The sequence below is a fragment of the Silene latifolia genome, chromosome 3, assembly GCF_048544455.1.
Source record: "Silene latifolia isolate original U9 population chromosome 3, ASM4854445v1, whole genome shotgun sequence".
In the NCBI taxonomy this organism is placed as follows: Eukaryota; Viridiplantae; Streptophyta; class Magnoliopsida; order Caryophyllales; family Caryophyllaceae; genus Silene; species Silene latifolia.
Genome location: NC_133528.1, coordinates 135,634,989 through 135,707,077, shown reverse-complemented (window position 1 = coordinate 135,707,077; position 72,089 = coordinate 135,634,989).

The following is a 72,089-nucleotide window of genomic DNA, read 5'->3' as shown; positions in this document are numbered from 1 at the left end:
CATAAGAGACAGTGGGGTCAGCTCTGTTGATGAATCGGTCTACAAAGTCCAGCATTCTCACGCCTTTCGGGGTAACTAAGCGATCCACCTCAAGCCTAGTCAATCCAAGCAGGTCTCTGAATTTTGTCTTATACCCTTGTGAAGTGGAAGGAATGGCAGGAAGATGTTCGGGGTCCCACCCACCAATAGCGAATTTCCTCCTAAAAGGACAAATATCACCTCCCGGAAACGCGAAAACATGACAATTTGGGTCCCAGTAGTCAAGGCAAGCATCCAAGAAAGGTTTTACAACCTTAATGAGTTTCAAACTCAATAAAGACCCAAGGTTATGAGCACCCATGTCGTGCTTCTCAATATTCGAGAATTCATTAGTCCATTCCTTTAAGCGGATCTCCAAAGTATTCATGGTGACAATTTTCTCTTGAAAATTTATTTTGGGAGTTTCTATGAGATTAACGGAGAAAAGACAGAAGAATTATATGATTTAAAGCTTCGTCGACGCTTCTATATATACTAATTGCTGTTTCCAAAAATCCGCCAGAAGAGACACACTTGGGAACAAAGCGCACTCTCTCGCTGCGCCTATTCAAAGCGACGCAGCTCATGCTGCGCCTCTTCCCAGACTCACCTTCTGTGATTTCTGCGTTTGGATCTTTCCTAATTCTATAACGGATAATTTCCTATTCCTACGGGATTTTATTTTGGTAAATACGAGCAGTTTACCATGTTTCAAACTTCCCAAAATCGCGGGCACGCATTTCGAGGCGACGTCGACACCTTCGCCATTTTCATCGCACTTCATTCTTCTTTTATTTTTATTTTTTAATTTTTAATTCATTTATTCTTAGGAAATAAAATTTCATTAAATCTCATAAATTTCATTTTAATTTCATTTTCATTTTTTAGGAAATAATTCTCTTTGTTTTCATTTTAACATTTTCATTTCTACACTTACAGATTTCTCTTTTTTTCTTTTTTAGGGGGTAACCCTCCCTACCGTCCGGTCATTTCCGACGAATTTTTTGCATTTTTTGTCATTTTGTCCTTTTGAGTCTCATTTTTGCGCTAATTAAGACCATATGTGTATAAAATGTATGCTTTTGCGTAATTTCCATGTAAATTTCGGCAGCACGACGGCGCAAACCGTTGTCTACCAAACCTGTTCAAGAACTAACCTGCAGGTACAATCAATACAACCCAGCAGCAAAGGCACTCAGGCCGTCGTATATACAAATGTACAAGCCAACTGGGGGCTTGCGCCCCGAACAAAGTCCAAGTCCAGGCAAACTGGGGGCTTGCGCCCCGAAACAAAGTCCAAAAGTTCAAAAACAGAAGTCAAGATATACAAATCTACAAAACTACGCCAGTCTACTGCTGGGCACCCTCCAACTCAGCAACCCTCGCCGTGAGAGCGGCAATCTCGGCATCCCGAAACTCGAGCTCCCTCAACAAGCGAGCTGTCTCCTCCCGAGCCTGGGTCAACTCTCGCTCCGACTCACGGCCAGCCTGTAAACAACAACAAATTGGCTCATGTCAATCAATTCAGACAAAATTAGAAATCAAAAATCAAAAGAGATCAAATGAGGTTCGTACCTGACGACCTCGACCACCGACGAGTGCCTCGATGGCAGTAGCTCGTAGCCGGTTGGCCACCCTCCATAGTGCCACAAACCGAGATGGCGCGACCTGCATTTCAAAGAAATTCTCAGCAAATTGAACAAGTTTAATCAAAAGTGTTCTTACACGAAAGGCAAATAAGCTGGAGGCTCACCCTCCGAATCAGATGCTGCCAGTCGTCTAGGCCAGCATCCGCCACAGCTACGTCAAAGTCACGCAACTCGGAGATCGTCGTCCTCCCGGTCGCGTCAGTGTACTCGAGAGTCTCGGGATACACTGGGGGCTCGATGCCCGCCGCCTCAACCTCCTGAAAAGACAAATAACCCTCATTAATCGATGATCTTTCGTCGTAATTCCCGAAGTCAAATAAAGGATACTCACCACTACTGGCCAGTACGCCAACCTCCCGTAAAGGAACGCCGAGTAGTCCTCACCAGGCAGAAGAAGGTCATCGCCACTGGCACCAGCCAGGTCCGCCTCCCTCTCGGCCTCAGTAGGCTCCCTGAACATCGTCCTCGGAGGATCAACGGGAACCGTCAACGCATCCCGAGAGCACCGACGAGCCAAACGCTCGCCCGGATACCACACGGGACCCATCGACGTCCACAACAAAGAAATGACTCGGGCTCCTAGGTCGAAGGACCTCAGCGACAAAAGGAGGCGCTCCAGCGTACTCCGCCCAAGGTCTGGGCACCCACTGCGACAAGATAAAGTAAAGATCATTCCTATGATCAGATGAAGGCAAAGCAAAAGAAATGTAAATGAACAATACGAATGGGATACTCACACTGCTCAACTGAAGGGCGTTCACGTCCCGCCGGTAGACATTGTGCGAAGAACGCTTGCTCTTCGTCTGGCACATCACCCAATCCCTCACCACGGGATAGGCCTTCTCCAGTGGCTCCGTCCTCTTCGGCGCAAGACTCGGGAAGTAGGAGTACACCCACGCCTGTAAAACAGAATAATCAAAGAACGATCTTTCGTGATTCGATAAAGAAAGGAATTTGCTATTAAAAGGAAGGTTCATACCTCCAACAGCAGTCCAGGACCGACAGCACCTGGAGAAGTCCCCTTCTCCATCAACTCCGGACGAACCATGGCCCTCATGAAGCGGATGAGGACCGCAAAGCCAGCAGTGACCCAGTCCCAACGCCCTAGGGAACTCAGGTCAGAAAGAAAGGGAAGAAGCTTCGTCGACAGCCTCTCGCCCTTGTCTCCGAGGTAAATCGAAGACAGAAACCACCACAGCCACAGGCGAGCCCTCTGCTCGGCTGTACAAGGAGGAGGAGCCGTCTCCCTCCCATCGATCGTCACCAGCGCCGGGGTCTTCCCCACAAAGTAGTCTCGGACGTAGGTACTGGGTACCAAACCCAGCACTGCAACAGCCTTCGGCGACAAGTTCCAGCCGATCAACCTCCTCGCCTCAGCCGAATCCGCCCTCATGGCAGTCTCCGGCCACACCATCTCCTCGGTCCCACACGGCAGACCAGAAATCATGCCGTAGTCCTCCAAAGTAACTCCCACCTCACCAAAAGGCAGGTGAAACGTGGAAGTCGTGTCCCAGAATCGGTCCAAGAAAGCACGGACCAGGCTAAGGTTAGCCCGCAACTTCCTCTTCACGATATCCCTCCAGACCTGAACCAGAGGACCGAACGCACCACGATCGATCATGGCCCTCTCCTCCGCCGACAGCCGCTCATAGTGCTCCATCGCTGTCGTGTAACCCGAGAATGACCTGATGTTCCCGGCCTCCTATTATGATTTGAAACAAAGCTATCTTTAGTTTTGAATGAAATATGAAAGAAATTTGGACAAAAAGAATGAAAGAGAGTGGATAATGAGTAGTGAATTCCTATTTACCAAACTCTTCACCGTCCTGTAGGACAGGTGACCCTCTGCAGCCCACACCAGGTGCCTACTCTCCCAGGTCTCGGCCCACGCAGGCGCTCCCCTCAGCTGACGACCTCCTCGCCCAACGTTGGCTCGTCTCGGAGTCTCCTCCTCCTCGGCAGCCTCCTCCTCGTGAAACTCAGCGGCTATCATCGCATCGGTGAAGGCCTGCTCTAAAGCCTCCTCAACAACAGTAGCGTCTATCTCCATGGAAGTCCTCCCAGAAGTAGAAGAATCATCACCTGCAACATTAAAGTGAATTCAGGCCGCGTCACATGACGACAAGCCTTTGATTAAGGAGTTTTTGAGCCTTCAAAGCTCTGAAAACGTCCCTTTCCGGCCATCCTTGGCCATATTCCCGCCAACCCAATCACTCATGTGATAATTGGGTCGAGTCAAGTCCAAGCCAAAGCTTAGTTCCGAGTTCGAGTCGAAAATTCGGCAGCATTTCGCTATAACGGCAATTTTGCCCTAGAAAGGTGTCCTGAAAAAGTTGTTACAAACCAAAATTACGAGATGGTAGGAAGATTACCCATCACTCAAGGATTCCAAATATCAAATTTCATCGCCAATGGGCATTCCTAAGGCCATTTTCGAAGCAATTTGCGGTTCAGCTGTGAAACCGTCTCAAATTTCGCTCAAGGGCTCAAAACTCGGTGAAAATTCAAAGTAAATACATGGTTATGTTCCTAACATTGCCTACTATCCATTTCTAACATCAATTTGGCAAAGCAAATCCATTTGGGGGAAAAGCCCCAAATTTTCGATCAAAAGGGTCGAAAACCCTAATTGTTTCGGCTCAAAATTCGACAAATGTAGATGATTAATGCAAGATTAAGACACATACATCGATTAGTCATATTTCAAGCAAGCTTTTGGATCAAACCTCAACGGAAATGGTGAAGATTTGAGAGAGAAAATTGCGAAAATTGTGTTTCGAAATAATAAAAATAATCCTTCTGATTTCGCGTTTTTACGCGGAAATAGCCAAATTGGGGAAAAGACGCAGCAGGTGCTGCGCCTCTTCTAAGAGACGCAGCTCTTGCTGCGCCTCTTCCTTGTGTTCCCTCCATGCGAATTTTCAAAAATTCGTTATGAGTTCGTTATTAGTGGGCCCATCTTTGGTGCGCCTCTTCTTCAACGCTATTATATTCTTTTGGTCCGTTTCGATGATTTTTTCTTTCGTTCCGGCCCGCATTTTATCCAGCGCAGCAGTATTTTGCAGTATTGCTCAATTCATTCTACCCAGCGCAGTAGTATTTTGCAGTACTGCTCACTCGAGATTTCTTCTACGACGATCAAGATGTTCCTAGTCGTCTACCCAGCGCAGTAGTATTTTGCAGTATTGCTCACTCGAAATTTCTCCCATGACGATCAAGATGTTCCTAGTCGTCGATATAATCACCCAACGAGAGTTTGCTTGAGGACAGAGACAGGCAGATTCCCCAAAGTTATCGCTTTATCACCCAACGAGAGTTTGTTTGAGACCGACGCAAGCAGATTCAACTTCAAGTTTCGCCAAAGTTCGTTTGAGACCGACGCAAGCGGATTTTCCCCCAGCAGTTTCTACCGACGTCCTGCTGCTTTCAACATTTCTTGTTTCCCCGCGAAGTTCAGTCTCAGGTATGGTCTCTTCTTATGGCTGGCGAGCTTCCTTACGTAGTCTAATGGACTTTAAACGACCCTCCCCGATAGTCGACAGACTCTAAAATGTTCCCGACGACAGGTCCTTGGCTCAGACCCCTTGAGCCGCCTTGCGTCGCCATAGTCGTCAGGTTGTAATCTTCGATTGACCTGATGGCTATACTTTGACTTTCGCCTTGTCCAAGCCTCAGTCAAAGTGGGGGCTCTGTAGACACCTCGTTTCTGCACCTCTCGCAAACCACCCGGTGATGATTGGGCCGCATGTTGGATTCGCGGAACGATTTGTGACAGTTCGTAAGATTATCGTCAAGTGATTGCTCAAATATTAATATCGACCTCTTAGTTGTCATCTACGTCCCGATACGGTCGTTTTTGGCGATAATTAGAGTACATTTGGAGTCCGGTCAAAAACCGTCTCCATTTTCTCGATAACTGTTAAATCCCGAGTCGGAATGTTCTGGAATGTTCTGGATATTTCTATTCCATATTTCATAAATTTTATCTTTTGGCAAATAATATCCCGTAATATTCATGATAACTATTAAGGATAATCGAATTATTTCCGTCCTACCATAACTCAAACACGGAAATCTTTCTTCAAATAGAGGAAACCCCACAGGAATAGACGCAGCAGGTCTTTGCGCCTCTTCCAAGAGACGCAGATGGGCTGCCGCGCTCTTCCCAGGCCCTTCTTCGCATGATTTACGTATCTTTTTCATATCTTTCCGAGATTCACTTCCAAAGAGTCTCCGAAACCCTAAACCTTCACGTGATTAGTATAAATAGGAGCCTTCGCTCCTCATATTTCTCACGCGAGTGTCCGCCCTTCTCTTCTCCCTTTGCATTCTAGACTTCGTTCTTACTAATTGGCGCCTATGTGCTTGGACTTCCGACCACGTAAGCTCGGATCTTTCCGGGTACCAGCCTCTCCGTTGCATGACCGACCAATTTGACCAACTACACTCAATCAACTTAAATTAATCAATCGTTTTCCTCTTACGAGGGCACTCTTTCCTTGCATTCGCGTCGAGCATTCACTAGTCGATTCTTAGTTCATCTCGTTCCGTCAACATGTAAGTCTGAGGGTGTAATTCTCTCTTTTACTTATTGTATTTTTATTTATCGTATCATTATTGTAAGATTTATGTCGAAAGTACCATTGAAACCGATTTCTAAAACCCGTGCTTTAAAACTCTGTTTTGCGGATTTCCAGTAAGTAACCGTCGAGAAAAGACGCAAAGAATCGCCGCGCCTCTTCGAAGGAGCGCGCCTCTGCCGCGCCTCTTCGTGAGGCCGCCAGCTTCTCGCTTCTTTTCTTCTTCGTTATTCTCTCGTAATTCGTTCGTGATTTTATTTGTTTCGTTTGTTTTTGTTAATTCTTCGACATCATAATATAATATCTCACATGTATATTTATTATTCATCATCAACATGTTTAAGTTCGTCATTAATCCGACTTAAATCCCAAGTAACCAATATTTGCGGGTTTTCGTCATTAAATTCAAACCCGGATTTTAGAGGTTCGATTCATTCATATTGAGTCTCTGGAATTCGTCATTGATACATTCTAATCTGTATTTTCATGTTCATTGTTAAATTCGTTGTATATATTCACCATGTTTAGACTAGTTAACTATTTCAACAGAGGACTCATTTATTAATATCATTCATCCATGTAATTAATTTATCTTAATTCCGTCTCATGCATGTTTTACTGTTTTTATGACCCATTCACATGTTAAATAACCTATTAATCACTTCTAGCCGAGTCAAATAATTCTAATCAATCCATTAAAATTACCAATTAACATTAACGATTTGCAGTTCCGGCTTCACAGCCAGAACTCACCCTTGGAACAGACGCAGCAACTGCTGCGCCTCTTCCAGAGGGCGCAGCTCTGCTGCGCCTGTTCCAGGATGATTTCTGTCTCTGAACTCCTTTCTGCCTTGACTTAGATTAATTAGGCTACGTAATTAACTAACTAATATCCGTATTATCACCTGATTTCTGTTCGTTAATTCTTTTATTTCTTTCTTTTTCTCAAATTATCCGTTTTAAAGGTATTTTCGACATAGATCGCCTATTCCAATGTAATTAATGTAATTTTCATTATTGTAATTATTGTATTCCTTTTATCATTTGTATGCCTTCACATGTAATCAATATTAAATCCCATTTCGACCTAATTGTATGCCTAACTAATTGTTCACCGACTTAGTTAATTCTCACATGTTAGGATTAATCAATGGATGTTGCATTGCATGCATATAGCCGACGATATATCAAGTACGAATAACTTCCCTAATCATTAGTAGAGGCCGCTATCGAGGCGGGCGGGATTAGGTGTTCGATCAAAAGAGCTTCCTAATACGTACCCTCACCCCTTACTCCAGATCTCCGTGAGCACCCGTGTTCATTGGCATCCACGAGAGTCATTCTAGACATAGAATGCTAAGGGTAACGATTGCTTAGTGTTCATGTCACTACTTTGTGTCTTGACATGACACGAGGTATTCGAACGGTTCCAATTTCCCATAAAAATTGGTGGCGACTCCATACAAAATGCAAACGCTTGTTTCTCGCTCCTCACCAAGCGCCCCCGTGGGCGGCCCGCTGTCCACAATCCTACTCCTATTTTCTTATAAATAGGAGTTAGGATGTCATTTGTAATCATCCAGGGATCAATATACGTTACTTTCTTCTGTCACTCTCCCTGTCACTTTTGCTCTTTCATTTCCGGATCATTTATTTCAGTAATTCTTTCCCTTCCTTTTCTTCTTTAATTATTGTTTATTTATGTTTATTGTTCTTTCCTTATTTCTCGTTTCCCCTTTAATTATGCGTAGCTAATTCCCCTAGTATGTTAGGATTAGGGAAGCCGTGGTAGCGATGTTTTAACTGACTTGAATAGGTTAGACTTGCGGTAGGAATTGTATTAGGCAATTTAATTGTTATTCGGTTGAATGTATGCATGCAGGAGACCATAAATTTAGTTAACCCCGACCTAGATCGAAAGATTGGAAGGGAAGGCTTGCTTAATTACAATAGGGTATTGCAGTGAGGGCGAAAGTTAAGCTGTTTACGCTCTAGGGCGGTTTAAGGACCGAAAGGTGACGACCATAGCTCTTCTTATCAATAGTCTAATCGCCTTAGTATTCCTGATAGTATAAGATCTGATAGCTGCCACGGTAGACCGACTCCTAGCATACTTCCTTTCTCTTTTTGTTAATTACTTGCGCTTACTCTTCTCTTGCCTTTAGCCTTAGTAGTTTAGTCCAAATCAATCAAAACCCCCATCGTGACATTAGACAGATAAATAGACAAATAGATAGTACACCGCCTCTCTGTGGAGATCGACCCTACTTACCGCTGACTTCTGTTAGTAGTACTTAGGTATTTTATTTTTGGTATGAAACGACAGTATCACTCATACTAAAATGTAAATTGCAAACTAGATTATAAGAAATGCTAAACATGGTTGTATGATTTATATGGATTTGATAATATAACATGTAAAAGGAATAATGCTAATGTAAAATGAAATACTTAATTGTAAACTATGTGGTAACTAAATTAGTAATGTAAATTGCAAACTAGAAATAAGAATACCTTAATAATAGAGAACTTGTATGGAAGAACAATGTAAAACCAAAAGCTTGAAATAACTTAGAACCAAATGTTTGAACAACTACAAGATTAACTAATTTGTAAACTAATATGAAAACTATTGAGAGAATTATAATGCTTAAGGCTATTGTAAACTAAAACTTGGATGTAAAATTGGATGCCTAAGACCTCGGAACACCTCTCCTATTTATAGGAGAGGAAAAGAAACGTAAATCTTCAAGATGCATGCGGCCCCGATCGGGGTTGGGTGGCCCCGATCGGGGTCGTGTGTTTCCGGGTTTTTTCTCTTAATTCCTCTCTTAATTGCGCGAGGAATCCAAAGTCTATACTTTAATGCTCCTTAATCACCCGGGTAAATGCCTCATCTATGATCTTTAGAGCTCCCAAAAAGCATCCTAAGCATGTTGGAATCTTATGCATTCCACCTTGACTTGGATTTGATCATTGGGCTTTGACTTTGGTTGTTGCCAACATTTGCATTATACATTTTAATCCATCAATTTCTTCATGCAAAACCCAATCCAATGCTCCATGCTTAGTCCAACACTTGGTCTTGTTTAGCTTAGTGAACTTAGTGTATAAAATGATAGGAAAAAGCTTCTAATTGCTTAGATTCCTACAAAAACATGTTAAGACAAGCAAATACACTAGAACAACAAATATTAGCTTATGACACTATGATAAGTGCTAAATAACAAATAAAATGGAGCTAATATTCGATACAATCATCCAAGTGTCTAATACACGAAACAAAACGAAGAAATGGTTTGGCCAAGTAGTAAGACTTCAATTCTTCAAGACTCTGTTTCCTCATCGATCATGATGACATGATGCTTCAAGATCAAGTCTTGCATACCTGACAAAAACAATCATACATTGAAATTTAAGGTGAGATAAAAAAAGAAGAAGTAAAAACTTCAAATATAAAAACAAAGTTTGGAATAAAATAAAACCTTCTTGCAGTTTTTCCAATTCATTCAAGGCATCTTCTATGACAAGAGGAGAATTAGTAGTCCGGAGCCAATCTTGTGCACATATAAGGGCCTCAACCATTAATGGAGCTAAGAAAGTACGAAATGAATCTAATATTCGACCCCCCGTGCTAAAAGCTGACTCGGAAGCTACGGTAGAAACCGGGATGGCAAGCACATCTCTAGCCATCTTAGAAAGTACGTGATATCCTTTTTTATTATCTTTCCACCATTGTAATATATTAAAAGATGGATCCCTACTTTCCCGGTCATCTTCTAAATACTTCTCCAACTCCGTTTTTTTCACAACTTCACCACCCATTTCTATTTCAAATTTATCAGCCAAAAGGGAACCAAAGTTAAACATATCATTAGTCTCACCCTCTTTTGACTTGACACCCATAGAAGTGGTAGAAGTAGAACTTGTAGAACATGGAGCTTCTTTGTTATTAGCCATAGGAGTAGCATAGAAGTCGAAAAGAGATTGGAAAAAGTATCTAATATTCAAGGACAACATTTTACCTTTGTCCTGCCCATATGCTTTTTTCACCATCCAATCAACATACCCAAACTTGCATCTTGGGTCAAGGATAAGAGACACAAACAAAAGCAAATTGAGATTCTCAATTTTACCCCAATATTTGTCATATTTCTCCTTCATTTTGGCTGCCATTTTCTTAATGCCTTCATTTTCATGGAGAAGATGTTCGGATATCACCTCAGCAACACCAAATATCACATCTACATAGCTATTACTAGTGACATAACGGGATCCCGACATTTTTACAGTGGCATCATAAAAAATTTTCAAGAAAGGTAGAAAGTAAGACACTTGTTTCCAGTCATCAGCTAGAAGGGGTTCCTTAAGCTTTCTCATTTCTTTTTGAAGTTGAGTGTCTTTATTAACCAATAAACCAAATGCCTTTTTAAATTTCATGGCAGTCTCTAACATCAAATAAGTGGAGTTCTACCTAGTTTCAACATCTAAGCATAAAAGACTTTTAGTAGAAATTTTTTCCTCACGAGCACAAGCCATAAACTTTTGGGTTCTTGACGGCATAGACCTTACAAATTTAACTGCAGTTCGTATTTTGAGAATTGATTTTTCTAAATCAGACAAACTCTCTTTCACTACCAAGTTCAAGATATGAGATGCACATCTCATATGCAAATATTTCCCTTCCATAACATCACATTCTGAATTATTGAACTTCCTTCTTAAATAATCAACAGCAACATCATTAGAACTAGCCTTGTCTACGGTAATCATCATGACATTTTTCAAGTCCCAACCCGAAAGACATTTCTCAACACTTTGACCAATGACCTTACCCGAGTGACCCGGAATCTGACAAAAATTAATGATCCTTTTATGCAAATTCCAATCAGCATCAATAAAATGAGCAGTTAAACACATGTACCCTAAATTTTGACCCGAAGTCCAACAATCAGTTGTGAGACAAACTCTAGAAGACATTTTCCCAAAAAACTCGTGTAATTTTGTTCTTTTCTCAAGGTACAACTTATAACAATGTCTAGCTACTGTAAAACGCGAAGGAATAACAAACTGAGGATTCATATCCTTCCAAAACCCCTTAAATCCCTCTCCTTCAACAGTTTTAAAAGGCAACTCATCAATTATTATCATCTCAGCAAGTGATGTTCTTGCTTTTTCTTGATCAAAACTCCACACAGAAGGAACATTAACAGTTTGAATTGTACCATCATCATTCACAACAGTTTTAGACTCCAAAGTAATCAATTTTTGTTTCTTATCAACATTTGCAGGCAACTTTGGACAACAAATTACATGATTGCTTAATGTCCCAGTTCCATTAGTCGACTTACAGCTTAACATCTTATGACAATATATGCATTCAGCAAAATCGCGAACCTGAGCTTGCACATAATGTTCCCAATGAGGAGACTGATTTTTTCTAATTCTAATGAAAGGTTGTCCAGGGCACCAAATATTGCTTACATTGCTAGAGCTAGAAGGGAGTTTTGGACCTTTTGGTGGTCTCGCCCTCTTTTGCTTGGTGGACTTCTGAGGATTTAGCTTTGATCGTTTATTTGAAACTTCTTCAAAGTCCTCCTCATCATGTCCACTCGAGTGGTCCTCAACATCTATGACTCTTTCATCAATGTGATTGAACATGTCATTATCGTCATGACTCGATTCCATTCCCGCAAAATAAGAAACATAGTAGAATCAAAATACAAATTGTTAGGGCATCTTAACAATTTTGGGATTGATCATCAGCAAAAAAAAAAACTTTAAAAAAATTTAAAAAAGACACTGACAGACCGAGACCTCGAGATTTTCCCTATTAATGCGCACAAATTTTGGCCTATGAGCTACTAGCATGACACGTAACAACTAACAAGTAGATTAATGATTAGACAAGATGATTAATGAGACTAAACACGCAAATTGCGAACAATGTAACAACTAACAAGTAGAATGAGACTAAACACGCAAATAATAAAAATGAAGTAGAATGAGAGAAAGAAAGAAAGGCAGATCTGATTATATGCATATTATGTGTTGTTAATCGTATCTGTAACATGCCCTCGATAAGAATTTATCAATGTAACAACTAACAAGTATCAACTTATTATTAATTTACTATAAGACACAAAATGAAACAACTACAATAAAATTAAGCAATAAAAGACAACAAACCTTGATAAAGTAACGATTTGAGAGGCAGATCTGAATTTGGGAAAATAATATGATTTAATTGGGGATCTGGGTTTTAAATTAGGGTTTCAAATTGGAGGGAAATGGTTAAATGGGATGTTTGATCGTCTGATTTAGGGTTTTAAATGGATGAAGGAAGGAGTGAAGGAGGCGATATGAATTAGGTATACGCATAAACCTTGTTGTGTTGAATGTTGATTGTTGTCTGTTGAATGAAGAAAGGAGTGAAGGAGTGAGGCTGAGGGAGGCGATATGAATTAGGTAGGGTTAGATGGGTTACTTAGTTTAGTTATGCGTTGTTTTTTTTAAATAAAACTTAAAACCGGGTATACGCTTTTCGAATTTTGCTGACCCGGATACGAAACGGTTTCTAAAAAACCGTATCGGGTATCCGAAAAAAAAAGCGTATATACGAAAAACCGTATAATGAGAACCGTATACCGCATCGTATCCATATTAAAAATCCGTTTCATAAATTTTTGCTCAGCCCTACCCGCCACAGAAGGGATGTGCACATTAATGAACATGGGTTTATCGCTCGATGGAGATGAGCGGGGCTTAGGTGCGAACGGCTGCGGTCCCCCACTGGCAGTGTGGAGTATCTGTTGCGATGTGTACTTTGGCAGGGCTACACACTTTAGTGTGTAGTCAGTTGATCGGAGTTTGGTGATGGAGACTGGGGTTTTGATGTGTTGGTTGAGTTGTTTGGCATTTGTTTCATATTGGTTTGTATTGTGTAATTAGTACTGACCCCGTTGTTTGTTTTGTAAAACTGTGGTGATCCATTCGGGGATGGTGATAAGTTGTTGAGCAGGTTTGATACGATGCTTTTGGGCTAGCTGGGATGAGTCATCACTTGGCATTAGAAGAGTCTTCCGCTGTGTCAGACGATGTCCTTAGTTATTCAGTTTTGCTAGTAGACAGTTGTGATTTTGGATTGTATTTGATTTAACAGTTTTGGTTTGAGATATGTAATCACTTAAACTATATTTACTTTTAAAGTACGTTTCTTTATTCTCTTATGATTATCATTGCCTCGGGTAACCAAGATGGTGAAATTCCTATACCTGAGTGGTCCTGGTAAGGCACTTGGAGTATGGGGGTGTCACAAAGTGGTATCAGAGCGACGATCCTGAAACCTGTAACCAATGAATCTAATGAATATAGGAAGTCAAATTAAAATGAACCCGGGGTAGAAGTTGTAGGAGCTAATGCAAAGGCTTGGGAGACGTCCTAAAGTCGCGAACTCGCCCTATAATTTTGAACCGGTCACATGGGGTACGTGTCGGGATCATATGTGTTATCTTCTTATGTGAGTATTTATATAGTGACATGTGCTGCGGAATGGTGGATGTGTGAATGGGGAGGATAGGAGGTACGGAGTAAATGTTGATAGAGATGTGACTTGTATGATTGGATGAATGAGGCATGTTGTTTGTTTTATAATGTGGCATGCTAGAAATATGGAAGTAAAGTTATCTTTCTTGAGTATATAAAGAGTTGTTTATATATATACGAGTTGCTGTTGTTTCATGTTGGTATATAAAGCTTGTTTTGTATAGTGGGAAAGGAAAGATAAGCATGCGGGTAGTTATACGAGTCTGCATGACTCGATCGATGGGGGGCACTCGATCGAGTAGGTGAGAGGCTCGATTGAGTGGGTCTGACTCGCTCGAGTGGGTAATTTTGTGTTTTCTGGGCAGAAGCGTGTTTTTGGGCACTCGATCGAGTAGGTAGGGGCACTCCATCGAGTGGGGTCAGCTCGATCGAGTGGCTAGTCAGCTCGATCGATTATTTTTTTGAGCAATGTTCTGATTAGGTTCTGGAGTCGAGGCACTCGATCAAGTAGGTGGGGCATTCGATCGAGTGGCCTCAAATCGATCGAGTGGGTTTTGGGACTCGATCGAGTGGGTTTTATACAGGTCGTATGCATGTTTTGGGTTATCGTATGAGTGTTTATGTCTACCTTTCTCTTATATAGTTACAATATGCCGCCAAAGAAAACCGCCTTGTATGCTAGAGCTGAGAGTATGACGGTTGACGATATAGTAAAGATGTTAGAGCACCAAGATGCTCTTACGGAAGCTTTGAAGAGAGTGGGGAAGGATAAGGAGGTTGATCACTCCAAGATCAGTATCGATATAGCTAGGTTCAATCCAAAAGAGTATAAGGGAACTGGGGCGCCAATTCTACTGGATAATTGGCACAGGGAGATGGAGAATATCCTGGAGTTAGTTCACTGCCCGGATGAGCTGAAAGTGGAACAAGCCGCGTTTTACTTGAGGGAAGCGGCAGGTGAGTGGTGAGATAAGGTCAAGGTGAGTGCTAGGGATATGTACATGAAGCAGGGACTGCCTGCAATACCTTGGGATAAGTTCAGAAGAGCCATGAGATGTGAGTTTGTGCCGGAACATGAGAGGAGTAAGCTGAGAGAGGAGTTCGATGAGTTTAAGATGACATCTGATATGACGGTGGCTGAGTACTACCGTAAGTTTAATGAGAAGTCCAGATACGCTGAGGATATGTGGCTGAGTGAGGAGAATCTAGATTTGAGGTTTGAGAAGGGGTTGACCCCCAAGATCATGGAGAAGCTACCGGTGGGAGTCCTTACTGACGTGAAGGAAGTTTATAAGCGAGCTGGGAGGGCTGAGAGATTGGTTGAGATGACCAAAGAGAGAGGTCCTGAGAAGAGGAAAGCTGAGAGCGAAAGGGTGGTCAGTCCAGTTATAAGAAGAGTAATCATAATCAGGCGAGAGCATATTCACCTGGTTCAGGGTTTAGTGCTGGGGCTTCATATGGGCGTGGCCAAGGGAGTGGTAGTAGTAGTTGGGGTATGACCTGTTTCAACTGTGGCGGTGTGGGCCACAAGAGACATGAGTGCACCAGTGCGATGAGTGGGGGTTTCCAGAGACCGTCACAAGGGAGCCTTTCACAGGGTCCTGCACAAAGTTATGCTAGTAACATGCCGGCTGGGTCATGGAAGAACAGGGGAGGTCAGAACAACAACGGTGGGGGTAACCGCAATGGCGGTAATTCTTATCAGAAACCAGCTACGAACACCAACAACAACCAGGGGTCGGGTGCTAAGCCGACTACCTCAGGCTAGTCTTGTCCGGGAGGTGGGCGGAAGACCGATGGCAAGTCGTTTATGATGGAAAAGAAAGCAGCTGAGGACGACGCTCATGTTATCACTGGTACATTTCTTGTTAATGGTGTTTATACCTTTGTTTTGTTTGATTCGGGAGCGTCACAGTCGTTTGTATCATCAAGTCATGTTAAAAGGTTTGGTTTGAGTGAGTTTGAGTCTGTCAAAGAGGAAGTTTTTATACCTTCGGGTGAGTCTGTATCTTATGGGAGGTTGTATAGGGGTGTATCCATGATAGTTGGGCAAGTTGATCTACCTGTAGACTTGCTAGAGTTTCCTTTAGATGGTTTTGAGATGATAGTTGGGATGGATTGGTTGGGAAAGTACAAAGCTAAGATAGATTGTCATCAAAAGAAAGTTTCTGTGAGAGGTCCTAAGGGGATTAGTGTATCTTACCGTGGGGTTGTTGTCAAACCCAAAGTTAAGTTGATTACAGCAGTAACCTTAAAGTCCTATCTGAGGAAGGGGTGCCCGTTGATCTTGGGCCATGTGAAGGATCACAGAGTGGAGAGTCCGACAGTTGAGAAGATACCAGTTGTGGGGGAGTTTCCAGATGTCTTTCCTGAGGAGATTCCAGGGTTGCCACCAAAGAGGGAGATAGATTTCAGTGTGGAGCTAAAACCGGGGACGGGGTCAATCTCTAAGGCACCGTACCAGATGGGTCCTAAGGAGTTGGAGGAGCTAAGGAAGCAGTTGGATGATCTGATTGAGAGGGGATACATTTGACCTAGTGTATCACCGTGGGGAGCACCAGTTTTGTTTGTGAAAAAGAAAGATGAGAGCCTGAGGTTGTGCATAGGTTACAGGGAGCTGAACAGAGTGACAGTGAAGAACAAGTATCCTTTGCCAAGGATAGATGACTTGTTTGATTAGTTGAGTGGTGCAGCAGTCTTTTCTAAGATTGATTTGAGGTCGGGTTACCATCAGGTGAAGATTAGAGAGGAGGACATACCAAAGACAGCTTTCACGTCGAGGTATGGTCATTATGAGTATGTGGTGATGCCGTTTGCGTTATCTAATGCACCAACTGTGTTTATGGATTTGATGAACCGGGTCTTCAGTCAGTTCTTGGACAAGTTTGTGGTGGTTTTCATAGATGACATCTTAGTCTTTTCTAAGACTAGGGAGGAGCATGAGGAACATCTGAGGATTGTGTTGCAGACCTTGAGGGAACATGAGTTTTATGCAAAGTTGTCCAAGTGTGAGTTCTGGTTTGAGGAAGTTGCTTTTCTGGGGCATGTGATTTCAAAGAAAGGGATAGTTGTGGATCCTGCAAAGATTGAAGCAGTTACCAAGTGGGAAGCACCAAAGAATATAGCTGAGATCAGGAGTTTCTTGGGTTTAGCAGGATATTATCGATGGTTTGTGAAAGATTTCTCCAAGATTGCTAGACCTATGACAGCTTTGATGAGGAAAGAGAACAAGTTTCGCTGGGATGAAAGTTGTGAGACGGCGTTCCAAACATTAAAGGAGCGTTTGACCACAACTCCAATCTTAGCATTGCCTGAAGGGAGTGAGAACTTTGAGGTGTATACGGATGTTTCAAAGAATGGGTTGGGTTGTGTGTTGATGCAGAATGGGAAAGTGATTGCCTATACTTCTAGGCAATTGAAGACTTATGAGGAGAACTACCCTACTCATGATCAAGAGTTGGGTGCAAATGTGTTTGCTCTTAAGATTTGGAGACATTACATATATGGGGCAACCTTTAAGGTATTTTCAGATCACAAGATTCTTAAGTACATCTTCACTCAAAAGGAGTTGAACATGAGACAGAGGAGGTGGATGGAGTTGATTGGCGATTACGACATGGATATTATCTACCATGAAGGAAAAGCCAATGTTGTTGCAGATGCTTTGAGCAGGAAGAGTGTGCATTCTTTATGCACAGCTATATCTTAGATGAGATTGAGAGATGAGGTGGGGAAGTTCGGGATACATATGATCCAGACAGGGGATGCTATGGGAGATTTGACAGTGCAGCCAGACCTTTATGATTATATTCGCGGTAAGCAGGTGTTGGATCCCAAGATTGTGGAGTGGAGAGCTGGAGTAGAGAAAGGGACAGTGTATAGATTCTCTATTCATACAGATGGTAGTCTGAGGTTCGATGGGCGGTGGTGTGTTCCTAATGATGAAGAGCTGAATAAGACGATCATGACGGAGGCTCATTGCACACCATACTCGGTACATTCAGGCGGTGACAAGCTATACAAGGATTTGAAAAAGACTTTCTGGTGGCCTGGGATGAAGAAAGAAACAGCTAAGTTCGTGGCTCGTTGTTTGACATGTCAGAGAGTGAAAGGGGAGCAGCGACGACCACAAGGTAAGATTTAATCTCTTGAGGTACCTGAGTGGAAGTGGGAGTCCAATTCTATGGATTTTATCGTGGGTTTACCGAACAGCAACAGGGTAACAACATGATATGGGTTATAGTGGATCGACTGACCAAGTCAGCTCATTTTGTGCCAATGAAAGAAACATGGTCTAAGACACAGTTAGCTATGGCTTATCGGAAGAATGTGGTGAGATTACATGGGGTGCCTAAAGATATATTGTCTGACAGAGATTCGAGGTTTATCTCACGGTTTTGGAAAGAGTTACAAGAGTCTTTGGGAACTACCTTGAAGATAAGTACATCATTTCATCCTGCGACAGATGGCCAGATAGAGAGGACCATCAAGACTCTAGAGGATATGTTGCGAGCTTGTGTTATGGATTTTGGTGGTAGCTGGGAACAAAGGTTAGATCTGATTGAGTTTTCTTACAACAGCTATCACACCAGTATTGGCATGGCGCCATTTGAGGCTTTATATGGGAGGAGATGTAGGAGTCTGATTTGTTGGGACGATAGTGCTGAGGCAGTGGTTTTAGGACCAGAGATGGTTCATGAGATGGTGGAGCAGATTAAGCTGATAAGACAGAGGATGAGAGCGGCCCAGGATCGACAAAAGAGTTATGCTGATCTACATCGACGGGATATAGAGTTTCAGGTTGGGGACAAGGTTCTTTTGAAAGTGTCTCCTATGCATGGGGTCATGAGATTTGGTAAGAGAGGGAAGCTGAGCCAGAATTTCATAGGACCGTATGAGATCTTAGACCGTGTGGGTGCGGTTGCTTATCGGTTGGCTTTACCGTCTGCTTTGGATAGGGTACATAATGTGTTTCATGTATCTAAGTTGCGGAAGTATGTTAGTGATCCGTCACATGTGTTAGAGGTAGAGCACATAGAGCTGGATGAGTCCTTGTCTTATCTTGAGATGCCTAAACAGATTCTTGACCGGAAAGTTAGGAAAACTAGACATGGTGAGACAGTGTTGCTTAAGGTTCTTTGGTCTAATCATGAGGTTGAGGAGGCTACATGGGAGGCGGAAGAGGCCATGAGGGAGCGGTACCCGTCTCTTTTTGATCAGGTATGTATGGTTACGGGGACGTAACTTTGTTTCTTTTAGGGGGGTAGGAGATGGTCGCGAAGAGTTTTTACATGTTTTTATGTTGATTTTGATATAGTTAGTAGTTGTTTGAGTCGGGTTGAGTTTGGTATGGTAAGTATGTTTTGGAGTCTTATGTTGAGTTTTGTTTTTGTTGTTTTGTCGGGAGAGTGTTAGTGTGTTTTTTTTGTTTTGTTGTGGTTTGAACTTCGGGGACGAAGTTCTTTTTAAGGAGGGAAGACTGTAATACTACGGTTTTATGAGTCTTTGGGTATTCATTCAAGGCATTAAGGTCCATCTTGCCAAGTGTCCGTTGAGAATGGGTTTTTCGAAGAGGTATTTGACAGGATCCATTTTGGAGTACACCTTGACGGAGTAGCTAAGCATGTAATGGCGTAGCTTCTTCATTCCCAAACAAGAGCGAGGCATGTCTTTTCGAGAGGCGTGTACTTACATTCATACTCCAAGAACTTCTTACTAAGGTAGTAGATAGCTCTTTCTTCTTTCCCGACGGTTTATGCTAGCATAGCCCACATGGCTGTTTCGGTTACTGTGAGATATAAACCAAGAGGTTGATCTCGTTGAGAAGGCATGAGCACTGGTGGTTTGGCTAGTATCTCCTTTTTAATACTACGGTTTTATGAGTCTTTGGGTACTCTATCGAGTGGGGCTTACTCTGTCGAGTAAGTATGTTTGGTATACGAAACAGTAGTCTGCCTGTAGGGTACTCGATCGAGTAGCCTTGGCACTCGATCGAGTAAGTGGCACTCGATCGAGTACGTGACTTACTCGATCGAGTAAGTTGGTTATCGGGTGATTTGCGACGGGTTTGTGAATAATGCGGATTAATATATAATACTCCGTCATCTTTTTCCTAAACACTTTTACAAACCTAAAAACACAAAAAGGAGAGATTGCAAGTTACGTTGTTCGTTTCATTCGCATTATTGACAAATCCCGGAGCTAGAGGTGTCAGTTTCCTTTGTTCTTTATACCGTTGTGATCCTTGCGTCATGGGTAAGTTCTACGTATCATTTTTATAGCATTTGGTTAATGTTGGTTAAACCCTAATTTGGAGACTTTGGGGTTTTTATGATTGTATGGTTAAGGTAGTAATTGTATGAATGTATGTATAGGAGAAGGATTCGTAGAGGAGAGATTTTAAGACAACTGCTAGATCGTCTGATTCTGTGATTGCATTCCAGGTAGGGTTTCCCTACTCAGTATTAATTACATGACGTCACTTGGCATTAGAAGAGTCTTCCGCTGTGTCAGACGATGTCCTTAGTTATTCAGTTTTGCTAGTAGACAGTTGTGGTTTTGGATTGTATTTGATTTAACAGTTTTTGTTTGAGATATGTAATCACTTAAACTATATTTACTTTTAAAGTACGTTTCTTTATTGTCTTATGATTATCATTGCCTCGGGTAACAGAGATGGTGACGTTCCTATACCTGAGTGGTCCTGGTAAGGCACTTGGAGTATGGGGGTGTCACATTCTTAATTTTGTCAAATGCCTTTTTACAGTCATTATCCCATATGGTATGATCTGTTTTCTTGGGCTTCTTGAAAATGGGTTCACAGATCATGGTAAGTTTCGATATGAATCGACTTATATATTGCACCTTGCCTAAAAATCCCCTAACTTCCTTTTCTGTCTTAGGTTGTGGCATTTCGATTAGAGCTTTGATTTTTTAAGGATCTATTTCTGTTCCCCGTTGACTGACGACATATCCCAGAAGTTTGCCTGATGTTACCCCGAATGCCCATTTCTGAGGATTGAGCCTCATGTTGTACTTTCGCAGTCTTAGGATGAATTTACGAAGGTTATCAATGTGTCCCTTCCTATCTTTGGACTTGACAATCATATCATCCACGTACATCTCTACTTCTTTATGCATCATGTTGTGTAACAGCGTGGTCGCAGTGCGTTAATATGTAGCTCCAGCATTGATTAACCCGAATGACATAACAGTATAGCAATAGGTGCCCCATTGAGTGACAAAGGCAGTCATATGCATGTCTTCTATGGCCATCTTGATCTGATTATATCCTGCATACCCGTCCATGAAGGATAACAACGCGTGATCTGCTGTATTGTCTACCAATATGTCGATATGTGGTAGAGGAAAATCGTCTTTGGGACTTGCATTGTTTAAGTCTCTGAAATCAACACAAACTCGGATTCGCCCATCCTTTTTGGGTACGGGTACTATGTTGGCCACCCAATCTGAATACTCGGAAACTTTGATGAACCCGGCTTTGAATTGTTTATCGACTTCTTATTTGATTTTAAGAGCCCATTCTGTCCTCATCCGACGAAGTTTCTGTTTTACAGGTTTGAGACCTGGTTTAATTGGAATTCTGTGTTCGGCAATATCCTTGTTGATCCCTGGCATGTCTTTGTAGGACCAAGCGAAAACATCTTTGAACTCGTGTAGGAGGTCTATAAAATTGGCCCTTTCGGTTAGGCTTAAGGTTGTCACTATCCTAAGTTCCCGAGGTTCTAGTTCGGTTCCTAGATACGTTGATAGGTTCAGTGTTCTCTATAACGGGTACCCCTTCCCCCTCTTGTAATATTTCTTTAGCTATGTAAGGAGGTAGTTCGATTGAGTCTGAGTCTGGATCATCCTCATTATCATCGTAAATAGAATTGCATTCAGAATAACACAAAGAGTAAGCAGAATCTCATTTATTCATATTAAATTTTGAAAACAGTTGAACCAAAGAAGCCATCTGTTCAGTAGTCAGTGGCGGTAAAGGGACAGATATTGGGACATTTCCCAAACTACTGTTACTACTTGATGCTATGCTAGGAGAAACAAGGGGATTGGGAGTGACGACAAGAGGAGACTCTCTAGGGACTTCTCTAGACTCCGACTCCGACTCCGACTCCGACTATGACTCGAATTCGTTGTCTTCGAGTTCTCCTTTGAACATCTCTCCTTCTCCAGTGGTGAGTTTGAAGAGTCTTCCTTGATTGTTCGTGTCGCCAATGTTTGTGAACTTCCTTTGGGGGTTATTCTTCTTTGATGATTCGAGAAGATTAATCTCATCAGTCTTGCTAGTAGAGCCGTAAGAACGACTCGTTGAGCCTTGATATCCACGACCCACCGTTTTGGACAAGAGTCCTTTACGGATGTCAACTTCAATTCGTGTCCCTAGCACAGTTAAATCCTTGAAGGTCTTAATGTTCTAGCAAACTCGTGTCCCTAGCACAGTTAAATCCTTTACATACTTGGATTTCAGCATTATCCGCGTATTGCTTAGCAAACTCGATTGCGGCGTCATCCCAGGTGGCAATCTTCTTATGCTCTAGAGAATAGAACCATTGCTTAGGGATGGTGTTGAGAGATGAAGGAAAGATCCTTAAGAACATCTCAGGTTTGATGCCTTTGATAGACATGTAGTCTTTGAAAGCGCGAATGTGGTTTAAAGGGTTTTCATGTCCCTTGAACTTTGGGATATCAGTCATGTTGAAGTTGGTTGGCAATTTGGCGCTCACGGCCTCATACTTGCGATTATTTTCCCTATAGATATCATCTCCTTTGAGGTACATTAGTTGCTCCTCCAAATATTGGAGTTGTTTTTCAGCTTCAATAAGACCTACTGGAGGGCTGATTTCTGGTTGTCCAACATAGGGTGGAAGGTTATCATACACAAATTCACTGAGAACTTCAACTTCTGCAGGAGGTAGTCTAGTTTCTACAGCAATAATTCGGCCTTCAATTGTGTTGAGGCGATCATAAACTTGGTTTTGGCTTGTTTGGACACGAATGAGCGCAACTAGGATTTGAGCATTACCATTTGGGGGTTGACCGCTGGCGCTTGTGGTACTAGTTTCAGGCATCTTGGAAACTGGATAAGATATCGACGACGAATCAAAACACGATCGACCACTCTAGCACACTTACTCAAAGAAAAGACTCGACTTGTGAAGTGGGAGTGTGCCACTTGTGTCAAGTGCGGTTTGAAAATGACAAAGTTTTGAAATGTTTGTCCTATTCAACTGTAGTGTAGTTGAAGGAGTGTTGACTTGAAGTGAGGTTTTGAAATGGGTTTTGAGGCCCGAATTTTGACTCGATATTTGGACAGGGTTTCGACTCATTTTGCGCTAATTTGGGCATTTTTCGAAAATATTCACATCTTGAAAAAGGTTTTTGATTTTACGAAATTCGTCATGGTTTTGTTTAGAAAATGGTGATCACATATGATACAAGCATTAAAACAGGCATTATAACGGTATGCTGAGTGCATTTAAAGGGTTTTGGCTTAAAAGGGTGGGTTGCCATACCGAGCAATCAAACCCGGGTCTGTGGAGAGGTCCGTGCCGAATAAGAGTAAGGTCGGTTCCTAGTCCATTCCCTCGAGTAGTGAAGGCCCTTGATACAAACATGAGTAAGCATCATGGTATGGTTGACGTCAATCGCTATCCATCCTTAGGCCCAGATAAGAATTTGGACCGTCCAGACGGGACGATTGGTCGAATGGGTTGGGTTGGGCCTAGGAAGGCCGAAAAAAACGATCTAAGAAGACCGAGTAATGAAAACCGACAACTGTCTCATATAAACTATTCCCTAACCTTGTTCAAGTTTCACTCTTGGTAGCACGTAAGTGTATTACTCCCCAGCGGAGTCGCCAAACTGTGGACACGGGGGGCCCACGGGGGCGCTTGGGAAAACAAGTGTTTGTGCATTTGTGGAGTCGCCACCAATTTATTGTGGAAAATTGGTAACCGTTCGAATACTTAGCGTCAGACACAAGGTAATGACATAGACACCAAGAATTCGTCACCCTTAGCATTATATGTCTAGAATGACTCTCGTGGATGCCAATGAACACAGATGTTCACAGAGATCTGGAGTAAGGGGTGATGGTACGTATTAGGAAGCTCTTTTGATCGAACACCTAATCTCGCCCGCCTCGATAGCGGCCTCTACTAATGATCAGGGAAATTATCTATACTTGATATGTTGTCGATTATATGCATGCAATGCAACATCCAATAAATTAGTCCTAGTATGTGAGAATTACCTAAGTCGGTGAACATGTAATTTAGCATACATTAGCTCGAAGTAGGGATTTAGATTAATTACATGTGAGAGCAAACAAACGATAATAAAGATACAATAAAATAAAATAAAATTTGATAAATAAAATTACAATGGTTACAACGATTTAATGATTTATGTCGAAAATATATTTAAAACGGATAATTTGAGAAAAGAAAAGGAAAATAATTAGGGTTAGAAAACGGACTGATTAGTGTTGATATTACGAATAATAGTCGACTAATACGTAAACTAACAAACTAGGTCAAAGCAAAAACGGAAGTTCAGAGACATAAATCACCCCGGAACAGGCGCAACAATGCTGCGTCCCTTGGAAGAGGCGCATTGGTCACTGCGTCTATTCCTGAGGTGAGTTCTGGCTGTGAAGCCGGAACTGCATATTGTTAATGTTCGTTGGTGATTTAATGATCGATTATTGATATTCGTCTCAAGTAGAAGTGTTTTAACAGATTATTTACATGTGAATTGGTCATAAAAGCGATAAAGAATGGACTAAAACTAATTGTGACTAATCATAAATTATTAATACAAGTTAATACAAATTAAAACGAACTTATTAGGTTTATTTATGTTAGACTATTAAGAAAGATTGCGATAAACAGATGGAAATATACAAAAGGCGAATTCCAGAGACTTGATATGAACAAATCGAGTCTCTAAAATCCGGGTTTGATTTTAATGACGAAAACCCGCAAATATTGATTATAAGGGATTTAGTTCGGATTTAAAGGCGACAAATTATTATGAATTATGTGTTATAATTAACTATGAACGAAACATGAGAAGAAATAAGAAAAGACGGAACAAAAGAGACGAATCAACAAAGAACAAAGGAAGAAGAAGAAAGGTAAAAACTGCGGCAGCCTCAAGAAGAGGCACAACAGATGATGCGACTCTTCGAAGGGGCGCAACAGTTGCTGCGTTTTTTCTTGACGTCTGTCTTCTGTTAGTTCGTGAAAATTGGTTTGATAAAGGGTTTTATAAATCGGTTTTAAGCATATTTTCGACGTAAACCTTACATTAATAGATAAAATACAATAATAAAATATGGGATTTACACCCTCAGACTTACATGTTTGACAAAACGAGATTAACTAAGTTAACGATTAGTGATTGCTTGACTCGAATGTATGATGAAAGTACCCTCGTAAGAGGATTTAAATTAAATTGATTTGATTAGTGAGTGGAATTTGTCAAATTGGTCGGCCATGCAACGAGACTGGTACTCAGAAGGATCCGAGCTTATGTGGTCGATTGATCAAGCACGTAGACGTCAATAAGCTTAGAGCGCGGTCTTAGAATGTAAAGGGAGAAGAGAAGGGCGGACACTCGCGTGAGGAATATGAGGAACGAAGGTCCCTATTGATACTAATCACACGGAGGAATACTGAAACTTTGGAAACAAATCTCGAAAAGATTTGAAAATACGCAGAAAAGAGCTGGGGAAGAGGCGCAGCAGGTGGTGCGTCCTTTCCCCAGAGGTTTCCTCCCGCGGAAGAAAGATTTTCCGCGTTTCTTTTATGGAATTGCGGTAGATCTCAACTTCCTTATTCTTTAAAATAAGATTTCAGGATATATTTTACCAAAAGATGAAAAGACTAAAATTATGGAATAGAAATATCCTGAATATTCAAGAACATTCCGACTCGGCATTTTAAACGGCTTATTAGAAAATGAAGACGGTTTTTGACCCGGACTCCAAATGAAATCTAATTACTGTCAAAACGACTGTAACGGCGCGTAGATGACGACCAAGGGGTAGACACAAGTATTTGAGCTATCACTTGACGATAAACTTATGAATTGTCTTAAATCGTTCCGTGCACCAAACATGCGGCCCAATCATCACCGGGTGGCTTGCGGGAGGTGCAGAAATGAGGTATCTACAAAAGGCGGACACTCGCGTGAGAAATATGAGGAACGAAGGTCCCTATTTATACTAATCACACGGAGGAATTATGGTTAAGGTAAAAATTTGAAAACAAATCTCGAAAAGATTTGAAAATATGCAGAAAAGAGTTGGGGAAGAAGCGCAGCTGCTGCTCCGATCCTTCGAAGAGGCGCAGCAGGTGCTGCGTCCTTTCCCCGGAGGTTTCCTCCCGCGGAAGAAAGATTTCCGCGTTTCTTTTTGGAATTGCGGTAGATCTCAACGTCCTTATTCTTTATCATAAAATTTCGGGATATATTTTACCAAAAGATGAAAAATTGGTTTTATGGAATAAATATCTGGAACATTCTAGAACATTCCGACTCGGCATTTTAAAACGGTTTATTAGAAAATGAAGCGGTTTTTGACCCGGACTCCAAATGAACTTTACCGTATCGGCGCGTAGATGACAACCAAGGGGTAGACAAAAGTATTTGAGCTATCACTTGACGATAAACTTACGAACTGTCATAAATCGTTCCGCGTACCAAACATGCGGCCCAATCATCACCGGGTTTTTGGCAGGAGGTGCAGAAATGAGGTATCTACAGAGCCCCCACTTTGACTGAGGCTTGGACAAGGCGAAAGTCAAAGTATAGCCATCAGGTCAATTGAAGATTACAACCTGACGACTATGGCGATGCGAGGCGGCTCAAGGGGTCTGAGCCAAGGACCTGTCGTCGGGAACATTTTAGAGTATGTCGACTATCGGGGAGGGTCGTTTAAAGTCCATTAGACTGCGTAAGGAAGCTCGTCAGCCATAAGAAGAAACCATACCTGAGATACCCCTGGGTGAAACGGGACTGAAGACACTTCGGCAAAACTCTTTGGTCTGAAGATAACTTGGTGTCTGAAGGCATTAGGGGTTACAGGGATTCTGAAGAAACTACTTAACACTTCTAAAGGCTAACTCTCTCTAAAGGAAAGGCTGCAGGATAATTCTTTGAAGGACTTAAAAGAACTGAATGGGGGATTATCCTGAAAGTTGTCTGAACATATGAAGGGATTGTCCTGAAAGGTGTCTGAAGGAATAAAGGATTACCTGAAGTTATCTGAAGGGAAAATGGATTATCTGAAAGAACAGAACTCTCCGGGAATTGTTTCTCTAAAACTCCGTGGGGAAGAATAATATGTTGAGTCAACAACAACGCGCCCTTGGCACCGCTGAGGAGAAAACAAAGGATCGACAACGATGCGTCCTTAGTATCGCTGAGGAAAATAAAGGCGTTTGATTGACAACGGCGCGCCCTTTGCACCGCTGAAGAGAAAGAATTGACAACGACGCATCCTTAGCATCGCTGAAGAGAATAAATCGACAATTACGCGTCCTTAGCGTCGCTGACGAGAAATTCCGCTTGGGTCATTTGCAAGCAAAATTCCGATAAAGAGGAGAAGCCCAATGAACTGTATTTAGTGATCATGAACTCTCGCTGGGAACACATCGACGATTAGGAACATCTTGATCGCCATGGAAGAAACATTGAGCATCACTGCGAATACTGCTTGGAAATACCTCCCGCCGTTGGGGAGAATGAAGACTTGAGCGAAGCCCCCAGTTGGAGCGAGCACTGCTTCTGACACTTGCCTGCATGGTTAGTAGCCATACAAGAATGCAATCTAATAGGCAAATAACACACATCATATGAGGAAACGCAATTAGCACATGGACCTCAAATGAGGAAGAAAACATACAAGTTTTGAATGCTCTTTCCTTATAAAATTGTTTAAAACTTGAAATAAAGGTGGAATTTATAATGCGTTATGCATATTCAATGGGCTCTAGATGCATGACTCGACACGACATTGACTCACTAGGATGCAAGACGATAGACTGACGCAACGTTGACTTAGATTTGACGCGACACAGGGACGAATAAGACAGACTTTGCTTAAGTATGCGCAACCCCTAGCCAAGTGTGGGTGACAATGCATATCAGTTCCAAAGGTAGAAGAATTGTAAGAATGATGACGTCATATAAAGGCAAGGTATGAGCCATGGATCAGCTGTCTACTTGGACATCTTTCGCCACCATTTGCTGTAAAAGAGACTCCTCGATAACTGGGAGAATCAATCTAAGACCTTTGTCATTGTCCGGGCCGAGCATCAGCTTGACTCAAATGAGACGTCAAGGGTAAAAGGAAGGAATAAAGTAAGGGTGGCGCCTCGGAAGAGAAGCACCCAAGATGAGAAGATGACTCTGAATTTGGTAAAAAGGAGACTGGGCGACAAGAAGGATCCCCTAGTAAAGAGGTCGAAATGGAAATTGTGGTTTGAAGGTTGAAATTGAGGTTGAAAGTTGATGGTTGTAAAATGGGTGTCGATAATTGAGGTTCAAGGTTCATGGTTAGTGGGGTAACTGAGATTTGGAGGTTGATGGTTGGGACGGTTGTGTCCATGAGGACTGCCTACGTATTCACGTGAAGTGAAATCAAACCAGATCGTAGTTCTGAGGTTTGGGTTAATTTTATTTGGGTGTTGTGGTTGTATCCTTCTTGTGTAAGAAATGACTGCCTACTTATCCACCAGAATAGGTGAAATCAAACCATGCTCGTAGTTTAGGTGTGTGCCTAAGCTTATGTTTTCAGGGCCTTAAAGTGCATGGATCACAAGGGTATATTACTTTGGTGACTCGAAGAATTGATTTGAGATAATTTCCTCTGATCATAGACCAAAGAGGTATAGTTAATTTTGTAAAAAATTCCTTGTCATGTGAGCGCCCTTGAAGGTGGACCCTAAGGATGGATATGGGTTCGTCCCGTCCTAAGAGCAAAGTATTTGAAGACTCCGTGTCTGGGTCAAGGTGAAAATGGATTGGATATTTGGAATGTGGAGCTCGGAAATAAGAGGCTTTGATGAGCATCTCTATGGAGCTTTATTTTTTGGAGTTGAGGCTTTATGGGATTATGGCTTGTAATATGGCTTGGAAATGGAGTCTCTTGGCTTGATGTAGCCTGAGCACATAAAGGTAGGTTAACTGATGCGGGATCAAGTTTCCATGTCTTGGCCTTAAAGGATGGGTATACTTGACGAGCTTGAGAGGATTCTCAAAATTTCTAACTATCTCCCTATAGCGGTCTCGAGAAGGACTTAGGGTGTGTGATGTGTGAAAGGCTAAGTGAGGGTGTGTAGATACCTCATTTCTGCACCTCTCGCAAGCCACCCGGTGATGATTGGGCCGCATGTTTGGTACACGGAACGATTTATGACAATTCGTAAGTTTATCGTCATGTGATAGCTTAAATACTTGTGTCTACCCTGATACGTGCATTTTATATAGTCTTTTTAGCCTATTTTATACACGTATTTCTATGCTTTTATCGTGGTTTTATGCTACGAAATGCCCCGAATATGCTACTTTGGGTTACTTTGTCTTATTTGCAGGAATGAATCCAAAAGTAGTGAAAACAAGCCTTTTACCGTCCGTTTAGCATGAATTTGGAGGAAGAGTGAATTTGGAGCGGGAATGTAGCTATTTTGAGATGCGCGAAGAAGAAAGATAGCTAGGCGAATAAAGGAAGAGCTTCAAATTGCTAACGCCTACTTTGAAGAGTCATATCTAGAGTTCTTCACCTGATATTCAGGTGATTCCAGTTGGAGATGAAAGTTTGTCCTCTTAGCTTTCCAACGCCACCAGAATCGCCCTGTTTGCTCAAGTAACGAAGAAATGGTAGCCGTTTGAAGTTCAGTGCGCAAAGCAGGAAATTGTACGCTGGAAAGTACTCGATCGAGTACAATTATGTTTGATCGAGTCCTTTTTCTACTCGATCGAGTAGTTGCATTTTAGGATTTACGCGATCGAGTATATTTTCTACTCGATCGAGTGGTTTAAGCTTTATTTTGCTCGATCGAGTAGTTCTAAACCACTCGATCGAGTGGATTATCCTACGGGTTGGGCTTTTTAGCTTATTTCCGTCATTAGGTTTATCAATACTCCTATTTTCTTATAAATAGGAGTTAGGACGACATAATAAGGGCTTCTCTCTTTTTCTCTCTTCTCTTCTCACTTACTCGGTTACTGTTCGATACACTGTTACCTTTGTTCTTCATTTCCGGACCTTTTAATTTAGTAATTCCTTCTTCCCTTCACTCTTTTTAATTTAATGTTTATTGTTTTTATTCTTGTTTCCCTTATTTCCATGTCTAGCTAATTTCCGTAGTATGTTAGGATTAGGGAAGCCGTGGTAGCAATGTGCTAGAATTGACTTGAATAGATTAGTCTTGCGATAAGAATTGTATTAGGCAATTTAACTGTCATTGTTGGGGCTGGTGTCCTTTACAGTTAGTGCAAGGACTTATAAATCTCTAAAAGGATCAAAGGGTATACTTTTGTATTATAATCAGTTGGTCCACGTTTATCAATAACGGTTGGCTTGCTAGATAAGTTTGACGTTATTGTCATATAGATGGCGGTGATCAACTGGTCCCTAAAAGTCACACCTATAGGATACGTTTGAGAGATGTGACGGTATGAAAATACAGTCATGTTGATGCCAAAATTGACTAACCAGTTAGTCCGAGTTATTTGACTAATAATAAGTCAAAATGTGATGTTGAGATATTTTATTTAATACGGATTAAATAAAAATGGCTAAGACGAATTAAGCGGTTAATTCGTAAATTAAATATAAACGATTATATTTAATTAATGTATATTGAATTAATTATACAATATTGTCTTTGTCGGACATGTATTAATAATTCAACTAATCCGTGTCATTAGTTGATGTTTTAATAACCGATGACGATTTATAATAAAGACCGCGTTGTATACATTTTAGCCTCGGACCACGAGTTAAAAATAAGGAGAAAATGGAAGCCCATTTCCTCCTAATCCACTCGGTTTGGCCAAAATTAGAAGAACAAAAAGGAGAGCCTCTCCTCTTTGTTAAAAAAATTTGTCATTTGCAAAAGAAAATTAGGGTTTTGAGAAACATTTCTCTCAAAACTTTAGATCTCACATCTAAACAAAACTCACATAACAATCCTCTCAATATTGCAAGGCAATTAGAGGATACATTCTAGCACAAGGGCATTTCTCAGACGATCTTGGGTGCAACAATTAGGAGGAGGTCTACTTTGATCTCTCATTGCCAAATTGCACTAGGACCGAAGGTTAATTCTTGTGCTTTATCTTTTTCATTGTTTTTCGTTTATGACTATAAATCACGTATTAAATTTACGTTATAATCCTTAATTTAAAGGGTTTTATACCGATATTACCCTACAAGTGGTATCAGAGCGAGGCCACGTAAATTTTTCTATGTGATTTTCATCAAACGAAATGGATCGATAATTTTTTTGTTGCTTAAAAACCACACGGCTGAAAATTTTTTTAGCACGGCTATTTTTTTTTTTGCACGGCTGCCTTGAATTCCGTGCATTGCTTCATTGTTTTTTTGTGTTTTCGATTTTGATCTTTGCATATTATTTTGTAATCGATATTCATTGTAATATGTTAAAGATCTATCAATTGCAAATTCATTTCTATACGGATTAGGTGATATCGCAATTGGTTTTTATCAAATCGAAAATTTTTGTATAAAAATTTGATAGACCGTGTGGCCTTTGGGTCTCGGCATTTTTTGTCACGGCCTGTTTTTGCTTTGGGAACCGTGTCCAGTTTACACGGTTGCATTGTCGATCTTTTGTTTTCCTTTTGTTCTTTGCATATTGTAATCTTAATCGATAATTATTGCAATATGTTAAAGTTGTGTCAATTGTAGTTTCAATTCTATACGGATTAGATTAAATTACAATTGGGTTTTAACAAATCGTTTTGTTTTAGCTATTGATGCTCACGGTTTTGAGCCGAAATTTTTTTTTTTTTTGTTGTTCTTTTGATGCTCTCGGCATTCCAGCAGAAAAATAAAAAAAAAAAAAAAAAATTTTGGTACTGTTCACGGCAGACGTGAAAGAAAAGAAAAAAAAAAAAAAAAAAAATTTGTTTTGTTTTTTTTTTCCGGCCATTTTAGCATAATACGGATTTATGCACTCGCTTGATAGTGAAACGGTTCACCCACGAAAAATTAAATTACTTTAAAACGATTTAAAGTAACGGATGATCATGAATTAAAATTAAGTTGATGAAGCGGTTTTGTCACATAATTTTAATTGTCTTTGGTGGTTTGGATAAATTTAACATAATTACGGAATTATGTCACGAATAAATTTGTTTTAGTTGATGCATTTTATTTATCGTTAATTTTGAATGCTTTTATTACGTATTTATTTATTTTACAAACAGTTGTAACTTAGTGTGGCCTTAGTAGAACGTGTTACCGTAATGATGGAACACGGTCTTGGTTGTATTTTGAGATCTCGTATCTCCGTTTTGGATTTTTCACTTGTAATTACAGTTTTTGTATTTAGAATGTAAATAGGTTTATATTTGTAAATTTTAAATTGTAATTTTTGAGAAGACCAAAGATGGAGACCGGATGCTCACTCCCGCTACATGGATCAAGATGGAACATCAAGACAAGCTTCTCGGGTCCAACGGTGGATTCCAAAGTTGTTTCATGTTCTTTTTATTAGGATAGGCCACACTAGGAATTTTTTATTTACGTATTGCATTCTTTTATTTATTTTTCGTAACGATAATATGCATCATATTCCGCCTAAAAACCAAACCACCTAATTATTGCATGAAAACTGACACATATAGAGGTCACGAGTTAGTTTTCTTTGACATTCTTATGTCACATGATTTTAAGCCATCACCCAAATTAATTCATTCACGCAGACGCTAGTTATTCGTTCACTTAATATGAATTATAATTTAGTTGATGGGATCTTCCTCGTATAAACAAAATTGAGAATAGTCTTTATAGGTCAAACTCCAATGAGTCCCTTCTTCGTCGGTAGGCATAATATGACCCCTTCTACGTCGGGTAAGTTGGAACTGATTGACCTATTTTATCTCAACACTATGGTCACTCGTACGATCCTGTGATTATGGTGGACTATAGATAGGATTTACGGAAATCTATCGACCAAGAGTTCTTACGGAAGAATTACCTAAACAGTTGGCTTATCAATTTACAGAAATTGAGTCTTGGGATCACTTGTATCATTCTTGAGGGAGATCAATTATGCAAGTGCGAGAGTCTACATGTTAAAATGAATTTTTAAATAGACTTAAATCACCTCGATGAGTTGCTTATTTCGTTTTTTGTTTTTCTTTCTTTTTCAGTGTAGATCACGAACTTTTAAACTGCTAATAACAAATGGCTGGTTCTACTAACGACCCAATGCCAAGTGCCACATTGGACCGTGAGTCCTGGCTTCGGATCTTCATGAATCGGATGAATCGGTCTACTCGATCAAGAATGATGGATCAAACTTCGCGACCGGGAGGCGGCATTACGGAATGCTGCTGCTGACGGGAAGCTCAAATATCTATTAGAGCCCATCCCAAAAACCCAGGTCCCACGGCTAGAGCTAATGAAATCGCCAAGTTTAACGATTTCATGCGGAAGCGGGTGCGATTAAAAACGTACTCATTTTTGCAATGGAATCCAATTTGCAGAAACGCTTCATAGCCCAAGGTGCAAACAAGATTTTCACCACGCTCACCAAGGAATTCTCGAAAGCACCGAGAATCGTGACCTATGAGCATACCACTCGCTTCTTTGATGCGAGACTCCAGAAGGGCCAACCGGTTAGCCCACACATTCTCAGCATGATTGAGAATGTTGAGAGACTGGAGACGCTTGATTGTAAAATCAGCGAGAACATTGTGATTGACCGCATGCTTCATTCACTCCACGATGGTTTTGCGCTCTTTAGAGCGAATTACTATATGAATGATTTGAAGAAAAGTCCCCATGAATCGCACTCCCTTCTCGTACGGACCGAGAAGGACATGAAGTTCAGTGGGAGCTTGAAACAGGATGTTCTCGTTGTGACAAACAAGGGGAAAGGTAAGGGCAAAGCTCAGGCAAACCTAGCAGTAGGTAAACCGAAGTTTAAGAAGTCGGGATCAGGTAAGAGTGGTCCTGGTGAGTCAAGCAACTCATCAGGCGCGACAAAGAGCAAGAATGAAAACATGGAATGCCATCATTGCCACAAGACTGGGCATTGGAGGCGTACATGTCCTGTTTATCATGAGGACTTAAAGGCAGGTCGTGTTAAACCTGTTGGTATGTCTTCATCCTCTTCTACTTTTATTCATATGATTGAGATTAACCACGCAAGTTACGGAACTTGGGTACTTGATACTGGTTGTGGTTCTCATCTGTGTAATCATGTGCAGGGGCTCCGAAACATCGAACCCCTCGTAAAGGGTGAGGTGGACCTGCGTGTCGGGAATGGAGCACGAGTGGCTGCCGTCTCGAGGGGAACATATGTGATCCAGCTTCCTAGCGGATTTGAGTTATTTTTATATAACTGCTATTATGTACCCAGTCTTTCCAAAAACATTATTTCAGTTTCTGCACTTGACAAACTTGGATTTTTATTTGTAATAGAGAATAATACTTGCATTTTCTCATTACACGATATGATTTATGGCAAGGCAGTCTCCATGAACGGAATTTATGTTTTAGATCAGACCACCGAAATATTACACGTAATGAATAAAAGGTTAAAGGTTGGTGACAAAGATCAAACGTATCTATGGCACTGCCGTATGGGACACATTAATGAGAAACGCGTAAAATAGCTCATCAAGAATGGAGCTATCTCGGCCTTTGATTTTCAATCATTTGGCACGTGTGAATCATGTCTCATCGGTAAGATGACTCGTATTTCCTTCAAAGGTGTTGGCATGCGCGTTGCTGACCTATTAGGACTCATACACACGGATGTATGTGGACCTATGTCAATCACCGCACGAGAAGGCTATAGGTATTTCATCACTTTCACGGACGATTTAAGTAGATATGGCTATATCTACTTAATGAAGCACAAAAGTGAATCCTTTGAGAAATTCAAAGAATACCAGAATAGGTTACAGAACCTATTGGGTAGAAAGATTAAAACACTACGTTCAGATCGTGGTGGCGAGTATCTTTCTCACGAGTTTGATCAACACCTTAAAGACTGTGGGATTGCCTTACGCTTAACTCCACCGAACACCTCAGTTGAATGGTGTGTCCGAACGGAGAAATCGAACATTACTTGATATGGTTCGATCCATGATGAGTCACACCGTGTTGCCTGACTCATTATGGGGTTATGCTCTTCTGTCAGCTGCTCTAATACTTAACCGAAGTCCGTCTAAAGCTGTTGACAAGACTCCATATGAACTATGGAAGGGAACGGTCCCTAACTTGTCCTTTATACGGGTTTGGGGCTGCGAGGCTTATGTCAAGTGGAGACACGAGGATAAGCTCGGCCCGCGATCGGTCAAGACATACTTTATAGGTTATCCTAAAGGAACACTTGGTCATTACTTCTATTCGTCAACCGAACAACGTGTTTTTGTTGCGGCTAGTGCGACATTCTTAGAGAAGGAATTTCTCGAGAATGCAAAGAGTGATAGAACCTTCGACCTGTCGGAGATTCCAGAACCAAATACCGAGCAACCATTGGAGGAACCAATTCCTTCAATCCCGGCTGCGGTTAACATTCCTGAGGAACCTAGGAGGTCGGGTAGAGTCTCTATTCCTCCGGACAGATACATTGGTATGGTCGAGGAACATGACATAGATGACATTCTACTCTTAACGAGTAGTGAACCCGCAACCTATAAAGGTGCCATGACTAGTTCTGACTCAAAGCTATGGCTTGAGGCCATGCAATCCGAGATGGACTCCATGTATGAGAATAACGTGTGGGATCTTGTTGACTTACCTGCTAAGGTTCGTCCCCTTCAATGCAAATGGCTTTACAAGATAAAGCATTCTGTGGAAGGTCAACAAGATATCTACAAAGCACGACTAGTTGCTAAAGGTTTCACCCAAGTGCCAGGTTTGCACTACGATGAGATTTTTGCACCCGTAGTCATGCTGCGTTCCATTCGGATTATCTTAGCGATTGCCGCTTTTCATGAATATGAAATTTGGCAAATGGACGTGAAAACCGCCTTCTTAAACGGCTTTTTGGAGGAAGAGTTGTACATGGTACAACCCGAAGGTTTCATCGATCCAGAACATCCTAAGAAAGTGTGCAAGCTTAAGCGTTCCATTTATGGACTTAAGCAAGCATCTCGGAGTTGGAATCATCGCTTCGACCAAGTGATTAAAGAAAATGGATTTACTCGATCGGTCGAGGAACCATGTCTATATATCAAGTCGAGTGGGAGCAAGATTGTCTTCCTAATATTGTATGTCGATGACATACTCCTGATTGGGAATGACATACCTCTCTTAACTTCGGTAAAAGTATGGTTGAAAAACCATTTCCAGATGAAAGATCTGGGTGAGGCACAAAGAATTCTGGGCATCCGTATCTATCGAGATAGATCACGACGGATGTTATCTCTCAGTCAGGAGTCTTACATAGACAAAGTCCTAGAGAGATTTAGCATGACTAACTCCAAAAAGGGGTTTCTTCCTATGGCTCCAGGGGTGCATTTGAGCAGGTCTCAGGCACCAGAGACACCGGAAGAGAAAGAGCGCATGGCACGGATCCCTTATGCCTCGGCTATAGGATCCATCATGTATGCCATGATATGCACACGTCCAGACGTGGCATATGCATTGAGTATGACAAGTCGATTCCAACAACATCCAGGTGATTCACATTGGATGGTTGTCAAGAACATTCTTAAGTACCTACGGAGGACTAAAGATTGGGCATTGACTTATGGAGGCAAATAAAAGCTATGCGCAACCGGTTACGCAGATGCTAGCTTCCAAACGGATCGAGATGACTCGAAATCTCAGTCTGGATTCGTTTTTACTCTTAATGGCGCTGATCACCGGAAGAGTTCCAAACAAACTGTTACAGCAGATTCTACGACTGAGTCCGAGTACTATGCCGCGTCTGAAGCTACAAAGGAAGCGATATGGATGCGTCAATTCTTACATGGACTATCCGTAGTGCCTAGTTCGAATAACCCCACCCGATAACCATCTATTGCGACAATAGTGGTGCCATCTTCCAAGCTAAGGAGCCTAAGTCTAGCAACAAGTCTAGACATGTACAACGGAAAGCTCATCTAATCCGAGATTACGTGGAGCAAAAGGAAGTTGTGATAGAAAAGATTGCTACAGATGATAACATAGCAGATCCTCTCACTAAACCATTACGACAAGATAAGCATGAAGGGCACGTTAATTCCATGGGAATTAAACGTGTTACTAAGTTGTAGTACTCTTTTATGGATTAGATTCATTCTCTTTTGTACTCTATACGACATCATCGTTTTGATATTTATATATTTTGTTTTTCATGTGGATTTGTACGACAATTTTGAACACCACAAAGTGAATCAACAAACATTATATTTTCATCCTTAATTGCCCACATGAGCCGATAACTCTGGCAATTATTTTGTGACGTTGGTTGATGGTGGGTTCAACGAGCCATAAGTCAACCGGTTGACGACCAATCACGAGGCGAGTTATACGGATATCTCGTAGGACATAATTGTGACATCGACGTGGAGTCCTAAATGTTTTATAACATTCGGTGCCAGGTCGTGGATAGGACCTCCATGGTGATCCTAAGAGTCGATTCTTTTTACTATCGACTGTCTCTTGAGACTAAGGCAGATTTTGGGTGACTTTGGTTTCTTTCTCACGGTCATCCGTAACAGGGGGCCAAGTAGATTTTTTCTGGGTCATTTCATGCTGTGCTTAGATCGGAAGGAGTCGAGTTGTAGGAAATATTCAGCCTTCATCGTACTCGATATTTCTCGGGGCCACTCGAGGAGTCAGAATCGAAATGCATGGCCATGCTCGGATACGGATTCGTTTTATCAGTTAAGTTACTCTCTAGTCGGGGAAACCACTCTTGATCCAGATCGATTGTAAAATACGACCTTTGCGGATCCAGATCTGCAAATTATTTTACATTGAGTGGGAGAAATTTTAAATGAATATGAGAATCGGTTATCGCACATACACTTGTACGGACAAGTGGGAGTGTGTTGGAGCTGTGTCCTCCAGTTAGTGCGGATAACCTCATTGCACATACACTTGTACGGACAAGTGGGAGCTTGTTGGGGCTGGTGTCCTTTACAGTTAGTGCAAGGACTTATAAATCTCTAAAAGGATCAAAGGGTATACTTTTGTATTATAATCAGTTGGTCCACGTTTATCAATAACGGTTGGCTTGCTAGATAAGTTTGACGTTATTGTCATACAGATGGCGGTGATCAACTGGTCCCTAAAAGTCACACCTATAGGATACGTTTGAGAGATGTGACGGTATGAAAATACAGTCATGTTGATGCCAAAATTGACTAACCAGTTAGTCCGAGTTATTTGACTAATAATAAGTCAAAATGTGATGTTGAGATATTTTATTTAATACGGATTAAATAAAAATGGCTAAGACGAATTAAGCGGTTAATTCGTAAATTAAATATAAACAATTATATTTAATTAATGTATATTGAATTAATTATACAATATTGTCTTTGTCGGACATGTATTAATAATTCAACTAATCCGTGTCATTAGTTGATGTTTTAATAACCGATAACCGATGACGATTTATAATAAAGACCGCGTTGTATACATTTTAGCCTCGGACCACGAGTTAAAAATAAGGAGAAAATGGAAGCCCATTTCCTCCTAATCCACTCGGTTTGGCCGAAATTAGAAGAACAAAAAGGAGAGCCTCTCCTCTTTGTTAAAAAAAATTTGTCATTTGCAAAAGAAAATTAGGGTTTTGAGAAACATTTCTCTCAAAACTTTAGATCTCACATCTAAACAAAACTCACATAACAATCCTCTCAATATTGCAAGGCAATTAGAGGATACATTCTAGACAAGGGCATTTCTCAGACGATCTTGGGTGCAACAATTAGGAGGAGGTCTACTTTGATCTCTCATTGCCAAATTGCACTAGGACCGAAGGTTAATTCTTGTGCTTTATCTTTTTCATTGTTTTTCGTTTATGACTATAAATCACGTATTAAATTTACGTTATAATCCTTAATTTAAAGGGTTTTATACGGATATTACCCCACAGTCATTAGGTCAAATGAATGCATGCAGGAGACCAATTTATCTAGTTAACCCCGACCTGGATCGAAAGATTGGAAGGGAAGGCTTGCTTAATTACAATAGGGTATTGTAGTGAGGGCGAAAGCTAAGCTATTTACGCTCTAGGGCAGTTTAAGGACCGAAAGGTGACGACCATAGCTCTTCTTATCAATAGTTTAATCACCTCAGTAGACCCGATAGTATAGCTGCCACGGTGGACCGACTCCTAGCATATTTCCTTTCTCTTATTGTTAATTTCATTTATCCCTTTTCTCTTGCCTTTAGCTTCAGTAGTTTAGTTAGTTCAAAACAATCAAAACCCCCCATTAGTGACATTAGACAGATAAATAGACAAATAGATAGTACACCGCCTCCCTGTGGAGATCGACCCACTTACCGCTGACTTCTGTTAGTTGTACATAGGTATTTTATTTTTGGTACGAAACGACAGTATCAAATTTTGGCGCCGTTGCCGGGGAGGCAATCTATTTATTTATTTGTTTAATTTTATCTGTTTTTAGCCTCAGGGATTTTTTCCCTTGAGGCCGTTCTAATCTTTTTCCTTGAGTGTTGTTTTGATAGGCCTTCCAGGTACTACCTAGACAGTTCTAGGTGAAAGACAGTCAAAGGTAAGGCTTGAGTACCTTTGACCCGTCACCTATGTTCTATTATATGGAACAGCCGGTGATTTACTGCGGGAGATGTGGTGCTGCTGGGCATGATGTAGTTTCCTGTTTGGCAGAGAATGACGAAGTTTACGCGTTCAAGCAGCGCAGTCGAGCTAGTCAAGAAGCTGTAGTTGTGCCGCCACATCCACCCTATCAATGGCCACCGCAACAAGATCCTCCTGATATACAAGAAGAAGGGATTGCGGAGCTGAAATCTTTAGTGCAAGAATATGATAGACGATTTTTCGCGTACGTTGATGAGATCGAGTCTGGAATAGCTCAGTTAACAGCTGAGTCGGATGGTAGGCAACCAGAAGAGGTGTACTTGACCAAGAGCGGTTTTTCCCATGAAGAACCCATGTTGCCCAATGCTGAGAATGATTTCTATGTCTCGGATGACGAATTTCTATCGTATTTCCAGAGTTTATGCAAAGATTTCAGCCCTGTACGGGAGGAATCACTCGATCGGGTGACTTATTTTAGTCGATCGACTGATTTCCCAGGAGAAAGTGCTCGATCGAGTGAAAATTTCACTCGATCGAGTGGAAATCAGGAGGAAACTGCTCGATCGAATGACAATTCTACTCGATCGAGTAGTCTGGCCATTGGGAGCTTTGATTCGTCATTTGGGTTTGATTTTGATGACGATTTTGATAATGACAACGGTTACGGTGAATCTCCCCTATTCAAAGCCGAGTTGGATGCACTTGAGGCTGCGATTTACAGGATGAAATCTACTGAGGAGGGTGACAAAGAGGCTGAGTCGGTAATTACTCCTAGCGCGGTTGAGGTAATAAATTCTTTTATCTATGATTCCATCATTGAGAGCGATCAACCTGAGGTAGTGAACGATAATTTAATTATTGTTTGTTTAAATAGTAAATTGCCTCGTTTGACTTATGCTTTGCGTTCTAATGCTTTGCCCCTTCCTAGTAGGTCGTACAATTTAATGACTTTTCACCGCCCTTATCATTATAAATTCGTTAATCTGAAATGGAGCCCCACTTTGTCGTCTATTGCTCCCGCACTCCTATATTTTGTGGACAAATTTAGGAGCTCTCATAGGAAATTTGTTAGACTTAAACGGTTGTTTAATTTTATTTCCTATTTCTGTAATCCACTTTTGTGCTACTTATGCTTTTGTGTAGCACATGCGCAAGTTTATGATTTATTGCTGCGCGCTTTGAGCTATTTTGATTGTGACTAATTAGAGAGCCTCGATGAAAAAGAAGGTCAAGCTGGGACCTGATTGAAGCTAGCGCTACCCGGGAGGCAACCCGGCGATTTTATTTTTTCGTTTTTATTTAATTTCAGTTGTAATAAATGGTTTTTATACCATAGACTATCTCAGTATGATTGTCTTGTTAGTTTGCGGGCTGTTTTATTTGCGTTTTGCAGGAAATACATTAAGAATCACTCGATCGAGTAGTTTTTCTACTCGATCGAGCACTTTTGCTGATGAATTCACTCGATCGAGTGAAAGTTTTACTCGATCGACCACCTGCAGATGAGAAACTACTCGATCGACTACTATTTTCCTCGATCGAGTAGTTTTGAGCGCCCATTCTACTCGATCAGCCACTGTACGACTGCTATCGAGTGTTATTGACTTGGATTAGCTTCCTGAGACGGTTTTCCGGGCCTTAGCAACCTCCCATGTTCATGGTCGGTTTGGGGAGGTCCCTTTATTCGCGCTATCTTGTGAGTTTTTCCGTATTTACTCCCTTTATCCTTCAGTTTGCATTTCCTTTCCATGTTTTGGTACAATGGGGGCATTGTACGGTTTGGTTTGGGGAGGTTATGCATCCATATCTGTGTCTGCATATTGTCTTTATTGCATTTCTGTTATCACGTTTAATTTCTGTATGCATTGTTTTTTATTTCTGTTAAAATTCAAAAATTCAATAAAAAATTTGAAAAATTGTTAAAAATTCAAAAAATTCTCACGTTTATTTTAGCATATAGGTCGAGTCGGAACGGTAGATTTCTATGATGATATTGCACTGCATTTGTCTTTTTGCTTAAGCCTTGCATAGACTGTTATCTTTTAGCTTTGTCATATTGCATATCTACGAGTTTATGTTAAATTTAGCTGAACGAATAGACTTGACCTGAAATTTTGGTAACCTACTTATAATTTCTAAGATTTAGAGCTGTATAAACTGGTGTCATTTATGACCAGTTTCATGTAGGATTGTGAGTAGTTACTCCTTGCATAAGATGTTCATTAATTTGCACGTATATGAAATTCAATTGCTTTTTGCCTACATACATTCGGGCTAGTGGTTGGTGTCACATGCAGGGAGGTGCTTACAATTTCCCCTCTATTTCATTTTTACCCATAAACTCCACATTAGCCAAATTTGCCTGTTGACCCTTAGCTACATTCAAAATTTAGCCTGCATTGTCAAGCTAGTTAGTGTATGTTTTTGCGGTATATATTTCATTGTGCCAAATTTGGTTCATATCGTAGTGATCGGAGTTGGTAATTTATGAAGAAAAGGAGGATGATGAAAAATGACGTGAAAAAGAAAAGGAAAAAAAAGGGAATGAAAAAAAAAAGTTGAAAAAAAAAACGAGAAGAAAAAAATCAGAAAAAGAAACCGAAAAAAAATAGAAAAAAGAAAGAAGAAAAAAAATATGTTGTTTGTAGATCGGTTTCTGCTCCTATGTTCTATCTTATATCATTTGAGGAGTTTTTCTAGTTCGGTTTGGTGAGATTTTATGCCAAATGAAGGGCATGTGCTTAATTCTATAATTGGATGAGAAATGGATGTTGATATATGGTTTTGTTTAGGTACTAGCTTGATCACCTATACCTCCACATTCCCATAACATGTTTTGCCTTTTCTTACCCATTGCCCCACTTTACCATATTTTTGTAAGCCCTCGGCTGTGACAGGACCTCGTTTGGTTGGAATGTGTGTACGGTAGCTAGGATTGTCTATCATATCAGTTGCATGCATGTTTATGTGGGTCGTAGTTTAGGTGAGCGACTATTTTTCTTTCTCTCTTACATATATATTTGCTTACCCTTTGCTTCATGAGAGAAAGAGTGACCCGTGAGAGTCCATTATTTAAGGTCTTGCAAGGTCGACGGTTAAGCTATTTTATAAACATCCTATAACTCGTTTGCATTTGACTGTTTGCTATAAGTGTTAGTTTGCTTGCATTAAAATTGGTTTAAGTGGGCATTTGTAGCTAGCTCTGAGTTATCTTTTCCGTTCCATTAGTTTGCATTTAGTTTACTCGAGGACGAGTAAAGGTTTGCTTTGGGGAGATTTGATACGTGCATTTTATATAGTCTTTTTAACCTATTTTATACACGTATTTCTATGCTTTTATCGTGGTTTTATGCTACGAAATGCCCCGAATATGCTACTTTGGGTTACTTTGTCTTATTTGCAGGAATGAATCCAAAAGTAGTGAAAACAAGCCTTTTACCGTCCGTTTAGCATGCATTTGAAGGAAGAGTGAATTTGGAGCGGGAATGTAGTTATTTTGAGATGCGCGAAGAAGAAAGATAGCTAGGCGAATAAAGGAAGAGCTTCAAATTGCTAACGCCTACTTTGAAGAGTCATATCTCGAGTTCCTCACCAGATATTCAGGTGATTCCAATTGGAGATGAAAGTTAGTCCTCTTAGCTTTCCAACGCCACCGGAATCGCCCTGTTTGCTCAAGTAACGAAGAAATGGTAGCCGTTTGAAGTTCAGTGCGCAAAGCAGGAAATTGTACGCTGGAAAGTACTCGATCGAGTACAATTATGTTCGATCGAGTCCTTTTTCTACTCGATCGAGTAGTTGCATTTTAGGATTTACACGATCGAGACTGTGACACCCTCACTTATCGCGGAAAAGTAAACACTTAATTCTAGAATAAAACTGCATGGATATGTTTGTAATAGGTTCATTTGGGTAAAAACCTGTAATTTTTAAAACCTGAACCTGTTATAAAGATATCCAAATTGGAAGGTGTCAAAACATACAAGGTCTAACTAGAAGTTTCATAACATAACCATCGCTAAAGTCGCGAATAGCAAATTATACAACCAAATGTAAAGAGGGAGACATATGTCCCTAAAATGTATGTGACATAAAAAGTGTTTAAGGGTCACAATAAAATAAAGCCAATCTAGGTTCCAGGGTTACTTTACTCGCTAGCTCGTCCGTGTACCCCATATATGCATCACCTACCTGTCATTCGCATTTTATACAAATACGAAAGCCACAGTCAGTGGGGAGTAACTCCGAGTTCTCCCAGCCACGAAATGTCGTAATTAATATAACATGTAAACATAAGAATATGAATACGAATCACACATAGCCTTAGCATATAGATGCTAGACAATAGTGCTTATCATGTGAACAACAATATAACAACACATAGTCCTAGCATGCGAATACTAGACCGACTCATACTACACTATCATGTGAATCACATAACATCCAGGAATCCAAACTCTATCAACCATAGCCGGCTTGCATCTCACCTTCTATGATTCATAGAATCATCAAACAAGAAAGGACAATATATCTAGAGACAGGCATAAGTTCTTAGCACGGTCAATAGTCACTCTGTAACTCGAGTCTATACCACGAGGTAGGGAAGGTAATCGAACCGGTATCCTGGCTCAGAGGTTCTATCAAAACATGGCCAAGACACAACACAACCCTAGTCCTAAATATGCGCAGACCTAGACATGCGGATACACACCACCGCACCCAAGACCCACTATTTTATAAAACCAAGTGAGTACCCTAAGGAGTCCACCAAAGGGTTGGCTAGTACTTAACCTGACCACTTACTCTCAAAATAAGTAACGAGGTCATGCCCCAACTTGGATATAAACCCACCAAGTCAGGAACACAAAGGCTATTAAGCAGTGAACATACACTCGTCAAAGACTATAAAGGCCTATCTATGATGAAGGCCGAAATACTCACCTAGGACCTAAATAAAACCAATCTAGGTCCCAGCTTGAATATTTTAGCCCACACCACACAAGACAAGTAGAACACCCAATTAACCATAAGAGAGGCAAAGAGTCCAAACTTGCACCCTCAAATGATCATACACACCCTAGCATATGAAAGGTTACGCAAGAGCATATTCAGCTGACAATCCAACAATATCTCCAATATCAATAATAATCCAAATTCCAGCTAACCGTTAATCTCATAATTCATGAGAACAAGCTAAAATGGCAAAGAGGCAACAATACTCAAGCATAAGGCATCCAAAGCATCCAACAACCAACATGTGAAATGATAATTACAAATATCAAGGCATAACATAAAACCTCCAATAACAACCAATCTCACCTCAAAGACAAACCCTCGACCCGATTCCCGCGACGGGTCATCGGTCAAATCGAGGCTGACCGGTTTAAACCTAGTTTGACCAAACTCGTTCGGTCAATCTGGCCCAGCTCAGAGTCTTGGCCTACTTTGGCCCAAATCACAAAATTATCACAATATCATTCTCATGCTATTTCCAATTTCTATCATGTGAAAAACGAAAGTAACACATTATCAATCACCTAAACACTTAACAAACAACAAGCACAACATCAATTACTAATGTGACATTAATTCGTCGAGTAACTCGGAATAGTTACCTTAAGCTAGCAAAGAGACAAGCAATAAACTTGAGAAAGCTTCTAAAACCCAAATTACTCTTCATCTTCAACCACATATGAGGCACCTAAAATAATTATGTGAAAGGACGATATTAACGAATTATCGTTATATAAAATATGAGACGGAAATTTAATTATATTTTTTAAATAAACCAAACTAGCGTCAAAACAAGTTATAGACACGGCCCAAAAGTTATTTTGACAACCTCTACCCACGACTGAAAGGAGTCATTGAACGGCCCTAAACCCGTCACTAAGAAATGGAAACGGGTTTAAAACGTTACTCCGCGCATCCCCAAAACAGAGGCCAAACACACACCAAAACACCCAGCTACTACTCCACCTAATGGACCACCCAACCATAAACAAAGGAAAGGAAGAAAGGGGAAAAACAGGGGTATGGGTACCCCGTGTCCAATCCAACACCACCCCGTTCAACTCTCCCTCCCCCACGGCTGCTAAGAAGCCAGCAACCATCCCTACCAACACCTATTATGGCTGACCAGACAGGCCATTTCTACCGCCTTCCACCATCCCAAAACAGTCCCTACATGTCAGTATACACCGTCTCAACTATAAAAGACAACAATTAGCACCCAAAACAATCCATACATGTCAGCATACACCGTCTTAAATATACCACTTACTAGCTAGCATCCCAAATGATCCCTAGAGGTCAGTATACACCGTCTCAATCATCTCCACATATCAGTATACACCGTCTCAACTATACAACTGACTAATTAACATCCATAAGGATCCCTATAGATAATTATACACCGTCTCAACTATAAAACAGACTAACCAGCTTTCAAAATACACATATTTAACAAGTATTACTGAGTAACCTGTCATCGTTACCTTTTTCCGATCGAACTAGTCCTTCATGACTAACAAAACTTCTACCAGACCGTCTATTTTAGTACATACAACCGTCTTATAATAAATAAAGCTGAAAATATAAATGGGTTTGTAAAAATACATGACGAAAATGAATTTTACTTACAACGGATTGGCAGGAACGATGAAAGCAGCACTATGGAACGAAAATCATTGATAACGGGTGACAAACGGAGTGGCAGAATCAATTTAAAATTAAAAAAAAATGAAAAGAACGAAAAAGAAGAAAAAGGAAGGGAGAAGAAGAAATGTTGCGTGAGAAATGAGGGAGCAGCCTGCCTGCCTGCTATTTATTATACGTACGTTTCTTCATCGTTAAGAATTCTAGCTAGTTTCTACAAATCGGTTCAAGTTAAATTAAACTGGTTTTAATAACAATTTCATAAACGACACGTAATCAAAATAAATAAATTTAGTGAGTAAAAATAAAATAAACTCAACTAGTTAACGTAAATAATACAATATCAGCTTGAATCGGAATTATTAGCGATTTTTACGAAACTAACGGATATTAATAAAAATTGCTAATTTAGTGAAATAAGCTCAAAATAGCTAATTGGACGGTTTTGTTCCCAAAATCCATCTCGGGTTCACTTAAAACAACTTTCATAAGGACTCGTAAAGAAACGGAAATTATTAAATAAATAAACTCGAACTAACTTCAATAAACTCGAACTAACTTTAAATAAACTTATTAATGATTATTAAAATTAACGTATCGAATTATGATGAAATTAATTAATTAGCTAAGCATATATATATAAATCGTTAAATGATGTAATTAAATTCAAAATAGCAATTAAAAGAATTTTATCCAACTTAATAAAATACGGGGTGTTACAGAGTAGATTTTCTACTCGATCGAGTGGTTTATGCTTTATTTTGCTCGATCGAGTAGTTCTAAACCACTCGATCGAGTGGATTATCCTACGGGTTGGGCTTTTTAGCTTATTTCCGTCATTAGGTTTATCAATACTCCTATTTTCTTATAAATAGGAGTTAGGACGACATAATAAGGGCTTCTCTCTTTTTCTCTCTTCTCTTCTCACTTACTCGGTTACTGTTCGATACACTGTTACCTTTGTTCTTCATTTCCGGACCTTTTAATTTAGTAATTCCTTCTTCCCTTCTCTCTTTTTAATTTAATGTTTATTGTTTTTATTCTTGTTTCCCTTATTTCCATGTCTAGCTAATTTCCGTAGTATGTTAGGATTAGGGAAGCCGTGGTAGCAATGTGCTATAATTGACTTGAATAGATTATTCTTGCGATAAGAATTGTATTAGGCAATTTAACTGTCATTAGGTCAAATGAATGCATGCAGGAGACCAATTTATCTAGTTAACCCCGACCTGAATCGAAAGATTGGAAGGGAAGGCTTGCTTAATTACAATAGGGTATTGTAGTGAGGGCGAAAGCTAAGCTATTTACGCTCTAGGGCAGTTTAAGGACCGAAAGGTGACGACCATAGCTCTTGTTATCAATAGTTTAATCACCTCAGTAGACCCGATAGTATAGCTGCCACGGTGGACCGACTCCTAGCATATTTCCTTTCTCTTATTGTTAATTTCCTTTATCCCTTTTCTCTTGCCTTTAGCTTCAGTAGTTTAGTTAGTTCAAAACAATCAAAACCCCCCATTAGTGACGTTAGACAGATAAATAGACAAATAGATAGTACACCGCCTCCCTGTGGAGATCGACCCTACTTACCGCTGACTTCTGTTAGTTGTACTTAGGTATTTTATTTTTGGTACGAAACGACAGTATCATACCCCTTGGTCGTCATCTACGTGCCGTTACGGTCGTTTTGGCAGTAATTAGAGTGCATTTGGAGTCTGGGTCAAAAACCGTCTTCATTTTCTAATACCCGTTTAAAATGCCGAGTCAGAATATTCTGGAATATTCTATATTTTCAATCTTTTAAATCTTTTGGTAAATTATATCCCGAGATTATATTTTAAATAATAAGGAAATTAAGATCAACCGCAATTCCATAATAGAAACGCGGAAAATCTTTCTTCCGCAGGAGGAAACCCTTGGGGAAAGGACGCAACAGGTGTTGCGCCTCTTCTTAGAGACGCAGTGGTTGCTGTGCCTCTTCCCCAGCTCCTTTCTGCGTATTTTAAGATCTTTTCGAGATTTACTTCCAAAGTTTTACCGAAACCCTAATTTCTCCGTGTGATCAGTATAAATAGAGACCTTCGGTGCTCATATTTCTCACACGAGTGTCCGCCCTTCTCTTCTCCCTTTGCATTCTAAGACCATACTCTTGCTTTTTGGCGCCTACGTGCTTGAATTTTAGACCACGTAAGCTCGGATCCTTCTGAGTACCAGCCTCGTTTTGCATGACCGACCAATTTGACCAACTCCACATCAATCAACTTAATCAACTTTGTTTAATTTCCTCTTAGAGGGCACTTTCGTCGTACATTCGAGTCGAGCATCACTAAACGTTAACTTAGTTAATCTCGTTTCATCAAACATGTAAGTCTGTTTAATTTATAATTTATAAGAACGTGCGCCATTAAATCTCTCTTAAAATGCTACAATGCAAGAAGTAGTAGCCGTGGTTGATGAGCTAATCGACCAAATCATCCACTTAGAAGACGAAATAATAAGGTTGAGAGAACTCTCTACTATCAATAGAGTGTGGGCCGATGATGATGAATATGAATACCTCATCGAACACTACCTAGTCAAAATCAGTGAGGAAATAGTTCAAAACAGTGAGGACCAAGATATACACCACCTTACTCGTTCGGGGCGTCCATATCAAAATGTTTCTCAAAATGGTCCCATAGCAAATGGTCCAATTACCAATACCAACGTTGTCACACTAAATGATAGCGAGGATACCTCTACTGACCATTTACTAAAACAACTACAGAAAACTGTGGACAGCGGGCCGCCCACGGGGGCGCTTGGGTTGGAAAAGAGAAACAAGCGTTTGCATTTTTGTATGGAGTCGCCACCAATTTTTATGGGAAATTGGAACCGTTCGAATACCTCGTGTCATGTCAAGACACAAAGTAAAGACATGAACACTAAGCAATCGTTACCCTTAGCATTCTATGTCTAGAATGACTCTCGTGGATGCCAATGAACACGGGTGTTCACGGAGATCTGGAGTAAGGGATGAGGGTACGTATTAGGAAGCTCTTTTGATCGAACACCTAATCCCGCCCGCCTCGATAGCGGCCTCTACTAATGATTAGGGAGTTTATTCGTACTCGATATATCATCGGCTATATGCATGCAATGCAACATCCATAAATTAATCCTAACATGTGAGAATTAGGCTAAGTCGGTGAACAATTAATTTAGCATGCAATTAATGTCAAAGTAGGATTTAGTGTTCAATTACATGTGAAAACATGTAAATAAATCATACAAATGATAAAAGAAATACAATAATTACAACGGATTAGGCGATTTATGTCGAAAATACCTTTAAAACGGATAATTTGGAAAAAAGAATAAGAGAATAATTAACAAAAAAATAAACGAACAGGAATTAGCGATATTACGGATAATAGTTAGTTAATTACGTAAGCTAAATAACTAAGTCAAGGCAGAAACAGAGTTCAGGGACAGAACTCAGCCAGGAACAGGCGCAGCAGAGCTGCGTCCTTTGGAATAGGCGCAGCAGACGCTGCGTCTGTTCCTTGGCTCAGTTCTGGCTGTGAAGCCGTAATTGCAAGCCGTTAATATTAATTGGTGAATTTAATGATGGATTAAATTATTTACTCGGATGAAAGTGATTAGCATGTTATTTAACATATGAATGAGTCATAAAAACAGTAAAACATGGATGAGACGGATGCAAACGAATTAATACAAGATGGAATAATGACAGAAGTGAATAATATTAATAAACTACATAAATTGATTCAATTAGTTAAATATAATGGATTAATGACGAATATGCGACAAATATGACAAAAGACAGATGAAAACTATATCAAAGACGAATTCCAGAAACTCAATATTGAACAAATCGAATTTCTACAACCCGGAATTGAATTTAATGGCGAAAACCCGCAAATATTGAATTATTTGGGATTTAAGTCGGATTTATGAAGAATGTGAATGATGAATAAACAATATACATGTGAATTAATATGCTATTATGATGAATAAATTCAGAACAAACGAATACAAAACAAATATTTGACGAATAACAGAGGACGAAGGAAGAAGAAAGGAAGCAGGAACTGCGGCAACCTCACGAAGAGGCGCAGCAGGCACTGCCCTCCTTCGAAGAGGCGCAGCAGTTGCTGCGTCCTTTCTCGACGTCTGTCTACTGGAAATCCGTAAAAAAGGTTTCTTTAAAGACGGTTTTGGAAATCGGTTTTAAGAGGTATTCTCGACATAAATCTTACATGAGTGATACAATAAGATAAATACAATAAATAAATAAATAAGGATTATACACCCTCAGACTTACATGTTGACGAAACGAGAAGGACTAAGATATCGATTAGTGATGCTCGACGCGAATGCAAAGAAAGTGCCCTCGTAAGAGGAAAACGATTAAAGTTGATTGATTAAGTTGATTAATTAATTGTGGAGTTGGTCAAATTGGTCGGTCATGCAAACGGAGAGGCTGGTACTCAGAAGGATCCGAGCTTACGTGGTCGAAAGTTCAAGCACGTAGACGCCAAAAAGTAAGAACAAAGTCTAGAATGCAAAGGGAGAAGAGAAGGGCGGACACTCGCGTGAGAAATATGAGGAACGAAGGCTCCTATTTATACTAATCACGTGAAGGAGTTATGGTAAGAGTTGGATACGGAAGGAAAGATCCGGAAACAACCGACTTAGGTTAAACGCGGAAACTTGGACAAAAAGAAAGCCCTGGGAAAAGGCGCAGCAGGTGCTGCGTCCCTTGGAAGAGGCGCAACACTTGCTGCGTTCTTTCCCGGGTAGGTTCCTCTGCGCGAGAAAGCGCGTTTGACAGCCTGTCGTATTTTAGGCATAACTTTCTCTACAAGACTCGGATTAAGGTGATTTCGGTGGCGTTGGAAAGCTAAGAAAGAGATCTAGAACTTTCTGTGGAATAGGCCTGACCCAAAAAAGTCGTTATCACCTCGTAAAGCGGGCCTAAAGGTCGGGTTATCATTTTAGCTAAATGAAATGCACATTTTGTAATGTAAACTTTTAGTTTAGCCTAATGAAGTGACATGAGACTCAAAATGAGACATAATCTCGACATTTTATGACATCCTAACCTTAGGTAGACAAGCACATTGCTTTGACTCGGGATTTGACGGTTTTAAGAAATGAAGACGGTTTTAGGCCCGGACTCCGAATGTACTCTAATTACTGTCAAAACGACCGTACCGGGGCGTAGATGACAACTAAGAGGTAGACATTAATGTTTGAGCAATCACTTGACGATAATCTTACCAACTGTCACAAATCGTTCCGCGTATCAAACATGCGGCCCAATCATCACCGGGTGGTTTGCGGGAGGTGCAGAAACGAGGTGTCTACAGAGCCCCCACTTTGACTGAGGCTTGGACAAGGCGAAAGTCAAAGTATAGCCATCAGGTCAATCGAAGATTACAACCTGACGACTATGGCGACGCGAGGCGGCTCAAGGGGTCTGAGCCAAGGACCTGTCGTCGGGAACATTTTAGAGTTTGTCGACTATCGGGGAGGGTCGTTTAAAGTCCATTAGACTACGTAAGGAAGCTCGCCAGCCATAAGAAGAAACCATACCTGAGATACCCCTGGGTGAAACGGGACTGAAGACGCTTCGGTAAAATTCTTTGGTTTGAAGATAACTTGGTGTCTGAAGGCATTAGGGGTCACAGGGATTCTGAAGAAACTTCTTAACACTTTCGAAGGCTAACTCTGAAGGCTACCTCTCACTAAAGGGAAGTCTGAAGGATAATTCTCTCTAAAGGGAAGGCTGAAGGATACTTCTCTCTAAAGGATTGAAAGGGGACTTAACTGAAAAGGGGTTATCTAAAGGTTACTGAAAGGATTATTCTGAAGTGTCTGAAGAAATAAAGGATTATCTGAAGAGAGGAAGGCTGAAGGAAGGATTATCCTGAAGGTTATCTAAAGGGTTGTCTGAAAGATTAAGGTAAGTTTCTGAAAGATATGAAGGGTTTATCCTGAAAAGGGTTACCTAAAAGAATGAAGGATCGCCTGGGGGTATCTGCCTGTCTCTGTCCTCAAGCAAACTCTCATTGGGGAATAAAACGATGATTTTGGGGAATCTGACTGTCTCTATCCTCAAGCAAACTCTCGTTGGGTGATTATTGTGGTTGAATCTCCATGTCTCGAGAAGAACAGTGAACTCTTGTTGGGGGATTGTTGAAGTTAAGCGTAGGAGCTAAGGGTAAGCGTAGGAGCTAAGGGTAAGACCTAAAAGTTATGTAAGGATTTGTACTAGGGTGTAGGGCCCTAAAGGAAAACATCGACGGGAAGGAGGCCAAATATAACCTCAACCTGAGGAGTAACTAAGGTTTGGGTGTAGGAACTCTAAGAAAAGGTGATCCTAAAGGGATAAGGTGATCCTAAAGGGATAAGGTGATCCTAAAGGAATGTGATCCTAAGGGGAAAAGTGTATGAACTCTAGGGAGTTTGGGAACCTAAAAGAAGCTAGGTGTGTGAACCTGGGTATACGAACTTAAAAGGACGGTTGGTATGGGAACTTAAAGGCTTATGAACCTAAGAGGATTTGGGATTCTAGGGTTAAGTTTAGGAACTTAATGGGTTACTAATTCTTGTTTCAAACACGTGAGGTATGAGAACTCCTAAAGGATTTATGGGTTTATGAACCTAAGGTCGTTGGTGTTGGAGCTTAAAGGTTTATGAACCTAAAGGAAGCCACTTTGGGATCTAAGAATCTAGGGGTAATAATCCTAACTTTGGGTTTACGAACCTAAGGAAGGAGGCTTTGGCTTGGAAACTTCTGGAGAACGACACCTTTGCCGAACTCTGTGAGGAAACAAAAACGTCGGTCGAAACTGCCGGGAGAAATCTGCTTGGGTAGTCTTCAATAAATATTGCAAGTAACAGGACACAGGCGGGAACTGCTGAGGAGAAATCTGCTTGGGTTCAGCTTCAAACAAACTTCGATAAGTCTTGGGGTTGATGACGATCTCCATGTCTCGAGAGGGAAATTCTATCCGTGCACTCTCGTTGGGGAACAGAGTAAAGGTGTGTCGAAACACCTGTCAAAGAAGAATTGCTCGTTGTTGCAAGTGAAGTCTTGGTAAAGTACTGCTTCTAATACTTACCTACATGGTTAGTAGCCACACAAGAATGCAATCTAATATATGCACGTAACAATTATCACATGGACCTCGAATGAGGAAACACATAGATTTTGCAAAAGTCATTTCTTTATAAAAGTTGTTTAAAACTTGTTCAAAGAAGTTTGTCGTTTGTAATGCTTTATGCATATTCAATGGGCTTTAGACACGTGACTGACGCGACGTAGACCTTATACGGACGTGACGCGAAATGTAGACTTAGGTTTGACTGACGCGACACTGACTTAGATTTGAAGCGACACAGGGATGACTTTGACAGACTTTGCTTAAGCATGCGCAACTCCCAGCCAAGTGTGGGTGACAATGCATATCGGTTCCAAAGGTAGAATAATTGCAAGAAAGAGGAAGGCATATAAAGGCAAGGCATGAGCCATGGATCATCTGTCTACTTGAACATCTTTAACCATTGTTTGCTGTAAAAGAGACCCCTCTTGAGGCACGATAACTTGGAGAATTGATCTAAGACCTTTGTCATTGTCCGGACCGAGTACTAACTTGGCTTAAAATTAGAGAGGAATAAAGGAAGGGTGGCATCTCGGAAGAGAAGCCCCCAGGATGAGAAGATGACTCTGGACTTTGGCAAAAAAGAGGCTGGGCGACAATAAGGAGCCCCCAGTATAGAGGTGTTGGTTGTGGAAGGGATGTTAATTGAGGTTGGAAGGTTGAAAACTTGAAAGTTGGAAGTGGGGATGGTTGTGTCCTTGAGGACTGCCTACGTATTCACGTGAAGTGAAATCAAACCAGATCGTAGTTCTGAGGTTTGGTTAATTTTGTTTGGGTGTTGTGGTTGTATCCTTCTTGTGTAAGAAAGGACTGCCTACGTATCCACCTGAAAAGGTGAAATCAAACCACGCTCGTAGTTCTGGTGTGTGCCTAAGCTATGTTGTTAGGACCTTAAAGTGCAGAGGTCACAAGGGTAGTATTCCTTTGGTGACTCGAAGAATTGATTTGAGATAACTCCCTCTGATCATAGACCAAAGAGGTATAACTAATTTTGTAAAAAATTTCTTGTCGTGTGAGCACACTTAGTGGACCTTAAGGATGGATATAAGTATGTCCCGTCCTAGGTAGCAAAGTATTTGAAGACTCCGTGTTTGGGTCAAGGTGAAACTGGATTGGATATTTGGATTGTGGAGCTCGGAAATAAGAGGCTTTGATGAACAAATCTCTGGAGCTTGATTTTGTGGAGTTAAGGCCTGATGGGGCTATGGCTTGTAATATGGGTTGGAAATGGTGTCTCTTGGCTTGATGTAGCCTGAGCACATAAAGGTAGGTTAAAATGACGTGGGATCAAGTTTCCATGTCTTGGCCCTAGAGGATAGGTATACTCGACGAGCTTGAGAGGATTCTCAAAATTCCTAACTATCTCCATATAACGGTCTCGAGAAGGACTTAGGGTGTGATGTGTGGAAGGCTAAATGGGTTGCCAGCTAACCATCTTCATTGATGTCCTTATTCTATATAGACTTCAGCAGTATTACGTTCAGTATTTGATTTCAGCTTGTTCTTGATTCACACTTGGATTCTTGGTCTGGAATATATCTTGGCTTTTGCTCAGATTCTTGATTCGGGTTTTTGAAGATAATTTTGGCTTTGGATATTGACTTGCTTGATTGAGCCTTCTTCTTTTGGCTCTTTTGTCTTGGATTACGGGTATAACTACGGCCTTGGATATTGACCTCAGTCTCTCTTGATTGAGCCTTTGTCCTTGATCATGGCTCGTATCATCTTGGATTTGTTTATTACCATGGATTTGGGTCAGACTAGCACCTTTGGTGTGAAACGGGTTGGTCTTTAGTAAACAGTAACATGGTTGTTTATTGTGGGGAATGGGCTTGCCTTCCGTCATGGATCACTAACAAGGGAGATGGTCTGGATTCGTCCTAGAATCTCTAGAGATAGGCTCGTCCTAAACTAGGGTTATATTGTGGTTTCTATTGCCAGACATGGAATAGGTAAGAAAAGAACACGGAGTTTCAGGTCCTCTACAACTTGGAATGGGACATCATCTAAGCGCACTCACATTGACTTGGCATGTGTTGTTGTTCGTTTTTAAAATATCTCAAATCAATTCTTGTTGTCACAGGAAAAAGGTAAAGGAGGAGACAGGATAGAATATATGAATTGAAAAGTGTACTTTTATTGAAATGAATGATAAATGTATTTAACGTAGACTCGAGAAGACATGTGACTCGTGGGACAGCCCCCAGGTTGTCACTAGAAATGGAAATGGACACAAAGGAAGATACTAGAACAATTATGGGAAAGAAAGCCTAAGACTCGGACTCAGATTCAGACTTTGACACGATCTTAGATCTAGACTCGTAATCATCGGCCCACGCTTGAATGTTTACTCTTCTAGCAACTGGCTTCGGCATCCGGCTTTGAGAATTCACCCATTTGAGCACCCCATCCTCATCATTGGGAACATTGGAAGGATACTAGTCAAGAAGAGTTTCTTGATAGGTGGTATATCCATGAGGATTGCCTAACCTGTCGTGTGAGTAAAAGGTTGAGAGGGACAACTTCCTGCTTTCGATCATGTCCTGAATGACGTTTTTTAATTTGTAACATTTCTCTGTATCATGCCCTTTGCCTCTATGGTATTCACAGTACGAGTTATCGTCCCAGAATTTTGATTTCCTTTCGGGTTCGGGAGTAGGTCCTATAGGCTTTAACATTCGTCGCTCCATGAGTCTCTGAAGGGCATCGGCGTATGTAATACCAATGTTGGTAAATTTCCTAGGAGGCGTGTCCTTATTTTCGGAAGCCTTTGTAAATGCCCTTGGAGGGTTGTTAGGAATAGATCGTCCACTAGTTACTTTCTCCTTAAAATTGTCGAGTTTAGGGTTTGTCTGGATATTTTCCATCTTAAAAGGTCGGGCATCAAGCTTCTTACCCATTTCAACAAACTGGTTCTCCATGTTGGAAAGCCGAGAGTTTAGAGTATCAATGGCTCCTTCTATTTTGGAGAATTTATTGTTGAAGGCAATGGAAAGCATGAGCATTCCACTTTGGATATCTTCATCTTCGAGGACATTGATTTCTTTATCACCATGATGATTGAGGAGATGAGAACAGTCTAGGGATGATTCTTCGTCATGTTTAATGATATTAGACCCAAGAGGGTCGATTTTCTTGGATTTCTTGGCGGAAGGTGGCACAGGAAGCTTGCGATCCTCGATCATATCCTGAATAATATGCTTTAGACAAAAGCATTCCTCCGTATCGTGTCCCCTACCTTGATGGTACTGACAATATGAATCGCCCTTCCATCTAGGGAATATCTTTTCAGGGTCTGGGGTTGGACCGATTGGATGAAGTTTTCCCTGGGAAACCAGTCTTCGTAGAGCTACTTCATATGTGATTCCGAGGTCAACGAATTCTCTATAAGCTCGTCCCGGCCTTCTGAGTGGAGTTTGTGAGAGGTTGACTCCCTTTCCTTCATTGGTCTTCTTAGATGGGTGAGTTGTGTTGAAGCTATGCCCTGGCCTTGGGGTATGAGAAGATGGTAAAGGTTTCATCATATCTATCTTCTTTTCTATATTGATGACACGAGCGCTCAAGTCTTCGATGGTGGCCTGAAGCTTAATGATTGCAGCACTTAGTCCCTTGACGTCGACGGATAAACGTTCTTGAACACTTTCATTGGAAATTGCGGAATTCCTACCGAGAAGAAAATGATGCGCGTTACAACTTGATTTGACATGGGATCACGCATACTAGAGCAACAAACAAAGGAAGGGATGAGACGACACATCTAGACTTGACTTGTGAACTCGTGAAATGTCGTGAGCGACTTCTCGTGTTTGAATTCACGGTGTTTGACCTTGACCTTTAGACTCTAGTGTTGACTTTGACAGAGTGATGTTTATATGATTTATTGACGGGATTGATGACACGTGTTGATTATGGACTCGAGGTTTGCTTATAGGTGTTAAGTAGACTGTTGTAGTTTAGACTCAAATATGAGGCACATTGAGACTCGTGTGTTAAGCCTCGGAACGTGTGACTCGAGTGTTTAGATCCTAACTGAATTGGGGTAGGGGGTCCAAAATGACGGTGTGACGCCTTAGGACTTGACTTGAATTTGAAAAGACACAAAATGTAAAGAGAGACGGGTTTATGACTCGAGAGAGTTCCGACTAGGACATAGTCAGTTTGAACTTTGACTTTAACTTAGCCCAATTGAATTTACATATTTACATTTACATGGTTGGAAAATTATTTTGAATAAAACTTTTTTTTTGTCTTTTTTTTTCGTTTTTTTTTTGTTTTTTCGTTTTCTTTTGTTTTTTTTTGTTTTTGGTTTTTTTTTTTATTTTTGTATTTAGTTTTGAAATGGGTTTTAGGCCCGAAGTTTGACTCGACAAACGGACAGAGTTTTGACTGGGTTTTGCGCTAATTCAAGGCCTTTTTCGAAATTTACATTTTAAAAGGGATTTTGATTTTACAAAAATGTCATGGTTTTATTTAGAAATGGTGATCACGTAAGGTACAAACATTTATACAAGCATTATAACGGGATGCTGAGTGCATTAAAAAGGGTTTTGGTTTAAAGGGTGGGTTGCCATACCGAACCATCAAACCCGAAGTCTGTGGAGAGGCTCGTGCCAAACAAGAGTAAGGCCGATTCCTAGTCCATTTCCTCAAGTAGTGAAGGTCCTTGATACAAACAAGAGTAAGCATCATGGTATGGATGACGTCAATCGCTATTCATCCTTAGGCCCAAATAAGAATTAGGACCGTTTAGACGGGACGATTGGTCGAATGGGTTGGGTTGGGCCTAGGAAGGCCGAATAAACGATCTAGGAAGACCGAGTTATGAAAACCGACAATTGTCTTGTACAAATTATTCCCTAACCTTGTTCAAGTTTCACCCTAGCTACACGTAAGTGTATTATCCCAAATGAGTCGCCAAACTGTGGACAGCGGGCCGCCCACGGGGGCGCTTGGGTTGGAAAAGAGAAACAAGCGTTTGCATTTTTGTATGGAGTCGCCACCAATTTTTATGGGAAATTGGAACCGTTCGAATACCTCATGTCATGTCAAGACACAAAGTAAAGACATGAACAATAAGCAATCGTTACCCTTAGCATTCTATGTCTAGAATGACTCTCGTGGATGCCAATGAACACGGGTGTTCACGGAGATCTGGAGTAAGGGGTGAGGGTACGTATTAGGAAGCTCTTTTGATCGAACACCTAATCCCGCCCGCCTCGATAGCGGCCTCTACTAATGATTAGGGAGTTTATTCGTACTCGATATATCGTCGGCTATATGCATGCAATGCAACATCCATAAATTAATCCTAACATGTGAGAATTAGGCTAAGTCGGTGAACAATTAATTTAGCATGCAATTAATGTCAAAGTAGGATTTAGTGTTCAATTACATGTGAAAACATGTAAATAAATCATACAAATGATAAAAGAAATACAATAATTATAAATTACAATAATTACAACGGATTAGGCGATTTATGTCGAAAATACCTTTAAAACGGATAATTTGGAAAAAAGAATAAGAGAATAATTAACAAAAAATAAACGAACAGGAATTAGCGATATTACGGATAATAGTTAGTTAATTACGTAAGCTAAATAACTAAGTCAAGGCAGAAACAGAGTTCAGGGACAGAACTCAGCCAGGAACAGGCGCAGCAGAGCTGCGTCCTTTGGAATAGGCGCAGCAGACGCTGCGTCTGTTCCTTGGCTCAGTTCTGGCTGTGAAGCCGTAATTGCAAGCCGTTAATATTAATTGGTGAATTTAATGATGGATTAAATTATTTACTCGGATGAAAGTGATTAGCATGTTATTTAACATATGAATGAGTCATAAAAACAGTAAAACATGGATGAAACGGATGCAAACGAATTAATACAAGATGGAATAATGACAGAAGTGAATAATATTAATAAACTACATAAATTGATTCAATTAGTTAAATATAATGGATTAATGACGAATATGCGACAAATATGACAAAAGACAGATGAAAACTATATCAAAGACGAATTCCAGAAACTCAATATTGAACAAATCGAATTTCTACAACCCGGAATTGAATTTAGTGGCGAAAACCCGCAAATATTGAATTATTTGGGATTTCAGTCGGATTTATGAAGAATGTGAATGATGAATAAACAATATACATGTGAATTAATATGCTATTATGATGAATAAATTCAGAACAAACGAATACAAAACAAATATTTGACGAATAACAGAGGACGAAGGAAGAAGAAAGGAAGCAGGAACTGCGGCAACCTCACGAAGAGGCGCAGCAGGCACTGCGCTCCTTCGAAGAGGCGCAGCAGTTGCTGCGTCCTTTCTCGACGTCTGTCTACTGGAAATCCGTAAAAAAGGTTTCTTTAAAGACGGTTTTGGAAATCGGTTTTAAGAGGTATTTTCGACATAAATCTTACATGAGTGATACAATAAGATAAATACAATAAATAAATAAATAAGGATTATACAACCTCAGACTTACATGTTGACGAAACGAGAAGGACTAAGATATCGATTAGTGATGCTCGACGCGAATGCAAAGAAAGTGCCCTCGTAAGAGGAAAACGATTAAAGTTGATTGATTAAGTTGATTAATTAATTGTGGAGTTGGTCAAATTGGTCGGTCATGCAAACGGAGAGGCTGGTACTCAGAAGGATCCGAGCTTACGTGGTCGAAAGTTCAAGCACGTAGACGCCAAAAAGTAAGAACAAAGTCTAGAATGCAAAGGGAGAAGAGAAGGGCGGACACTCGCGTGAGAAATATGAGGAACGAAGGCTCCTATTTATACTAATCACGTGAATGAGTTATGGTAAGAGTTGGATACGGAAGGAAAGATCCGGAAACAACCGACTTAGGTTAAACGCGGAAACTTGGACAAAAAGAAAGCCCTGGGAAAAGGCGCAGCAGGTGCTGCGTCCCTTGGAAGAGGCGCAACACTTGCTGCGTTTTTTCCCGGGTAGGTTCCTCTGCGCGAGAAAGCGCGTTTGACAGCCTGTCGTATTTTAGGCATAACTTTCTCTACAAGACTCGGATTAAGGTGATTTCGGTGGCGTTAGAAAGCTAAGAAAGAGATCTAGAACTTTCTGTGGAATAGGCCTGACCCAAAAAAGTCGTTATCACCTCGTAAAGTGGGCCTAAAGGTCGGGTTATCATTTTAGCTAAATGAAATGCACATTTTGTAATGTAAACTTTTAGTTTAGCCTAATGAAGTGACATGAGACTCAAAATGAGACATAATCTCGACATTTTATGACATCCTAACCTTAGGTAGACAAGCACATTGCTTTGACTCGGGATTTGACGGTTTTAAGAAATGAAGACGGTTTTAGGCCCGGACTCCGAATGTACTCTAATTACTGTCAAAACGACCGTACCGGGGCGTAGATGACAACTAAGAGGTAGACATTAATGTTTGAGCAATCACTTGACGATAATCTTACGAACTTTCACAAATCGTTCCGCGTATCAAACATGCGGCCCAATCATCACCGGGTGGTTTGCGGGAGGTGCAGAAACGAGGTGTCTACAAAAACAAAGGCTGATCTTTCTGTCTGGCAACTAGTTGCAAGCTCATTCCCACATCGCCAAGCTTTACTGCAAGCCTTGGCCAAATTAAACGTGGCACATAACTCCACACCTGATGACGTAGTTAACTTGGTCTTCCAAGATTCAACTAAGCTAAGTAACCCAATTACTTTCTCGGATGAAGATTTGCCACCTTTCGGCGCTAGTCACAACTTGGCTCTATACATTACTGTTATTTGCTTAAAGAAGAATGTGCCAATGACGTTGGTAGATGATTGCTCAGCAGTCAACGTCATACCATTGAAAACAGGATACAAATTAGGCATGAAAGAGTCGGATTGGACCCCTACCAATCAAGGTGTTCGCGCATATGATGGTACACGATGAAAAGTGGTAGGACAAGTTAACCTTATGATTGGGAAGTGACGGCAAATCCCACTATCAAAATGGCGCCGTTGCCGGGGATGGCGTTAGGTTATGCTTAGTTAGTTGAAGTTGGGGCAATATAAAAGTACTATCTAAACAAATAATATCCGATGAAAGGCAATTAACGGGCCTTCTCCGTCCCTTCAACTCACACCGAAACACAATGAGGTATGCATTCCGATGCAAGGCAAGTTGGGGCTTGCGGAAAATTTTTGACACATCCAACATTTAAGCACGAATCAACATATAAGTGTTGGGAAATGTGTCCTCAACAATAGTGCGATCACATGATTTAAATATCATTATTAAATCTCATACTAAGGATACGAAAGGGATGATACATTACATATATAGTCAACTGGTCCACACATATCGGTAATGATTGGCTGGCTAGAGTTTGACATTACTGTCGTGCGACGGTGGTGATCAGTTGATCCCTTGAGGTCACACCTAAATGACGATTCCCTTTATTGAAAAGGTTAATTAATTGTATACAGATACAGATTAATTAATTCCTTAAAATTGAACAATTCAATTTGTGAGAGAGAATATTGATATCTTATTGTAATGGGATTGAATAAGATTTATTTTAGTAAATAAAATGCTTTATTACTAAAATTGTTTATTGTTTGAGAAACAATAAAGATAAGAATGAATGGTTGATTATAATTACAAGATGTTGTGAATTATAATTATATGACCCATTTTATTTATGTGATCAAGTATCACTAGTCAATTTGTTGAATGTAATTTAATTAATTTATAAAATGATATTTATGTGATAAATATGCATTTAATTAATTAGTAACATATATCATACTACATGTGACATATTGTGACAAATGACAAATTGACAAAATAAAATGGTAGTCCATTTTATGTATATATGGACCGAAATATGGAAGGAGTTAGTGGGTTTTGGTTGTTTTATTTTATTTAATAAAATGGCATGATGATGCCTACCTACAACTAGCCTTACACCTACTCTTACACATCTATTTTCTTGTAAAGACAAAAGTAAAAAGAAAAGACCATGCATTGGTCTTACTAAGCCCTCCAACCGGTTTTGTGAGGTGTTGATAGAGAATTTTTATTTCTCTTAATTTTACTTATCATTCATTCAAGAACACATGCAAAAGTTCATGTAATTTTCCTCTCTTCTCTCTCTTCAATCTTCATCAAAAAAATGAGATTTTAATCTAAATTGTTCATGGAAGATTACTAAAATTATTAATGTAATATATGAGTATTAGTAATCATTTTTAAGGTAAACCACAATACATATATCTAGTACATATTAGTTTGTGGGATTAAAGGATAGTTTTGGGTGCAACTAATTGGAGGGCTTCTAATTTGAAGTCAAGAATGTTCATCCATTATTGGAAAGCTCAATAACTAACAAGAAGAAGATCTTGTTAGTGCCCAATATGACCGACATTCATATGGTGAGAAAATGTTTTCTTATCTTCTTTCATTTTAGTTTGCATGCATAAGATTTAGTAATTAATTTTATGACTAAATTAATTAGAACATATATGAATATGTTAAAAATGAGATATAGATTTCTAACAAGCGGTATCAAGAGCTTTGGTTGTTTGCATGCAAATCGGTCATAGTTTTTCCGAGTTATACGATTAACATATAAAACTCATAAATTTGTGTTATTATGATATATCACGAAAATAATTTATGCATGTTAAAGTTTCTGATCCTAAAATTTATTTAGGATATTTTGGTTAATTTATGGATTTTTATTGTTCATTTTATATAAATTTGGCATTAAAATGTGATTTTTATGATAAAAATGTCATTTTTGGACGAAAATTAGCTAAACTTCGAATTTTCTAGTGGTTTTTGGATATGTTTTCACATATATTAGTTTTAGTTGATCTGGAAATGTTCATAATTTTTGGAGTTATTATGCTCGAAAAATGGATTTTTCGTTATAAAAATCGAATTTAAGTGAAAAATAGGTTAATATGAGAAATATTTCGAATCTGGTCATAGAAATTTAGTATGTTGTCACATGCAATTTTACAAGATGTGTGTAAAATAATAGGCTATAATGAAGTCTTCATGCATGATTTATGGATTTTTGATGAAAAATAGCATAAATAGTGACTTTATTAGTGAATAATTGCTAAAACATACTTCATGACTAAGGAAAAACGTCACATGTTGCATTTTATTATATTTTTCAGATATAAAATTGAAAAGTTGATGAATATAATTGTTCTCATGTTTTTATGATTTTTATTGATAAATCCGATAAACCGCAACATTGTTTTTCCCGATAACTTTCGAAATTTTTAACCTACGTTTTTGAACATTATGAGTGTCATGGTATTTTTCCAGAATGTTCATGAGTTTAAATTTCAAATTTCAAATTTATTTGAAATTTTTATGTTTTATTTGAAGTTTATAGCATTTTATTGTATTTTTGGGTCCATTAATGAACAATTTTAAGAAATATAACTTAATTATAGTCAAATTGTTAGTGGAGACTAATTTTGAGTCCTAAGATGGTTAGGGTAATTAACTTGTGCATAAATATCATTTTATGTAATTATTGTGATTTCAAAAGGTTGAATCACGCAAATCCGTAAAAACCGATTAATATACGATATTGGCTCCTTAAAGGCGATTTGGCATAAAATTGGGCATGTTCATACATATTATAATGCTGCATTTTATTTATGATTTTCATAATTTTATTTTATGTAATTTTTGAATTATGTAATTTTACTTAGTATGGTCTTAGTTTTTAATTGGTATTACCCGAAATGTATTGGAATATCGATTCGGTTGTAATTTTTTGTGATCTCGTATCACCGTTTTGTAATTTAATAGAATTATTTTATTTTAATTACAAATGTATAATAGGAAATTATGTTATTTATTATGTAATTTTATTATTTCGGAGATCCTTGAAGACGGTGTCACTCAAGGAAGACGATACATAAAGACGGTGTTACCTCGAGATGCGTGCCACAACCAAAGTTCAGGGACCAATGGAGTTGGTTTCCGAATATGTAATAGTTAAATAGTTTTTCTATTTTAGGAAGGCCATACTAGGATTTAATTTATGCTTTGCATTTTTTTATTTATATGTTGCATGCATCGCTAAATCGCCATAACTAAAACATGCATTGTCTTTTTAATCGAGTTTATCGACCGTATCAATTAAAATTATCGTAGTTCACCGATTTAGTTCACTTAAAACGTGATAAATAATAAATTGACATGACCTCTCGCTAAAAATAAACAATTGAGACATAGTCTTACAAAAAAGTAGAAACCATGAAAACCTATTTCGCGAGGGAGTGCACTCGGCCATCCCGGGGTACAAACCTTGTTACGTAGGGGAAGTGGGTGATAAATGTCTATCCACCGAATTCATGTTGATGAGGGTTTCATCGGCTATCCCGTGCCCAAGTTAATGTGGGTTTGGATCATGGACACATTTATTCGAAATTCGGATTGAGCTCAACGGAAGTATTCGTGACCGTAGTCGCATGTGTTCCGGGCTATAGATAAATATTAGAGTAATTTTATCGACCGAGAGTTCTAAAAGTAGAATCGATTAAAGAGTTAGTCCACCGAATTATATTGATAAGGGTTCCATCGGCTATCCCGTGCCCAAGTTAATATGAATTTGGATCTCGGAATCATTTATCATAGTTGGGTAGAGGTCACTATATAAATGTTTTACTTGTTATTTACAAGTATTAATAAAACGATAAATGTTAAGTTTTCCTTTTTCATCATATTGTTCTATTTCTTTACCACATTTCATATACGATATCATTTCGATTTTAGTTCAAATCTCCATTAAAACATCGTAACTAAAGACAAAATTTGAGTTTTTCTTCTAAAAACCTCGATTTATCCATTGGAAGGATCTCTTGTGGAGAGTATAGATAAAAGGTATTCATTATCAAACAGGTTTTTGATTCTTGACTAACACGTCTACTTACAATGGATTGTTTTTCATATACTTAATTAAATTAAGTGCCTTGAAGCGATAAATTGTTTTGGTAATTAGTTTTGTCAGAATTCGTAATTGACCAAAATAACACAACCACTTCAATGATAGTTTTTAAGACTAAAACGAACAAATGAAGAGTAATCTCCATGAATTCAATTTTGCTTCTCAAAGCAAAGACTCGTTGAAATGAGTGGGAGCATTCTCTTAAACCGTTAAGATGAGAACGAGGTTCAAGAAGTAAATATTAGAATGGAATTGATACAAGGTAATGTTAAAGGTAAAGTTGTTGAGAATGACGATACTAAACCTATCAATCCCGACCGATAAAGTTTCCATTGTCTTAAATGTTGGACACTAGAAAGGAAACTACCCCAAATTATTGAAGAATCAACAAATTAGTTGTGGGACATCTAATAGGATCTTCTTCTTTAAATGGTTATATGATTGACATAAATTTTGCTAATACCATTTCGTCAATATTAGAAACCGATGGTGGTTTTCATCTTTGTATGCGATACATAGGATGATTAGAATATGACGACTAGCAACAATGAAGTCGAGAGATAGAGTCATTGTGTACTAAATCTAGTTTTCGGGTTTGGAGTTGTACTTAATTGTGACTATTAAGTACATAAACTCTAAATAAGAATACAAACTTGTTAAGATACAAAAGAGGTTTCACTTTTGTGACCCTATACACCACGATTTGATGTATGGCTAGCCCATTATCAAGGTGATTATATTCTGAACCAAACTAGAATGATATATCATAAAGATGATGCAAGACTCAAATTGGTAACCCAAGATTAAACCTTAGATTTTGGAATGATGAACGCAAAGAGTTATCGAGTACTCTTGAAACCATTAGATCGTTAATGGTATATGCGTATCTTGTATTCAAAGCAAGATGTCTCGTGCCTTTTGGTTGAAAAGGAGATCGAGGTTGTAAATCATTGATCCAAAATAGGTTGATCATTTTCTTTTACCAACGTTTTAAGTTGACACTAATGTGTTCACTTAATAAGGTAAATAGGGAATCCTTGAAGAAGTTCAATGAGTTCAAAGAATCATGATTTAATCATGATGGGATTATCAAAGTGAAGACTTTGATATAAGCCAAAGGAAATGTGATATAGTATCACAAGTTAATCTCTCTTAGCACGCATTATGGAATAATGTGTGGTTGGATAAGAATTCAAACGCTATTCGATATGATTTGGACTTCAATCAAGTTACTTTGAGTTACTTGATCATTTTGGGGATTCTATCATTTTGTCTAAATTATTTTCCACTAAATCATATGAGATATGAAATGGTAATGTACCATGTTTGTAAGTTTTCACAAAGAAACAAATGCTCATTTTTTCCTTTCAATTATCACAAGTACGACGGGTTTGCGGCTCGTGAAGCTGTCTTTCTATAAATACAAGTTTATTTCTAGAAGACAGAGTGGGAGAAATTATTCAAGAGCCACAACGAATGTTATGTCGCAAGAAACTGGTCTTTCTTGGCTACATGAGACGTTTTGTGTAAGACGTTCTTTCTTCAAAACCTGTTTTGTGTAAGACGTTGTTTCTTCAAAACCTAGGAGGTTAAATTTGTCACTTGTTAAGATGATGAATTCATGCTACTTTTAAGAAAGTAAAGAGCTTATAACTTACAAAAGAAATCGTTTGATTCAAAGTTGATTACTTCTAGAAAGTAATGAACATATGACTTACATAAGAGTGTTTAAGTCACAACTCAATACAAGGCTTAGAGCCATGAAAATCCGAAATAAAAGGCTTGATTAGTGACAAAGGGTTTTTGCACTAATAAAGAGAGATTTCAAAGCTTGATTGGTTGCGAAGGGTTTTGCACTAGTTGAAATGCTTAAGTCTATTTGGATCTTCTTAGGGATTGTGTTTCATTATGAAATACACAGCGAGTGAATCTAAAACCCCCTTCTTCAATTAGAAGAAATGTATTCAATACATGTCTTGAAGTTTTGTAGATTCTTTCAATCCTAAGATAATGTGAAACTTAAGATAGGGTCTTAAGTAGGACATCAATAAGTTGGAATCAATGATTTGATCATGTTATAAAACTTTTCTCGATAAGTCTAGAAGTTGTGTTTATACATGAAGTTTAGTGGGAGTTACAGAAATTTTAAATTAGTCTTATATGTGGATGACATATTGATCATTGGGAATGATTTAAGACTTTTGGAGTATTATAATACATCTTTAATTACCAGATTTATGAAGATAAATCCGCATGATATTAGCGTCAACAAGAAGTCTTATGTTGATAAGATTCATGACTAGTTCAATTAAATTGAACATATTTGATTGATTCCATTTGCTTCCGCTGCCGGATCAATTAAATAAGTAATGATGTATAACACTTCATATGCTTTGAGTATGATGAATTGTTTCAAAATCGAATTTAAGTAATCTTTACCAAGTAAGCCATAAAGATTACCCTTAAGTACTTACAGAAGCATTAAGGAAGTAAACCAAAGTGTTTATGATGCAATTTTGTGTAAGGGTATTACACAAGTGACAATTGACAATTGAGATTGCGCATGGTTTCCGAAAAAACCATAATCAAAACACATTAGGATGGTTAAGATACCATTGTGGCTATGTTCTTTAAGAAATAGATTTTTTAGAATCGTTCTAGGCAATAAAGAACAATGAGAGATATTTATAACGGAAATTGAGTACACTTGCAATCATGAGATGTGCAAAAGGATGGATCCCGCACACTGTGAAAACAGTGGGAGCTATTCTGGGGCTAGAGGGCCTATGTCTTGATTGGAGCTCGACACGTAATCAGAAATTTTTGTGATGCAAATGTATACATTACGAAGGATAACGAGTATGTAGTAAGGTTGAGTAAGGTACAAGAAGTTGATAAAACCTACTAACCAAAGCCTTCTCATAGGCTAAACATGATGAGTAATGTCATTTCAATTAAAATTGAAAAGAACAACTACATACAAGATCAAATTAGATTATAGAACATGAAAAATAGTAATCAGGCATTGACTATTCATATGTGATAATCGCATTTGTCATTCGAGTTTTACTTTAAAACTCTTTTATTATACTTTGTTACATCCAAACGGGTTGTAGAGACAATTGAACCCCGTTAAAGTGAACACGGATTAGCATGGTATTCGCCCATAGTCACTTGTATGAGGTGACGTCTCGAAGTGACTAGAGTGTGATGCTATTGATGGCAAGTTCAAGTGCCATAGAGTCATGTGAGATGACTAGTCGATCACATAGGCAGACTGTTAGGAACACTTTGTCGGGCAATGACCGCTTATAGAGTTCTGGCAAATTTATAAAGCCTGGTCGTGGCGAGAGCTACTATAGTATTCTAATGAGTCGATTCTTTTGACTAAAGACTGTTTACCTAAGATGGCACAGTTTCAGATTAACTTTGATTTGTGTTACTACGACCTTCGTAAATGGGGTCAAATGGGCATATTTTGGGTTATGATGGCTGTGGCTAGTCGAAGAGAATAAGTGCGATAGGAATTGTCCGCCCTCTTGTCAGGGTTAAAACAATATCTCAGGGCCACTCGAGGAGTAATGAACTGGAAATGCGTGGCCACGCTCGGAAGGTATCCATGGTGGATAAATTCCGGTCAATCAGTTATTCTCCAGATCGAGGAAACCACTCTCGATATGATCACTTGCAAGTACGACCCGAAAGACACCTTGCATTGAGTGGGAGATAGTAATAGGACAAGAGAATTGGTGACGCACACTTGTCGAGGACAAGTGGGAGATTGTTGGGAAATGTGTCCTCAACAATAGTGCGATCACATGATTTAAATATCATTATTAAATCTCATACTAAGAATACGAAAGGGATGATACATTACATATATAGTCAACTGGTCCACACATATCGGTAATGATTGGTCAAGCTAGAGTTTGACATTACTGTCGTGCGACGGTGGTGATCAGTTGATCCCTTGAGGTCACACCTAAAGGACGATTCCCTTGATTGAAAAGGTTAATTAATTGTATACCGATACAGATTAATTAATTCCTTAAAATTGAACAATTCAATTTGTGAGAGAGAATATTGATATCTTATTGTAATGGGATTGAATAAGATTTATTTTAGTAAATAAAATGCTTTATTACTAAAATTGTTTATTGTTTGAGAAACAATAAAGATAAGAATGAATGGTTGATTATAATTACAAGATGTTGTGAATTATAATTATATGACCCATTTTATTTATGTGATCAAGTATCACTAGTCAATTTGTTGAATGTAATTTAATTAATTTATAAAATGATATTTATGTGATAAATATGCATTTAATTAATTAGTAACATATATCATACTACATGTGACATATTGTGACAAATGACAAATTGACAAAATAAAATGGTAGTCCATTTTATGTATATATGGACCGAAATATGGAAGGAGTTAGTGGGTTTTGGTTGTTTTATTTTATTTAATAAAATGGCATGATGATGCCTACCTACAACTAGCCTTACACCTACTCTTACACATCTATTTTCTTGTAAAGACAAAAGTAAAAAGAAAAGACCATGCATTGGTCTTACTAAGCCCTCCAACCGGTTTTGTGAGGTGTTGATAAAGAATTTTTATTTCTCTTAATTTTACTTATCATTCATTCAAGAACACATGCAAAAGTTCATGTAATTTTCCTCTCTTCTCTCTCTTCAATCTTCATCAAAAAGATGAGATTTTAATCTAAATTGTTCATGGAAGATTACTAAAATTATTAATGTAATATATGAGTATTAGTAATCATTTTTAAGGTAAACCACAATACATATATCTAGTACATATTAGTTTGTGGGATTAAGGGATAGTTTTGGGTGAAACTAATTGGAGGGCTTCTAATTTGAAGTCAAGAATGTTCATCCATTATTGGAAAGCTCAAGAACTAACAAGAAGGAGATCTTGTTAGTGCCCAATATGACCGAAATTCATATGGTGAGAAAATGTTTTCTTATCTTCTTTCATTTTAGTTTGCATGCATAAGATTTAGTAATTAATTTTATGACTAAATTAATTAGAACATATATGAATATGTTAAAAATGAGATATAGATTTCTAACAATAAGATGCATCACAAAAAGTCAAACCGCTTTCCTCATCTAAGCGGCCATTTTACTTTGTACAATTAAAGGTTTTGGTCGGGAGATACTGTCTCATAATCTTGGCGGGGTGTCAATGCCCTAGTGGTGGCTCAAACAACTTCAATATGATAACCAAATGCCTAGGAAACAAATTCAAAGGCGGGAAAGGGGGAAGCAAAGCCTAACCTTCGAGATTTACACGACACACACAAGATTCAACCAAATTGACCCATGACTAAGGGGACCTAGACTACCGACTTCCTCACGGTTTTCACTAGTCTCTCATTTTCTTTTTAGAACGGGTGATTTTGTGCAAAAAGTAACCAAAATCACTCAACTACTCGACTCGTGAGACATGCCTGCAATCTAACATGTAATCCTCTCCTACAAGACCATTCATGATATGCAAAAAAGGAAAATATGCATAAAGAGAAACAAGGGTTGTAACGGGGCTAGGTGATGGGTCGAAACGGGGTTGGTGCAAGCACCATTTTGGAAAAATGTGGAGGTACACATCAAGAAGTTGCCAAAATTTCATTTCTTCCACTTTATTACAACAAATGAGTAACGTCTACACCTTAACAAAAATTGGTTCCCCGAATTTATGCAAACATTGTGCAAACCCGACTCACTTTGCAAAAACACGAAAATTATCACCTTATTGCAACCAATGAGTAACGTCTACACCCTAACAAGAAATTGGCTTGCCAAAATCAAGCAAAAATTGTGTAAACCCGACTCACTTAGGAAAAACATCAAGTGCCATTTTATTCTTGCAACGCCTTTTTCTACTCCATTGATGAAAGGAGTGTTGCTTGGCTTTTTCTCATCAAACAAAGTATAAGTGCAAATTTTTTTCTTTTTCCTTACATTTTTCTCCTTTTCTATTTTCTTTTCTTTTCTTTTTCAAAACCTCTTTATTCAACCCAGCCAAATGAAGGCAGTTATTCCGACTCAAATCATCAACTAGGACTCAAAACACCCTTCTTCATACAACCAACAACATGTAAGCAACTTTCTTGATAAGGGAAGGTTGTTTATGGTATGTAGCTAGTTTTGTAAGTGCCAAAAGAGAGGTTCAAGCTCAAAAGGGGTTAGCAAAATAGGACTTAGTCTAAAGGGTCGAAAGATAGGCTTATTTGGCAATGTGAGGCTCAAAAGTGAAATGCAACTAATTGTTTCAAAATATGCACATAAGTGAACATCTCATGGTCTAAAAAGGAAAGGACGCCATGCTTGTGCGTCGTGATGTAACATGCCACGCAAGGAGCCTACTCACACCTAAGGCAGACCGGGTATGGATGTACCGGTCCCAAGGAAGCTCTAAACCTCACATGAAAGTAGCTATGTCGAAATCTAGGCCTAGTCTACGGTCTTGGTCTCACATG